The sequence below is a fragment of the Ixodes scapularis genome, unplaced genomic scaffold (assembly GCF_016920785.2).
Source record: "Ixodes scapularis isolate PalLabHiFi unplaced genomic scaffold, ASM1692078v2 PGA_scaffold1__304_contigs__length_218370807, whole genome shotgun sequence".
NCBI classification, from domain to species: Eukaryota; Metazoa; Arthropoda; class Arachnida; order Ixodida; family Ixodidae; genus Ixodes; species Ixodes scapularis.
In genome coordinates, this window is record NW_024609846.1 from 182781625 (window position 1) to 182853713 (window position 72089).

Here is a 72089-nt window from a genome sequence, read left to right on the forward strand (position 1 = left end):
GAATGCTGTGCAGAGTGTATACACGTAAAACGGCTTGTAGAATGTAATCATGCTCATAATTGTTACAAAACTTTGCTTTTCACCCAATTAAGTATTGCATTTGTCATTGCAACCTTCCAAACATAAGCAAAGCATCCAGTTTGGTACTCAAAGTGTATTCTATTCGGCAAGAAATCAACGGACTACTACTTGGTTTGCCTATGGCTTCATTGTGAAAATAATAGGCATCTGCGAATCATGGATTTTGACTTACAATAGATAATAATTTGAGCTTATTAACTTTCAGTTGAATGTCACATAGTTTCTGCACCTCTCTCTTAGCCCGTGGATTCTTGGTCCATTTACATCAAGTCATCCAGCAGCCGCAGGTTACCTTTTGGGCCGCCGAGATTGCTCTTCTCTTGACGCAGACAGCTCATTGTATATTTTGTCAGAACACCTTTGTCTGTCACGGATTCGAGCGTTGCATTGAGGTGCAAACGCAACAATGTATCATAGATAGCTGTAGAAATATATTATCACGAGCACCTTTTAATGTGGAATCCGTTGAAAACCGCAGCCATCAACCTCGACACGCTACATGCTGGATTTTTGCTGCACCGGTTGGTGTTTGGACCGGTGGACATATGGCCGGCGACTGTACTTAAAATGTAGCTCTTGAAAATTAATTTTTACAGCTACATGCGAAACATTTTTTTATGTTGGCTGTTTTCTCTAACCTTTATCTTTGGGTTTTTCAGTGTAGAGGAGGAGGCAAAAAAAAATTAACATTGGCCAAAAGACAAATATTAGCATGTACCGTTATGGTCAGTCGCAGCCCTATACGGTTCATAAATGCAGGGTGGCGAGGTGAGAAGGGTGCGTCTGTGGCAAACATAGATTGTAGCAACTAAGCTCCCCGCCTTCTGTCGGTGTTTGTCCCTTTTTTTCTGAAACTTGACTTCCCTTGGCTATGTTCGCTGATACCGAAAAGAACCCATTATCGCACCCAATGAACGTTGGCGACCGATGACACCGCCTGACAAAGCGTGTCTGCCCAAACGTCCCTGCTTTTTGCCTTCTTTTAAACATATTGTTTCTCATCTGTGCATTTGTTGGTGGCCTCTTACTCATACAATAACCTCACATGTACACAGGAAGACTGCTGTCAGCAGAAAGAAAACCGGCCGCTATAGAAGTAAAAAGTGAGAGCAAAGCAAAAAATCACTCATTGCAAAAATAAACCAGTGATGCGTCGGATTTTTGAGTGGCTTTTTTTTTATCTCCAAACCTGTCACCTCATTTCTAACAATAAATGTAACAAGATACATAAGTCTAGCAGCGTATCATAATGCATCGCAAAAGTATTTCACTACTGAAAGACAAATAGATTTCGGAAATGCAATTCGTCACAGAAATAGAGATGCTCACGAGTGCCCCTAAGATTACATCACAATGCTTGCATGTTGTGATGTTGCCCCGATTGTAATTCTTCATTCGTTTTACATTGCTGCGGATGCCGGTTACTTGTTCCAACATAAGCACTGTATGCATGTGTAGAGGCTGATGCTCATGGACTTAACTGCAGCGAATAATAGCAGTTGACAAGAGCAAACAAGTTTTGGCCTTCTACATTAAAATATGTTTTGCTTTATCCTTTTACCTAACGCAGGACGAGAACACCCCACCGACACCATGTGTCCTCTACAACAAGCAAGAGCTGGACGATGCAGACTTTCTTCACCTTGTTGAGGATCGTGAGCGCTTGTTTTTCGTTTTTAATGCAGAAGAGGGGCTGTGCATGTTGTTGGCAGCATATTGGCTTTTCAGCATCCAGTACGAATGCAAGGCCTCCAACACACTGGTTGCTCTGGAAAGGATTTTCCTTGGCTTGAGCGACGCCGATCCAAGGGCAGTCGCAATTAAATGTTTGAACAATGTTTGCAGAAAGGTATGTGGCTGAAGAGACGTTTTGTGAGCCGTTTTGAAAGTGTATAATCCACATTTCTCGCCAGTATTATCAGGTTAATTTTTATTTTACTTCCAGAACGAATGATAGAAGGTTTTATGGAGGCATCTTTTCTTTTTCTTTCTTTAAATGTTGGGCACTTTCTGTGATAACTAATGCTGACCTCCTGTAGACGAGGTGCTTAGAATTTAGCTCTACGAGTTCCTTATCCATAGTCGTCTTCCAGAACTTTATAATTTTCTTTGTACGTGAGCAAGAGGATAGCGTGTTCTACTGAAACGTTTGCTGTTTTGCCGTAGAGTGCAAGTTCATTCTGTAATATTTTTCATTACATATTTGCAGATAGAATTCTTTATTTCATGGAATGGCATACATTGTATTTTCCATTTCTCAAGGTTCAATAAATGTTCAATTTAACACATTCTAATTGATGTCATATTGAGCTTCACCTAATGAAATACTGCTGTGGTTCAGCCAAGGGCTAAACTACCCCCCTCTACCCTGCTTCCAATTAGTAAACAGATGCGCGTAGGAGACAAGTGATAAGCGAAGCGTGTTGCCTGCAATCCTCTGAGACAAACAAAACATGTCACTTGATCTCCAAACAGGAAAGCTTTACATGCTTCGTTTGTGGCAGACCATGATGTTGACAATGGTTCAGCCCTGCAGTGCGATGCTTGGGGCCACTGCTTGCTCACTTAGAGTTCGAGAAAGGGGGGTGCCGTAACACTTCCCAAGTGCCCACGGGGTTATGATGTGGCTTACAAGGAGCTCTTTTGTATTACTTCTTCATGAAGTGAGTTGTGTTTAGTGTGACTCATTATTTCTTTATCACGTGCCTCGTATGTGATGATGTGGCAATCCCTCTAAGTGAAAAAAGTGTAAATGTGTTCAGTACACATGATAAGCTGTAAATCATATAATAATAATATAAGAATATGCAATACCATATATGATTTTCCTACAATTTGAAAGTTCTGATATGTGTATTGGACACATTCCAATGAAGTGTTCACTGTGGTCTATACTTCATTTCACCCTTCGTCCGAGCGCGGCGGACGCTACCAGCCAATCCAGCGTCAAGAGAGCGTAATGTGACCTTGAACTCCACATAACCAAAACGTCGCATGATACTCTCCCGGCGCCAGATTGGCTGGGGTGGCCCAGCATCCACTGGGCCACCCCAGCAGGTGCCCTTTTCATGCCAAGCACCCTTCACCAAGGGTGTTCGCAAGCACCCTTTGTGAAGGGTGCTTGCCTGAACGCCATAAGGGTGTTAGCCCAGGGACAAACTGATTCACACCCTTAAGTGTGTAAAAACCTTTACGGTGTACTCAAAGCTTCTCTTTCCCATTAGTGCCAGTAAGCTTGTGTAAAGTGAAAAATATTGTAACTGAACAGTAGAAAGTTTTAGTAGATCGCTCCCATGACTCCGATAACGATACCCAATACTCCGCCACCGCCTCCCTTGCGCATGCATGGTATCGTTATCGGGACTATCGGAGGTATCGGAACGATCTACTAAAACTCTCTATTGTTGCACTGTCCCTTCACCTAAAGTTACTTCTTATTTTTTTTTACTGCTGCACTACCGGGGGATCTTAATGGTGGGACAACAGACCATCCCTGAACCTACGACGACTGGAATGGTGGTCGCAACCAGCGTCATAAGACTTAGTACTCAAAAAGTCCAATAAATATTGAGCAGCCTTGCAGCAGCTTCGCGTGTCATTACTATGTAAGAGTTTCTGGGGTTGAGTTATAAAACATGACCTCCCGAAACTCTTGACAGTCTTCTGAGGAACACTGAGGCCGTCTGTGATAAATTATGTATTAAGTGTATAACTACAGCCACTTTCGGCCAGTGACTGGCCGGAAGTCAATGGCCAGTGGCTGGCCGAAAGTGACTTGCCAAAGGTGAATGGCAAGTCACTGGCCTAAAGTGAATGGCTAGTCACTAGCCAAATGTGAATGGCCAGTCACTGGCCAAAGGTGAATGGCCAGTTCCTGACCTAAATTGAATGGCCAGCCACTTGACAAAGGTGAATGGCCAGTCACTGGCCTAAAGTGAATGGCCACCGACTGGCATAAAGTGAATGGCAAGTCACCAGACGAGGACGAAAACACTTCTATTGCCGAGCACTTTGGCCAAGCTTGGGCTATCGGAAATCTGGTTGGCCATAGTACACTTGCCAGCGATGGCCCATCTACAACGTGCTGCTTGGGGGAGGGGGGGGCTTGGCAGGCTTGGTAATCAGAACGACAGTGGCTTCCTTCCATTCTTTGGGAAGGGTACCCGACTCCCAAACCTGATTTAAGTATGTAGTAAGTTGAGCGGTGTCTGAATCATAGAGGTGGTAGAGAAGAGAGCAGCTAATCTTGTCAGGAACAGGGGATGTTTTGCGGCAAATGTCGGTGAGTGCAGCGCGAATCTCAACATTCGTGATGTGCGCGTTTAGACAAGAAGTATTGTTGGGGGGACCCGTGTAGTCCGCGTGCGGTGGAGCGTCAGGAGGGGTAAGGTACCACTGTCTTAACTGTGTGAGGCATTGGGAGTCTGTTAGGTCAGTGGCGTGGAGGAGTTTGTAGATGTATTTTGCCCTCTCCGATTTGGCTTAGCCTGGTTGTATTAGATGACGGAGTAGGGAGCACGTTCGTGCAGTTCCGAGCGCGCCGTTAACCTTGTCGCAGAGCGTATGCCAGTTTTGTTTTGGTCTGAAGTGAAGTCAACCGCGGTATGAACGCGTTTGACTATAGTTGCCACAATGTGGTCCTGATTGGGATCGTTATGCGCCACATGTGTCACGTATCCAGGAAGATTAGGACGGGTGCAAGGTTCCTGTCAGTAGATAATGTCGGTCGGATGGGGGAACGTGCGACTGAAGATACTGTATGAGGTTGCGGCGCGTTTTCCGGAGGCTATGGCAATTCCACTGCCACATCGTAGGTTCTGAAGAGGAATGTGGCGTGGCGGTTGCCTGGGGATTACAGTTCCCCATAAACAATGATCTAATAAGGAGAAGGGCCATTTGAAAGAGTGTAAGGATGCTACAGGCCCATTCTGCGTCAATAGATCCCAAAAGCTTGCAGATTATGTTTGCTGCTGCTTGAAGCTTGGGAATTCACCCCTTGCTTGGAGCTGTGTGTTGAAACGGACAGGGTCTCCCGGTTTTGTGTTCTTCACTTTCCTTGATCGGTGGATGTGTTCCCTGACGTTGTTGGACCTTAGCGTTGAAATACGTCAGGTGAAATGGGCCTTTGCTTAGTCGGACGCGTCTTTGTTTGGTTTTTTCTTGGAATTTGAGTTAGTGCAGCATATGTAGGCCTCTCCGGCACTTGGATCTCAGTCATCCTATCTAAAATGTCCTGCACTGTTGAGAAAGGCTCTTCACTTTTTCTGGGTAGCTTGTGCCATTCGGATTCAATAACTTTAGTTGTGGCAGTGCGGAAATTGACTGCGTGTTGTCTAGAGTAATTCTTGTCTTTTTTCCTGCTGCCGTTTTGAACAAGATGATAATGTAGCCGAGTGTGCGTCGCCGCAGTTAATGCACTTCTCTTGAGCAGAGGAAAAGTCTATGGCCTTGTGCGTGCGTTGCAGCTTTGCACACTGGATTGCGCTTGCAGGCTGACCCTCGATGTCCATAGCGGTAGCACTTGCGACATCAGAGTGGGTTTTCTTGGAATTGAGAAACTGCATGCTGGACATGACCGAGGCAAATGTAACTTGGCAACATCGATCCACAGAAAGAGATCTTGATCGCAGGACTTTTGCCCAGTCCTCGAAGACGCGTGAAATTCTGTTTTCAGGAGACCTTAAGTAGTTGGCGATTTTCTCGTTGGTCAGTGTGGTGTCCATGTCCCTGATTCCACCTATGACTCAATGTCTGGGAAGAAGTTTATACGCTCTGAATTTAATTGCACAGAGCATCGTGCAGCGTTGCAGTCCTCGCGTCGTCTGTCCGTTTCTTACGTCAACGGCAATGAGATTCAGGCGGTTGTTGAACCTGATTTCCAAGATATTATCCGGGAACATCTTTTCCAGAGCAAGGGACAATTTTCAAAATACTCAGCGATGCAAAAAAAAAAAAAAAAAAAAAATATATATATATACGCAGGCTTGAAAAAAAAAAAAACTACAAAAAACGCAACCATTTTTTGCATTGGTGGGTAACGTCAAATAGGGTCGAGTAAATGACGTCGCGTGGCCTGTTTATTGTCTGCTTTTTCGGCTCGGAACGATCATAGGCTGGCAAGTTTTTTTTTAGGTGAACGTCCTTAGAAAGTTTTGAGCGGTAATAAAGAACCATGCATGGAACTGACGCTCGTTGCGGAGCCTATGATTGGCGCATTGCAACTTCAGGATTAGTAGTTAGATACGTTCAGAGCGTCTACTCTCATTCACATTTTAGGCGTCCGTACTTGTGTAGTATTTGTAATATTTAGAGTAGCACCTCCCCGAGGCTACTTAACAGCGAAGATTCCAATCGTTAATTGGTTCGCTGAAACGTGCGTCGTCCAAATAATTTTTCTGCATAGCTAAGTAGTTACTAAGTTACTAAACGTCAGCATCTGACTGAAATCAAACGGAAACAAAAACGGTCGACGTTTTTTTGTCTACGTGAAGTGTTCATGGTAGTTTATCATGTTCAGAACGTTTCCATAAACCTAGGGCAAAAATAGGACCATTCGCTAAACTGTCATGCAATCAAGCAACCGTATACGTTTCGACGAAACGACTGCGGTTACATCGTTCGAAAGAACGGTATTCGTTAATATAGTATGTATCCTTGGAGATTGTGTACCGAAGAATTACAGAATAAATCGTTTAACTCGCTTAAACATCTGTTGTCGTCTTTTTTTTTTATTTCAGTAGTGTCCGGTTTGATATTACAGTGACCTGAATACTTCAATAACAGAATAAAGAGGGTCCGTGAAATCAGTGTTGGCGGTAACGCGTTACAAGTAACGGCGTTACCGGTAACGCGTTACTTTTTTTGGTAACGTAGTAACGTACTCGTTACTTTTCCAAAGAAGTAACGGGTAACGTACTTACGTTACTTATTTTGAGTAACGTGTGACGAAACTACGTTACGTTACTTTACTTCCTAGAACTTAAAAAAAAATTAAATTTTAATATTTTTTATGTGTTTTTAAGTGCCCAGTCATAAATTCCTTAGTCAAAAAATGCCGCTGTCCTCCACTTTTCTTTGACGTCGGTGCTCGTCAGATTTGACGTCACACGGCACCTGCCACTGGTTTTCTCCCGCGGCTCGTTGACTTCGCTACCGCCGTCGCCTCGGCTGGAAGGCCAAAGAGGTCCGGCTTCGGGTGGATTTGGGAGATTCCTGCGTCGAAGCCTGCGTTTCGCTTCCCGCTGGGAAAGAGAATGACACCTTCGTGTCATTCCCTTTCCCGTTTTCCATGTTCTAAATCAGCTTCATATATACTTCCGCGTTTTTTTTTTTAACTGTTCGGGTGAAACCCTAAAAAAGACAGGGTAATTAAGTTTCCGCATGGACATTGGATTTCACATGGACATGGATTTCAGCTATGGCGCTTACGCACATATCAAACGTCGAAACAGCAAATGTTTTAGTTCGTGAATAAAAAGTAACGCAACAGTAACGTGCGTTACTTTTTATCAGTAATGGTAACGGTAACGCGTTCCTTTTATTTTCAGGTAACGTAGGTCGGTAACGCGTTACATTTATTTGCAAGTAACGAGTAACGTATTTAGTTACTTTTTTTCGGTAACGCATACAACACTGCGTGAAATGCAGGCGCTATGAAATACCGTGGTTCGTTTACTCCGCCGAATAAACATATTGTAGCAGCGGAAGCACAATGTAAGGCGAAACCTTTGCCACATCATACGCCCCAGTGAAGGCAAAGCGCTGCCTTTAGAACCGCAATCACATTCGCAATGCGTGAGCAAATGCAAGAATGAATAAGCGCACCAACACTTCAATCAACATGCTAGTGACACTTTTTATGCACGAATTTCCTTCCTAGTCCTTACTGCAAGATGATTTAGTGTCCTTTTCAAATTATCTATGTCATCAACCTCACATAAAAGAAACGATGTTTATTTACGTTGTTCTTTAGAGTTACGTTGATTCTTTGACTCCCTCGAAGACGAAAAGAAGTAATTTTTTGTCGTCTGCTGTTCGCTGTCAGCAAGAAGGTTATAATGGACAGGAGGTGGTGGCCGTATTTTCCATACATGAAGCGAAGTGTAACAAAAGTAGGCGTGACCACGAAATGTCCCTTCAGTTTCTTGGCCAATGACACAATAATTTTCCTGCGCTTTTTTTTCTACTAAGTTTCCCATCGCTTACCACAGTCTCTAGTAATTTTTATCGCAATCAGAAAACTCCGTTACTGAACGTGGCCTTGTAATTTGGGGGCAAACAACCACGTTGACATGACATTGCCACGGCAACGCTGTTAAGGCGTTTTCACGAAATGTCCTTTTAGTTTCTCAGTCAATGAGACGATAATTTTCCTGCGTCTTCTTTCTTCTATCAGGTTTTCCATCTTTTACCACAGCCGCGAGCAGAGATGGGCAGTATTTCAAATACAAGTATTTGAAATACGTATTTCAAATACTTTGTGTATTTTGCATTTGTATTTAATTACAAATTGGGTAATGTATTTGACGTGTGTATTTAAATACTGAAACGTGGGTATTTCAAATACAATTGTAATTAAATACAATTTTGTGAGCGAAAATACATGCCTCAAACCTATTCTCACTGTCCAGAGCAGGAAGAAAACTACGTTCTGCACCGAATGCAGTGTCTCTCAATCAAGGAGAAGCGTTTAGTGACTTTGTGATTACGGTGCTAGTCCAGTGCAAGAATAGAGACGAAATCGACGTTCACAGGCAGACTGGCTAAATAAGTGCCTGTGACAACTTGTGATGCTTTCCAGCCTGATTTCCCTCCATGTTTTTGCCTGGAATATTCTAAATGCGCGGGTCGTCCAGATTTTTGTAACTGGTGCGAGTTGCAACAATAAAAAATTCTCTAGCCAGTGCTGCGCGTCTTGGTCGCCTCGGTTCTTTGTTGGTCTTTACCAAAATGTAATCGACAAAAAAAAAGCTGCTTGAAGCTCTACTTTTTTCACCTATTACGTCCAAGCTGATTACATGTTTTGTCATTATATTTCTATTACGATGCTAGAGCCTCGCGCACTAACTTCCGAGTATGGAGTGTGCAATTCAAAATTAAAATGAGATACCCAGAAACCCGTTGCAGGTGCCCTGAAGTCGCTGACGCAAATTTTGAGGAATGTATTTGGAAAAGTATTTGGAAGAGACCAAATACATTTGGTTGTATTTGTATCTTGTACTTATAAATGCTTTTTTTGAAAATGTAATTTGATTTGCAATTAAATACATTTTTGACGAAGTATTTTGTATTTGTATTTCGATACATATTTGCATGTATTTTGCCCATCCCTGGCCGCGAGTAAGTTTCGTCGCAATCAGGAAGCTCAGTTAATGAACGTCGCCATGTAAATTGGGGGCAAACAACCGCGTTGCTATGGCATCGCCGTGGCAGCGCGGTTGTTCGCCCCAAATCTACATGGCGGAGTTAATCCGTATCGAACAGGTGATATATGAAGCCGAACACTCGCCTGATCAGCAGGAAGTCGGCGTGTGGCGGACGCTCTCGACACCGCGCCGGGAGCGTCGTCTAGAGCGAGCCGTCATAGCGCGGCTTTGGAAAGCTAGCATATCAGTCGTCGTACGCACGAACGCTGAGAATGGCACTGTGTTGAGAAAGCAAATACAAGCCCTGCTTTTATCAGATGTTCGTTTCCCTCGTCCGCGATGAGAGTGAGCGTCCGCATCGGAACTTCTTTTGGTGCGCCGATCGTACCGAATGGAGCCACTAAATTGGTCGCGCATAGTGTATCAGCACCCTGTTCCCCGACATTGTTGCGGGCGCCGCCTTTCTGGTGCTTGTGGAGAGCAGACGGAACTGCCGATCGTCATGATTCAAAAGTGCGACTTCCTCAGCTTTAGATTCGGTGTTAGGAAGCTCATGTAATATTGCTTTGCTCTGTCGCGAACTGTTTAAATATTTGTGGAGGGCGGAGAAGCGTTTCCTGGCATTTCAGATAAAGCTTCAGATAACTGGCGACCATGATTTTAAGCCACGACATGGGTAAGTGTCGCTACTTTGAAGCGTAGCTTATTTAGTGGCGCTAGTACCAAAAGCCAGCTGCGACAACGGGCAGACAAAGCAGATCGCAGGCAAGTAGCAGACGTAGCCTAAGCCAAATGCAGCCATTCGAGCGGCGATCGGACAATGGGAGCTTGGACAAGAGCGCGTCGGTGGCGTCGGTGCGCAAGGCAGTCTCGGATTGAGGTCTTTTTGTGGCGTCTCTGAACATCACCTTATTCCGGGTCCTAGGACATTTAAACGTCCTTGGCTGTCAGCTAATATCAACTAAAGGCCGAAACGAAGTAAATCCAGGGAAATGCAGACAAAAATCCAGGCCGTATCAAAACCGATGCGGTAGATTTATTAACATTGTCACGTGATTTTAACCGGTGACGTAGGAGACAAGTTACTCCGGTAAGATTTGGAACGTAGCCCAAGCTTTCGGTGCGGGCTTGACGCCGCCGTAACTTTAATTCTCAGGAAGTAGGCGGCAGTTCTACTCCGTCTACTCATAAGCGATGCAACAAGTTTTGTACTTTGCGTAAATACCGCGAATGAATTCCTGATGTTAATACGCTTTGAAACACGCGTTCGCTTTTCACCACGCGCAGTAGAAGTCGTAGAAAAAATAAAGAAAAACGAGCAGCGTTCACTTCCTCAACTCGCAGCAACGTTACTAAGCCACTCAGTTGGGAAACTGTCATAGAGACTGCTCTGAGAAAGTGGCACCGATCTGTCCTCGGGAACCGAGCTAATGGCGAACACAACGCCGCCATTTCTCCCGCAGCGGCCACTCGAGGAACTGCACGTGACGTCTATTTTGGCTTTAATCGTACATTTTGGCGCCGAAACAGATACAGCGGAAGAGGTTACAGGGGTGCCACCCCGTCTCGCCAGCGAACGCGCCGCGTCTTGCTACCAGGGTTGCCAGGTGTTTGTACTCTGGCCTGCCAAATTTCTGCGAGATATAGCCCAAAAATTGCCAAATGTCGATCCAGAAAAGTACCTCAAAAATATCCAAAAAAACAACAACTGACCATTCGAAACGTTTATTGTATGAACAAAAGACACGTAATGCATTTTTATACATCAAATATAAATATTCACACCACTAGCTCGCAGAACCAACGGCAGAGTACGGTTACATTACTGCGGTATGCGGTATTAAAAGGTGTCAGAAAAACATCTGAAGGAACATATTCCTTGCAGCACTGTTCTTTGACACACAGTCCGAATTTAACAGACAAAATGTTCTCCAGTGTTTCCATCGACATCCTGTTTCGGAAGTCCGTCTTTGCGAAGGTAGCCTGGCTGAACACGCTTTCTACTGCAGCGTTGGACAATGGTAACCTAAGCAACATACCTTCCACTGTATTATTAATGTAATAAATTAAAAGCACACAATTTCATACGTCAAAAGTCACATATTTCTTGGCGTATATATTGATAAAGGAGTAACTTGGACCCCGCATATTAATTACCTAAAACGGAAGCTGGTGAGTTTCATTGACCTCTCCCGCTTCATTAGTGGCACTACGTGGGGAGCGTCAGTGCGGGCGTTGCTACGTCTCTATCAGGCTTTATTTACTGGTTTGCTTAGGTACAGTCAGTTATCAACGGTATGTGCCGTACAAACTTAGGCACACTTCGAAGCCTTCAGGCACGCGCTCTTCGAGCCTGCCTTGGGCTTCCAGCATGTGCGTCAACAATTGGAACTATAGCAAAAGCACGCGTCATTCCTATAAGCATCCTGCTCATGCAGGAAACTCTAACCGCTCATTCACACTGGAAGCGGATCCGCGTTCGCAAAGCGGTTGCGAACGCGGCTGTATAAAGATCCAGTACAATTGCACGCGCACTCGATGACATCAAGTGCGCGTGCAATTGTACTGGATCTTTATACAACCGCGTTCGCAACCGCTTTGCGAACGCGGATCCGCTTCCAGTGTGAATGAGCGGTAAGGGTTCATATAAGACACTTAACTCAGCATGAAGATCACTCTCTCGCCACCATAGAATCTGCACGTCCAAACTCGAGCTACTCCAAGGCGCTGTCCCAGGTACGGCGATACTTGCCGGGAGATCTTACACAAGCCACAGTTTGCACGACGCCTCCGTGGAGATTTCCGGAACCAGATGTCAAACTTGATATTCCTGGTATCAAGAAAAAATCAAATATGCCAATGGTCGTGATTTTACAGGTTACTATGTCCCATATTTACGGTAACCATCTCTCAAGAACACATGTCTACACCGACGGCTCATGTACCTCTGATAGTTCTACTTGCTGTGTAGTCATTCCAAGTCACTGTAGAACCGTGGGATTCAAGCTAAGCCACGTAACTTCATCTACGATGTCAGAGCTAGTGGCAATTCAACAAGCACTTCAAATCATCTTGACACAATTGTCATACTCGTGGACAATATTTTCTGACTCCAAGCCGGCCCTCCAAGCAATATCAGCATTTTTGCGACGCGGTCAAAATGACCAAGTGGTTTTCGAAATAATGACCCTTCTTATGCAGTGTTTGGATCTAGGACACACTGTCCAGTTTCAATGGATACCAGGTCATTGTCGTTTACCTGGAAACGAGGCTGCAGACGCAGGTGCGAAGTCAGCCCATTCTCTAGATGCAACTATTACGATTCCGTATTGTCGGAATGGCATTAAATGCCTTATCAATCGTCACGCCGCCAGCGCTAGGAGAAATCTATGGCACGATGTCTCCTACCACTATGCTCCCCTCTACGCGTTGGACCCAAATCTTACCTTTCAACTTCCACGTGATCTTCCCCGGAGGACAGAGGCAGTCATACATCGCCTCCGGCTCAGTGTCGCTTGTACACAGTCCTTCCTTCACCGCATTGGGCAAGCCAGAACATCGGACTGTCCAACGTGTGAATGCGATGAAACCATTGCTCACCTATTGCGCGACTGCAAAATCTACGACGCGAAAAGAGAACACCTCAAGAGTACGTTGGTGCAAGTCCAGGGCCGTACCCAGAAAAAAATTTCGGGGGGGGGGGGGGGGGGTTGGGGACAACGGCGGCCATTTTGAAAGTGTCTATTGTCTTATTTTCGCCTATCAATCATGTGCATCGGTGGCATATAATGGAGAGTTACAGCAAACCGGAGAACCGGTCCCACTGCGCGTGCGCAGAAGTGCAGATTAAAATCGGCTGGCTGCCAGTGCACCGACCAGGGCCGTACCCAGAAAAAAATTTGGGGGGGGGGGGGGGGGGTCAGAACCCCCTACCCCCCCCCCCCCCCCCCCCTGGTTACGGCCCTGGGTGCAACTAGACAGCCGACCGTTTTCTGTCATGAAAGTGCTCGGAACCTGGGACAGCCCTCAGAGTGCAGCGAGGGCAACAAAAGCTTTTCTGCGTTTCCCCAAGGAAACGCGGCTGAGCTTCTGCCTCTAAAGGACACACGTGCTTTATTTGTAATGTGATCTATAGTTTGTGCTCTCGTGTCACTATTTCTTTTATTTTTACAAGTTTATTGTTCTATGTCCTCCTATCCTTTCCTTCCTCTTTTAACTCCCCACTGCCCCCTCCCTAAAACAGAGTAGCCAACCAAGACTCCAACCTAGGTTTACCTCTCTGTTCTTCTTTTTCCGACTCTCTCTCTCTCTCTCTAGTATCGGGGCATGGTGACCAGAACGACCGCCACGGGAAAACAATACAAATTTAAACACAAAGCATATGTGCACGCCAATCAACAGACAACCTAAAGAATGTGCAGAACAGGTGGTACTGCTGGGGCCGCAAGGAATGGCGCCGTCCCTAATTGAGATAGAGGAATAACAGCACGCGTTTGCATTTGGACAAGATTCAGGGGTAAAGAATGGTGAGCAGAGAGCAGACGAATTTGCTTGCTGTCGCGTACTTTTCAGAGTTAAGAGACTGAAGCGCCAAATGTTTACGTAGCTTACTACAAAATTACCCTATTCGAATCTATAAATTCAAGTGCTTTGAGGCATTCTGGCGTGCCCAGCACGGGTCAGAAATAGCCCAATACTAGCCAATTAGCCAGCTACCACTTCTTCCCGCCAACTGCAAATAAAACTAGTCCAATTTGGCTATTTATAGCCCAACCTGGCAACTTTGCTTGCTACCGAAGTTGAAATGCACCTAGGTCGGGACGCGCTACCTGAAAGCACCGCTGGGGCGTGGTTGTATAAAAACAATATTAATTTTTCCGCAAAACCTGGCAAACTAAAGATCTTAAAAAGATCACGCGCCCTTCATTTTGTACTCAACTCCAATAAATTTCATACAAAAAGAGTCTTTTCCGTTTGCTTTTACGCAAAAACATGCTTTCTAAAAGCTCAAGGTGACCACAGTACAGACAAATGATAAAGAGTGGCGCTGTTGTCGGTATTTAGCTCGGTCTCGGTGGACGCCAGCAGTCCAGGTTTCGACGGCGAGTTTCCCAACTGTGTGTTTTAGTAACGTTGACTCGCAGCAAGAACAGGCGGCCATGTGATTTGGGGTCGATTATATGCCGCCTGTGTTAATCATAGCCGCTCGCTGGTGTTGGCAAAGCACAAGGAAACGCTCTGAGTTGCAGATATTGTTATGATTGCAGCGGTTCGACACGGGCCACTACCCGAATATTTGTCGAGCTATTGATTATCACGAGCACAAATCGAGGGCTCACGCAATTCTTGGGCTCAATCTATGAACCGCATTAAAATGTCGTCACTGGGGCATAATGCGATCTCCAGCTACGTCATCATGTTTCGCGAAGGAGACATTGAAAGAAAACGCTCGCTTTTGTCATTGAAATGACACCGTAACAAAGGAGTTTCTTGGAGAGTGGTGTTGCGTGCGAGTGTACTTGGGTACCTCTAGTTCCGGTAAGGTCGTGTAAAGTGAAAAACCTTCCAAGCGAATATCGTTGCATGGTCTCTTTAAGGGGGATTCACCCGCGATTTATATGTAGCCTTTTGTAGCGTGAGCTACACTGGCCGAGGTTGAGCAGTTTCGCGTGGCTCGCATAATGAGCCGTGCTCCGTGCTGCGCATGTGCGAGGAGCAGTGACGTCACACGGCGCACAGCTGGCGCGCCGGAGCCGCCGCCGCCGCGCGCTCCGCCGCCGCCGCGGCCGCCTCGCCGGTCTGCGCATTCCAGAGGAGTGATGTCATAGCCGCGGCAGACGCACGTCCGCCGCCGGGCGCCCAGCTTTTCGTCTCCGTTGTGCAGTAGCTAAGTCTGACGCTGCGCCGGAGCCGCTTGATAGCGCTTCTCATTTTGTGCACATAAGCTCACGCTACGGATATCCTGGCATAGCCGAGCTACGTCACCGCAATCTTTTTTTTTTTTTTTCTCATAGATGGCGCAGAATGTTTTCGGAACAAACAAGTTGCACGCTCGCAGCTGCGCATACAGGTCGGGCGTTCGGGGTGAGCTCAGGCCATGGGCTGTTCGCCGCCGATCTCGGCGAGCTAGTTTTTGTTCGCTCAGCGTCCACTACTACCGGCAGGGGTCAACGGGCGGCGTGGAGCACGAGCAATGTGGTTAAAAACATGGCTCCGATTTCCGACGCGCTCCAGGTTTGAACCATTCAAACACATTTTGTGAACGCCCTGTTTGCTGATGTTGTGCGCCGGTTAACACTAGAGTTTTCAGCGTTTGCAAGAGCGTCATTTGTGTGCAGATGAAGCCGCACACGCAACTGACGCCTTGACATCATGTATTGGCTTAGGCGGAGTACATCGCATGGAATTTGGTTTCCGACGAATACGTAGCGTCGTGTCGTAATATATTTTGGCAGTGCGAATTTTGCTGTTCACCCTTGCTCCACTGAGTTCAACCTTTAGATGTAAGCTTGTATTGATTAGCACCAACTTATGCACGAGTCACGGTCGTAGCTAGAGGACGGGTTCTGACCGTGGTGCCGTTTTCAGCGCTTGTGCGTACGGTGCGTGCTTTGCTCGCTTTCGGAATCGACATACACGTGCGTGCTGAGCTGTGAAGATGGCATGCTGAGCAGTGCGATCTTCACAGCGCAGCATCTTGTAAACAAAGAGGTTTTGGCCAGTGCGATCCTCAGCGCTCGACCGTATTGCGGGTGCTTTGCTTTCTTTTTGAAACGACGTAAGATTATAGCTGTCTGGGTTGTGATTTTGTGGAAACAGAAACTGTTTATGAGCCTCTTTCAGCATCTGTTCATTAGCGCCACTAAAGCATATAAAAAAAAACATAATGAACCAGAGTTTACGTTTTATCAAAACGCTAACAATGATTTACTTTTGGCTTTCTTTGTATTTCTTAATTTTATTTCAAGTTTATTGCTCGCGTCCATCGTGAGCGAGCGTGCGGTGGCGCGGGGCATTTATTTTATTTATCAATACTGTCAGTCCTCTCTCGAAGACTATTACAGGAGAGGGAGAAATAAAAGGGAAAACATACATTCTTAACGTTTACCAGCAATAAGGACGCACAAAATACTATTACATTTTCAAATAACAACAATCAACCAAAATTTCTTTTATTTTGAAAACAGCTCTTCCAAGGAAGACTCGAAATAAGACGCGTCTGTTAAATTTATGACACACTCCGGGAGACTATTCCATTCTTCAATTGTTTGCGCGAAAAAAGACTATTTAAAGACATCTATTCTACTACAATAAGGTTGGACCGTTTTCGTATGATTTAGTCCTCTTGACCGCTTATGCACTTCTTTCAGATACAATGCTGGGTCAATTTTTAAGTGTGCGTAATAGAGGACAAAAAAAACAACAACTTTAACCTTGCAATCTTCCGTCTAGTTTCTAGTGGCTGCAAGCCGCACTCATGCAACATTCTAGTTACAGAGTCTGTTCTTTTATAGCTAGACAGAATAAAACATACAGCCAACCTTTGAATCTTTTCTAATTTTTCGTTGTCAACTTTTTTGTTGGGACTACGTACCACACTGGCATACTCCAAAGTAGGACGTACCATCGTTTCATAGGCAGTCAACTTTGCGTCTCTAGTAGCATCTTTTAATTTCCGTCGTATAAAACCAAGACTCCGATAGGACGAAGAGCAAACATTTTCAATATGGGCCAGCCACTGTAGGTCATCTGAGATCGTGACACCAAGGTACTTGAAACTGTCCACATTATTCAAATTCATATCCCCCATATTGTAGGGAAATTGTAAAACGTTCCTCTTGTTTGTTATGTGCATGTATGCCGACTTACAAAAATTTATCTGCATTTTCCAATCATCACACCACTGCCTTAATATTTCCAAATTCCTGTTTAAGTTCAGTTGATCGACGGAATCGTTTACGGGAGCATAAAGTAAGCAGTCATCTGCAAAGAGCTTCAGTTTAGTTGTAGTTTGAATATAAGTAGCGATATCATTTATATAGATCAAAAACAACAATGGACCCAGGACTGAGCCCTGAGGGACTCCTGAGGACACAGGTAATGGCGCAGATCGACTTCCATTAATTTCAACTCTTTGACTTCGATTTGATAGATAGGCTTCAATCCAATTAATAATAATAGAACCTAGACCTAGTGCTTTTAATTTTTATATCAGTTTTTTATGTGGTATAGTCAAACGCCTTTGAAAAATTGACGCAAATAACATCTACCTGTTGCTTATTATTAACGCCAAAAGAAAAATCATAAAACGTTTCCACAAGTTGGGTTACCGTTGGCAGGCCGCATCTAAAACCGTGCTGGTGGGGATAGAACATGCCTCGGTCCTCTAAGAAAGTGAATATGTGTTTTGAAATAATATGATCCAATACTTTACAACAAACACTTGCCAAAGAAATGGGTCTGTAATTATCCACCCTGAGACGGCTTCCGTCTTTAAATCCTGGTACAACACAGGCAGATAACCCGTCTTGTCGAAGAGTGTGCGTTTGTAATGATGTGTCAAAAATAATTTCAAGATAATGGGATAGCCACTCAGAATATATTTTTGAGAAATTCATTCGGTATTTCATCCGGTCCCGTTGATTTCTTCGTGTCAAGAGATAACAACTTCGCGAATATTCCTGATTGGGTTATCACCACGGCCGGTGCGCTTATTTCAGTGTCGTGGCTTGAGGCTTCACGCATGACATGTGACTCATGCGCTGAAAAAACTGACTGAAAAAAACGGTTAAAGTGCCCTGCCATTTCTACATTGTCTGTAATAACTATGTCACCGCCAACAATTGGTTCAATCGGTTCCTTTCGTCCCTTTAAAAAACGCCAAAACTTTTCGGGGGCAGTTTTTATAAAATTGTGCAGAGTTACTAAAAAAAAGCTTTCCTTGGCTTCTCTACGTGCCGTTTTTAAACTGCTCTTTAAGGCGTTCACGCTTTGTTTGTTATTTTTCCTATGCCTTCTGATTCGTCGTTTCAAGTGAATTATTTCGGGTGTTATCCAAGGATTTGTACGATGAACATGTTTAATTTTGCTAGGTACATAATGATCTATACAAAAATAAATAATTGTCTTTAAAAAGTTCCAGAGGTCGTCAACTGTACTAGTAGTGCTAAGTTGCTCGAATGCTTCCAACGATGTCTCTAAGTAATCTGAAATACTTGTATCGTCTGCGCGAGCAAAGTCTTTAACAGTAATAGGCATGGAGGCCCGGCAAGGGCCCCCTTTCCGAAGAAGTGAAAAGCGCACCGGTACAGCTCTAAAAAAAATTGATTGTGTGTTAGTGATGCAAAACTATCGGTAAATTGACTATCGATACTATCGATAGTTTTTCCAAAACTATCGATAGTGTCGCAGAACTATCGATACCCTACTGAAAAAAAACCATTTGGCGCCTGTATGAAACTAAACGGGTCCATTACCGGTAACAGTTTAGCCATACCGGTCACCAGTTTGCCAAAGGGGTCGCCCGTATGGCTCAAGGGGTCCCCCGTATGAGCCATAGCGGTCACCTATTTGGGCAAACAGGTCACTTCTTAGGCAAACAGGTCACTCGTCGGGGCAAATGGGCGACTCGTTTGGGCAAAGTTGTCGCACGTTTGCTCAAACCGGTGAACATGTTGCACAAGCGGGTGACCGGTGACCGTCAAACTGTACCGGTTTAATCAAACGGCTCTCGGGAGCCCGTTTGATATTGAACGTACAGATCGGCGGCCTGGGCACGCCTAGCTGTTTGAGCCGTGGCAGCCAATGTTTCCGGAAGGCTGGGAGCGCCGGTTCATTGATTTCAGATCGTCCGCGTAATGCAAGTAATAGTATTTATATTTTAAGTGCGCTGATGTGCGCTTATACTGCAACTAAAACTAACACATTTTTTTTTTTTTTTTTTTTACGTAAACGCGCGACGTTGGTGAGCCGATATTTTTGACAGAACTTTAAAACTTTGTCCATCTTTTTTGCCTCAATTTTCTTATTCAGCTCGAATCTCTCTCGCCGAAGACGCGACCGCATGAAAGAATGTACTTCTAGAGTCCGTGTCACTTCATTTCAAGGTGCGGCGAAGGTAGCGTGAACACGTGCCTGCAAGAACATCGAGCATTGAGAGAGCACGCGCGCCGTTGCAGCAGTCGAATTGCGAGCTCGTGCTGGGTGCTTTTTTGGCCCGGGCGCAAGCCGAGCTCATGGCCGACGCCATTTCCAGCGTGCGTTTTGAAATGCGCGCGTTTCGCCTGCTTTCTAAGGCTGCAAACGCGACGTGCAGTGGCAACTCCAAGAGAGAAGAAAGGCGCGTGTACAGCGATTCGTGCACCCTCTCCCCTAGCATTGACTGCATTGCCACAAAAAGCCAACCGCAAGTTTTTTTTTTGTTTTTTTTACGATGGACATGCTGCCAGCAACCAAACCACCACCACAAGGATGCACTGATGATGTCTCCCGCATAGGAGACGAAACGTCTGATAAATTGTTGGTATTGTTATGCAAGCCGGAGGTATTTGTTTTTAATCGTATATGTTATGCGTGCGGGTCGTTTTGAGTTCACAGAGGTGTTTAGATGAAGATTTCAACAACCGACATATTTTGCAGCAAACAACTGCCGCAAGTACGCTCCTTCGGAAGCGCTATGCGGATGCTTGTCTTCGTAGCGGGACTGGCCTAAGCCTAGATTCCCACATAAACTATTTTGGTCGATCTGGCTTGATTTCTTTGATATTGTAGTGAGTGCGCAGGCGAGCTGGTGGAAATTAACCATTCTGATGTTAGCCTGAGACTGAGGCAGGAAAAGAAGAAGTTTCAAAGTAGAAGAGACGTATCCTCGACTGTTCCTTTTTCTTCTACTTTGAAACTTCTTCTTTTCCTGCCTCAGTCTCAGGCTAACATCAGAATGGTTGATTTCTTTCTTTGAGCGTGTTGATGCTCAATAAAGATGTTTGTTCCCGTAAAAGCGGCCCCGCTGTTGTTTGTATTCTGCAACCGTCGTGATTGCGACCGTGACTTCAATACCGTGCCCCGCTGCTCTGTGAATTGTGTAACTGTCGTGACTGCCACCATGGTTTCAATACCGTGAAGATACCTACAGAGATAAGAATTTGCGAGCCATTTGGCTCGAGGCAATCGGGCGTTCGGCTCGCATTAAGTTAGTCCAAGTATGTTCCCATCATTTTGCTTCGAAAGGAAAGTAGCCGTCAAGTTTCGCAGGACACCTGGCCTGCCAAAGCGAATAATAGATAATATGCAAAAAAAAAAAAAAAAAGCGCCATGTAGTGAACTCTTGATTTGTTATTAAATTTCCGCCATATTGGGGGTTCCTGTCCTCATGGTTTCGCCCGAGAGACAATGGTCCCGACAAAGTGGGATCCGTAGATATAAAATACGATCACGGCAGGGCGGGATTGAGAGATTTCGGGGCCCTGGGCTAATGCTGGTCAGGGCCCCGAAAGCTAGGATCAAGATAATGATGATGATGATGATGATGATAATAATGACGACGACTATGATGATAATAATATTGATCAAAAATGAAAAGTGTCAGTAAAATAAAATGAAATTACTTTATTAAAACGCCCACGCTTCGAATGCAATAAGTTTGTGCGATAAATTATAAGAATATTTACAATGAAGTTTTTGACCATACAATATATACAATCAGTATCACACAGAATACAATCTTGTGTGTCCATTTTTTGTTTTTACCCTTAGTAATACCCTTAGTGAAAACCACCACTTTTTGTCGTCTCATACATTCCTTTAAACATGCGTTGGCTTCCCTGCAGAGCTGAGCCAATCGGGAAGAACTTGGTGAGTGACGAGGTAAAAAATATGCAGAGACATAAAAATAATGTCTTTGATATGACATTAAGCATGACATTTCGCGTGCTTGCAAGTGCCACATTGCTGATTTTATTTTCGTATTTTTATATCTTTCGGGTTGTCATTAACCGAGTTCGCCTCGTAGATCGCAGCCATTGGCTTTCCCGGTGTTCTGCGGGAAAGTAAACGCACGGGAAATTTAACGAATGAGGAAAAGCGAGAATAAAGAGAAAGTGTTTGTTACACACGTTTCGTGTGCCGTCAAACAAAATGGAAACAACTCACAAAACGCAGGAACACAAACAAACATATTATTGCGGCACCTTCCTACTCTTCAAGATTAAAAATTCCTATATTGTTTCATCGAAAGATATTTTACGCAAAAGGTCCCTATTGATAGACATTATGGCGAGATAATTCAATTTTACCTCGCTGAGAGTGGAGCGAAGGCAATTTAGAATCAAGTGGAGTTTTGAAAAGGATCGTTCGCTCTCGCCTTTTAATACAGAGATGCACAGGTACATTCTATGAACAATGGAAAGGTAGGGAAAATGCTTTCAATTTATCTCTCGCGCATCTCTTCAACGTTTTTTCTTCTTTGTCTTCGTGGTAGATAAACCATCACAGCGCTGATCGCAATCGGTGGAAGATGATGTAAGTGTTCTTGAGACACTCCCACTTCCACGGTCAACAACCGCCTCCGATGCAGTTGCGTGCAGGCCTGGGGAACATTGTTGAGCACTTAGTTGGAGGGGCTCCTTGTGATTGCTCTCCGTGGGAATGGCGGGTTGCTAGGTGCTTCGTGGCAGATGCTCACACGCACCATTGACCGGGCAGGATAGAGGAGACGGGATAGACTCTTCGCAAGTTTCTCTTGCCTGATCGATGGATTGTCCCCGATAATCAGTATTTAGACTTTCTAGTTATCCAAAGGCCGGGATGGGCAATATTTCAAATACAAGTATTTGAAATACGTATTTCAAATACTTTGTGTATTTTGCATTTGTATTTAATTACAAATTGGGTAATGTATTTGACGTGTGTATTTGAATACTAAAAGGTGGGTATTTCAAATACAATTGTAATTAAATACAATTGTGTGGGCGAAAATACATCCCTCAAATTTATTGCCACGACTCATTTTGCTCATCCTAAGACGTGTCCAGAGCAGGAAGAAAGCTACGTTCTGCACCGAATGCAGTGCCTCTCAACCAAGCACAGGCGTTTAGTGACCTTGTGATTACGGTGCTAGTCAAGGGCAAGAATAGTGACGAGATCGACGTTCACAGGCAGACTGGCTAAATAAGTGCCTGTGACTACTTGTGATGCTTTCCAGCCTGATTTCCATCCATATTTTTGCCTGGAACATTCTAAATGCGCGGGTCGTCCAGATTTTCGTAACTGGTGCGAGTTGCAACAATAAAATATTCTCTAGGTAGTGCTGCGCGTCTTGGTCGTCTCGGTTCTTTGTTGGTCTATACCAGAAGGCAATCGACAAAAAAAAAAAGCTGCTTGAAGCTTTGTATTTTTTTCACCTATTACGTCGAAGCTGATTACATATTTTTTGTGATTCTATTCCTATTACGTTACTAGAGCCTCGCACACTAACTCCCAAGTGTGCGATGCAAAACTAAAATGAGATACCCAGAAACCCGTTGCAGGTGCCCTGAAGTCGCTGACGCAAATTTTGAGGAATGTATTTGGAAAAGTATTTGGAGCAGACCAAATACATTTGGTTGTATTTGCATCTTGTACTTAAATGCTTTTTTTGGAAATGTAATTAGATTTGTAATTAAATACATTTTTGACAATGTATTTTGTATTTGTATTTTGATACATATTTGCATGTATTTTGCCCATCCCTGTCCAAATGGTAGGGTTTCATTTAGGAATGTCTTGGGAAAGCTGGTTTTAAATACTGCGTCAACTTTGGCAACTTTTTTTCCTCTCCTCATTTCGTTCAATTTTGCTTTTCTCTTAGACGCTCTACTTAGATGCTTGTGACCTGGCATTTTTGCGAACTCCAAGGAGCTGTCCTGACGGAAAGACAAGGCCTGGTCGTATACCTAGTTTTTAAGACTCAGACGCAAGCAATAATATGGGACTGGTGCAGGAAAATGAAGTGATCTGGTTGACTAAATTCTACTTGCACTCTCTGGTTCAATAAAATTGGTCAATCAGAAGCAGAAACACAAAACACAATAACTAAGAACGACGTCCATTCGTTGTTTGTAGCGCAGTACCCCTTTTTTTATTTTTCCTTCGAGAATCTAAAAAATGCTGCCATCTGTGCCACTATTTTCCGGAAAGCTGATGACATTTCTTCAGGCAGACCTAGAGCGCTTTCCAAAATCCGCGAGGGAGGAAAAAATCCGCTCTGTGGGACCCGCTCTGAATCGACGAGTTGAAGATGGACAGGCATTTTTCGAGCGACCCACCGACCCGGTCGGCAGTTCAAAATGGCCGCTGCTCAAACCTGACAAGCCGATCTTGCCGACGACCAGTGACAACTGTGACTGCTTCGCTACAGAAATAACACGCGACATGGGTCGGGCGAAAATATCCGTATCACGGAGCCCATGTCACACATAACGAGGAACACGTTCGCGTTCGCCACCCTCACATACGGGGATTCGGAGCACGTGCAGCGAACTGATCGGACGCACTTTTCCTTGCTCAGGACATTTTCGCTTATTTTAGACATCTGTCGCAACTACGAACCACCGGCTGGAGCTTACAGCAGCACGGGTTACTTCGAGTAACCCGGCACATGGCATGACCTCCCAGCCCGGTGCAAATGTACTGGAATCAGCGACCAATCTTCCTTCGTGCTCCCAGCAGACTCCTGCTAGGAGGGACCACACGTACAGTGCAGCTCAAGACACTCGGACTGGACACTCGACCCTTGGAAAACGCCGCAACGACGGGGACGGTGAGCCTGCGGACTTGCTGGCGACTCCTGCCAAACTTCAAGCACCGCCGGGTGACTCAATGGAGGAAGACTTAATTGAAGGTAACCTAGAGGGCTTCGTTCTTGCCTCACATCGCCGACAAAGAACGACAGTTATCCCTGTACTCCTTACACCGGTCAATGAGGAGCATCGTTTGCAGCGACAAAATCCACTGACCTTGAGTACCGAGGTGAACGAAGCAGCAGCTGCTGCCATTTTGCAACATCGCTTTACAAATAGAGGTGGCCTGAGGTGGAAGTTGCTGAAACCACCACAGTCGACCGACTTCTGAAACTTCGCCTTCTCGGTGGGGTTTCTGTCAAAACTACAGTGCCAAAGACTTACCTACAAAATGGTGGTCTAGTCAAAGTGCCCCTTTGGCATACCGATGCCGACATAACATCATTTCTGCAACAAGATGGACTTATTGCAGCCCGCCGCTTATATGGACGTCAAGGAAAGTCCGAAGAAGCTGCGCAACGAACAGACCGTTTAGTTCTGACCTTTCACCCAAATACAGACAGCCCAGCCCGAGTTAATCTCGGATTTACAAAACATGACGCAACGAAGTTTATTGAAGCTCCAACCAGATGCTACAACTGCCAAGCACTTGGTCATGTCGTATAATATTGCAAAGGTGCCGCAAAATGCAAGAAATGCTCCCAGCAATATTCCACCAAAGACTGCAAGGGAGAAGCACCATTCAAGTACTCCAACTGCGGCGGAGATCACCCAGCAAGCTACGTCAATTGTAAAGCGGGGCTGACGGCTCTTGCAAGAACCAAGAGATTCGGCCATGGTCCGAAAGTTGCGCCGTCAACATATGAGGCAGAGGTCCCTCAAGGCCCCTGGCCTCCTCTTGAGTCATCCACCGCTGACCTTCAAGCAACACAAGACGCGGTGTTCCCTGCGTTAAACCTCAAGGGCTCACCTCCCAAGGGTAAAAGCAAGAAGTCTCGACCTGGCTGCGAAATCCACCCTTATGGCCAACCAATGGCCTCCTCGTGACCCCACATCCGCTTCAGGAGAGCTCAACGCATCAGGCATACCTCCTAGCACCGAAGGTACGCGCCCACACAGCAAAACCTCCGCTGAAGCCCTGCCTCGCCAGCAACAGGTTCCCTCTGTCTTTGGCACAATGACAATAGGTGACATCATACGCATTATTTTCTCCGTCCTTCGAGGTCTCACGACCCAAAAGCCACCATGCACATTCAAAGACATCTTGCAGAGAATCATGGCATTTGAATCGGCAGTTATTGCAATGACCGGAAGTTCACATCAGGGTACTGGATGATTCCTCCTCATTTGATGAAAGACTCAAAAGAGCGACCGTTTTTCAATGGAACGCGAGAGGGCTTAGTGCACGCCTTTCAGACGACCGACAATTTACGTTCAAATGTAAGTTCCCAATTTTAGTTATTAACGAATCGCGTGCAGCATCAGACTTTCGGCTTTCAGATTACGAAGTATTTCAATCAGCTCGTCCCTCTAACGTCAGTCGGGTTCTTGCCTTACGAAAAGACTTCACATATTCCCATAATATCACATCACATCAAGACAATGAGCACGTAGGCGTTATTGTTCGCAAGGGCAAACTAACTTTTACTGTAATCGCTGCCTATATAGCTCCAGCTTGCAATTTTGGTGCTACACAACTTCATGATATTGTTCAACAATGTAAATCGCCAGTTGTGGTTGTTGCCGACTTTAAAGCCCATAATATAGCTTGGGGTAGTGTAAGAACTACACGTCGGGGTTGTGAACCACGTGAGCTGGCGGATTCTCATGACCTTTGTCTTCTAAACGACGGTTCACCTACGTTCATCTGAGGCAGTCGCTGTAGCAGTTGTTTAGATATCGTTTTCATGTCATGTGAGCTCGTGACTCGAAATTCCTGGTTTGTGGACGTAGAGTCATGGTAGTGACCACATCCCTACCTACATCACAGTACGCGGTTCTCAAGCTGATAGAGCCAGACATGATCGAACCTCATATATAGACTGGACATACTTTCGGGAGAGTGTAGAACAGCGCAATCATATCACAACGACCTACGAAGAGTTTGTTTCAGTTATAAATCAATCAGCAACAGAGGCAACTAGGACTGTCAATCTTTCGGCCTCACGAACTGTTGTAGATGCAGAGTATGAAAAACTTTGAGCTCTTCGTCGAAGGGCTGAGCGACGTGCACGTCAAACTAAACTACAAGCTGACATTAGGGAAGACAGGCGCACACAAAAACATATTCGCCGTTACTTGGATCAACTCGGACGGAAGAAATGGAGGGCAACCTGTGCGTATTTGTTCCTCTCTAAAAAATACGGCATAGTGCACGCGGATTAAGATTTTCACCACAACCGAGAACGCCTTTTTTGTGATATCACTGTTCCTAAGACGCTCGCAATTGCACATTGCTGAGGAATTCTGCGCGTCTATTGTCCTATCAGCAGTGAGTGACACTGATATTTCAGATATAGAGCATCAAGCCTCAGTTACTCCATTTTCACGTTACATGGATGATGTATTTAATTCCCCGGAATTGGATCAAGTTCTAGCTTCCCTCAGTCATTCTTTTTCACCAGGTCCATATAACATAACCTATTGCACATTCGCTCATCTGGGGCATGACGCTCGCCAGCGTTTGCTAGACATAATCAACGCTTCGTGGACAAGCGGCAAAATACCACCTGACAGGAAAACGGCCTGCGTTGTGCCCATCCTTAAACCGGATAAGTCCCCTCTGGATTTAAAGTCTTACCGACCAATCGCTCTAACAAGCTGTGTCAGCAAGTGTATGGAGCGATTAGTTCTATCACGGATTGAATGGCTTCTTGAATCGGAATCAATATATCAAGCTACCATGGCAGGATTTAGACAGGGTCGTAGCTCCATTCATAATGTCGTAGACCTTGTAACTCATGTTGACGACCAGAAGCTGCGCGGGAAAATCACAGTAGCTGTATTTCTTGATGTCTGTGGAGCTTTTGATAATATCAAACATTCGGCTGTTTTACGGGGCCTCAAATCTACCGGAATTGGCGGTTGTCTTTATGCATGGATATCTCACTACCTTAAAAATCGAACGATCTACACGCGCACAAAGGAAGGGGAAACTACTCGTCACAGAGTGACCAAAGGTGTGCCTCAGGGGGGTGTTCTGAGCCCGGCCCTCTTTAACATTGCTCTCATTGGGATCACCGAAATGCTCACAAGAGCTGTACACCTTACAGTCTATCCAGACGACCTTTGCCTCTGGACGTCTGCAGGCTCACCTAAGCTCATACATGCACGCCTACAAGATGCGCTGTCCAAAATGTCTCAATTCCTTAACATACGGGGGCTTGAGATTGCGCCAGCAAAATCAACTGCCGTGGCCTTTACACAGATGAGGATGACTCGATATCCACTTTTTGTTAATGGAACTCCAATTCCATATGCGCCTAATCACATATTTCTTGGAGTTTCTATTGACAAAGGTTTAACTTGGAACTCCCAACCGAAACACCTAGAGACTGAATTGTCCGCATTCACAACTTTGGGGAGATTTATAAGTGGTGCAACTTGGGGGACGTCTACCTCTGCTCTTTTTCGTTTATACAACAGCCTATTTGTTGGCATCCTTCGCTATAGCTTGCCTGTTATGCACGGTTTAAGTCTGACAAAAATGAAAGCACTCCAATCGCTCCAGGCCCAGGCGCTCAGAGTATGCCTTGGGGTACCGCGAGCAACCGCGACCATAGACACGATTCCGGAATCTCATTGTCTACATTTGAAAGCTCTGCTACCCAAGAAACTCTACGATGCGACATCTGACATGGCATCACTCTCATCACCTAGCTGACATTCCGGATAGTTGTTTTTACAGCCGCATCTCTCAAACTATAATTGACAATAAGGATATGTCCTTCCAACAGTTTTTCAAGATCTTGTGGTACTCGATACACAACCCCGGTCACTGCCTCCGCTTCAAATCTACGAGACTATTCCTGGAATACCAAAAAAATCGACGCTCTCTTCAATTGTCCTTCGGCAGTTTTCCTTGTCTCTATTGTATGCACGGCACTGTACTTCTTGCAACATATATACCGATGCAGCAACTACGCATAACGGGTCATCGATTGGCTTGGCTGCCCCAGTGCTTCATCTCAAAGCTGGTTACAAGCTGTTCCACACAACCTCATCTACGGCTGCTGAACTGGTGGCCATTCGAGAGGGGTTCCAACAGATTAAAGAAGCATCACCTCGCCCTTGGACGATCATCAGCGACTCACAGCCTGCCCTCCAGTCGCTTCAGTATCTACGTAGAAATAGTCCGAACACACAAGTAATTTTAGACATATTCAAAGTTCACTCAGAGATCGTTTCCCTTGGCCACTCCGTATCATTCCAGTGGGTGCCCAGTCACTGTGTTGGCACGGGTAATGAAATGGCCAACTCTATGGCTAAAAAGGCTCACGAATCTCCCCAACAAGTCCTAGCTCCATTTACAAAATCGGACATCAGTTCAAGAGTGGTGATTTGGGGGGAAATCGACCGCAACGAGCCTCTGGAAAGAGGACATCAACCAAAGCTCCCCTCTAAAAAATATTGACCCGCACCTACGGTTCCGAGTACCTCGAGGCCTGCAGAAACGACGGGAAGCTGTTCTCCGTAGAATTCGGCTAAAGGTCGTCTACACTAACTATTACCTTCATCTTATCGGTAAATTAGAGTCCCCAAACTGCTCCCTATGTGGAACTATCGAAGATATTCAATATATTTTACTTCAATGTACAAGTTATGAGGGTCAGCGAAAACAATGTTTACAAGACATTAGGAAGTCTCCGGGATCACCCCTTACAATACAGCACTTCCTGGGGCCATTGAACAACGAAGACTGTGCTTTAAATACGGCAAAGGCCCTCCTCTGTTTTCTTTTAGCAACAGGCCTGGATAAGAGACTCTAATGCTATGTACTGAACTTTCTTGTCCAAATGGTTGTGTGTGTGTTATGTGTGATTGTGTCTCTTTTGTTCTTTATGTTTCTTTCCCTCTTTCTTACCTCTGTGATATCCCGTACCCCTTTCCCACCAGAGTAGCCTGTCAGAAGATTGTACTCCCGGCTAACATCTCTAATTTCCTTTTATTGCATAAAAAAAAAAAAAAAAAAAAAACCCACACACCTTTCGGCAGCTCTGAAGTGGCGGGGAACGCACTGCGATTTCCGTGGGTGGAGTTCAGATTGCTGGTACAACTTTAATGAACACAAAGAGGTTACAAACAGTCAATTGCACGGTCATTGCCTAATCTGTTCTTGCTTTATTGCACGAGAAAACGACGCTAGCATGCAGTGTGAAAAGTAAACAATCAGTGGCGGCAAAATGAACAGGCCTAACCAACCTTACGTCTGTCTCCTTCCGATTTTTTGACGTTCTCTTTCTCATTCTCTCTCTCACGATTACTGATGTCAGTGCTTGCGATTTCCCACGCTCTAGTCACAGCTTTGCATCCCTTATCTACGCGAGGTAGAAGTGTTCGAGCCTTTAAAATCCGGCGTAAACAACTGACGCAATCGAACACATCAAACTCGTTGCGCATGCGCACCGCCAAGTTAAAAGAAATGACGTAGCGCGCTTCTGTCAAATTCCGCCAAGATCTCTGAAATCTCGCAGATCAAGGTCGGCGGGGTTGGAGGCACTCCATGGGGCGAGCTGTGCAAGAGATCTATGAGCGGAAGATGACCAACTTGTGCCAGATCTCGAGCGCTTTTGGAGCGATCGAGATCTGCGTGCGGAATTCACCATATGCCGAAGATGAATTAGGAAAAGAAGCTCGGCGCTAGAGAGTGCCTTCGGTTTTACTTGCAGTGCCGTTATGTTTGCCGTGCCTCTCTTCTCGAATGCTGCTGGAATATTTCCAAAAATTTATAATAAAAAATATTAATTTTTTTCTTCCAATTTTGGTTTGCAGCGTATATATATATATATAATATATATATAAAATATATATAATTTGTAAAAAAATTACGATCCAATGCATGGGACTCCTCCAGAGTCGGGGGCCCTGGGCTGCAGCACCCTTAGCCCGTTCCTTAACCCGGCCCTGGATCACGGGCTGCAAATCCAATACAAACCCTTCACACAACGTCTTCACTAAGGACCGTTCACTTACCTGGTTGGCCCAGTTCACTGCTTGAGTGACGAGTCTTGCAACCTCGTTGCTGACAACTCTTTTTCCAGAATTTCGCGGCCGTCTTTTTTTCGTCTTTGAACGAAAACTCAACAGCAACTAATTGACTGCACAAATACGTTTTGCTAATATTATAGAAACAAAGTTAAATTCAGATGCCCCTCGTCTACAGCTGGAAGGAGGGAAAAGTTCTCCAATATGGCGGCTCCAAGTGGCATGATAATAATAGCTGGCAAGTATTTTGCATAGGGCCTATTTCAGGTCACGTTTTAATCATGCGTCATGACGCTTTCGCACCTTATCTCGAGGATGCCATGCGAAAAAAAAAAGAAGAAAACAACAAGAACATAAAAGTTGAAACGACTGAGTATTTATTTTGTTGCTATTTTTAGTCCTCTCAGTCGCTTTTTACCACACATCGACAGACGCTGACAGACGGATGTATTGGACCGTCACTCGCGCATGATGGAACGCTAGAACGTCGCTTTTATGGTCGAGCCTTGCGAACGTTCTAAAAGTTTTTATACGGGGCGGAATAGCAAACGGACGCCGACGGGCAGCGTTCATGTCCGCGTCCTACGGCCATGGCAGACGACGAAAGACGCTGGCGAAATAGCAGATGGTGCGGGAGGCTGCCGCGCGTCTGCTCAGACAACTAGCAGGCGTTGTCAGACGCCAGACTAGACGCACCGGATGTAGGGAAAATGAAGACAATATGCTTCCAAGCATCTTCAGCCGAGCAGCCAAGCGAATTCAGTAGTAATGGGTGGGGCTACTGATCTGTGGGCGGGTCTTAGAACGGGTCGTGACCTCCACCTAAATTGCGTTTAACGGCGTAAATAATGTACTTTCTTTTTCACGCAAAAGTTACGGAAAAATTACGTGTCCCAGTTATTCCCTTTATAAAAAAAAAGATTGGTTTTTTACTCTAGTGTGTTTTTTAAAGGTAAAAATTATATTATCCAAAGTTATTATTATATTACATAAAAATAATAACGTTGGTTGTTTTTGTTGTATAAATATATAACATACACTATTTTTAAATTTGTCATGATGCTTGGCAGTCAATACTACACTACCGGCTTTCAAATGCTCGATACATTCAAGTTAAAACCAGAGTTGTTCAAATTAGAGCATAGAATGCCATAGATTGTAAAATAAATGTTTCAAGTGCTTGCAATACGAAACGTACGTGACAAAAGTTACTTTCTTGAAGAAAAAAATGGGGGCGAAATCGGTGCTCCAGTGACGCTGATTCTCGAAGAAATGAGTGTGCATTTCGCGCAGCGGTTTTCTAAAAGAAAGCATGATGAATGCAGCCTCTGAGCACTTTTCCGCGGGATGAACGTTCCCGAAAACGCTACTCCCTGGTGCAAGCAGGTCAGGTCCCTTAGCGTGTGCATGAAGGATGGCGGCAGCACAGGACTGGCTGGCCATAGAGTAACACCTAGCAACCGCAGTGCAGTGGGGGACAGCGGAGCTACTTGGGCAGCCAGCAGGGCGCCGCGAGGCGGCGTGTAGGGGTAGTCCAAGGTGGATTATATTTTCTCATGAGCCATCCGCAGATTACTCTGGGAGAGGAGGGGAGGAGGGTGTTAAAGGGGTATGCAAACTCGCGGCGTGTTCCGTGAACGGCTCACAGCACCGCCAAAAAAGCTGGACTCCCTTTCCGTTTTTCTGCTTGAACATGACAGCGAGTCGTGGCGAGCCGTGGTGGTCGGAAAGGGGGAAGCGATGTGACTGGCCCACCCCCACCAATGGAAATGCCTCTGTCCACGTGCTCGGTGCGTGCTCGTTGCGTGCATCTAGTGGTTTTGTCATGGAACACGTCACGGGGCAAGACGCTGTAGCTTGCTGGAAAGTGTCGTGACGAGGAGTGAAGTCTCCCCGGCCATGTCGTGTAGCGGATTTTAATATTAGTTTCATGAGAGACTCAGCCTTAAAGGGACCATGAAGCCAATATAATTTTTTTTTTAAAAAGAAGGTGTTTTTGGAGGCATTGGGGTCCTGGCATGCCGCACAATTTTTTCTAGAACGTTGTGACTCTTATTTCTGTACCTGCAAATAAATTTGCGAAACCGAAAAAAAACATTCAAATTTCTTCCCTTTTTCGCCTCTGGAAAGAAGTGACGTCAGGGAGCACTGTCGGCGTCGGTAGGATTTAATGCACACTCAGTGTGGTTCCCGTAGTTCGCTCTAGTGCACGGCGGTTTGTGAAGAAAACCTGGAAGAAATGGACGACCACGCCGCGCTCGCAAACGAGTTTGAGCTCCCGTTCAGCGACCTCACGCCGACTGAACGGGAGATGCTGCTAAGGACGCAGAACTCTGGATTGGCGCTTTACGAGGGCGCCCCAGACTTACCACCAACTCCTCGGTCGCCGCCTCAGAGCGACTCCCCGCCCCACTCGCCGACGCCGCCGAAATGCCGCTACGGGAACACGGAATGGTAAGGCTGTAACAACGTGCCACATATTTCATGGTTGATGTATCACTTGCTGGCTTCCCCGGGTGCCCCCTTTGAAGAGCGTATTATAATCGTTTTTAAGGCACATGATCAGTATAGTCGGAGTCGATCGGAGCGCACGAGTACCGCTTCTATTTTGTCCGCTGCCGCTGCTTCATATTTGGCTTTCTTTGCGCTGTCACGATTATCAGGCTAATCAAACCAAGTGCATGTACCAGCCACTCCTACTTCCGTTTTGCAATGTTGATACTCCACATGGCTTGTGCGTGCTGTCATTCCGCAAGGCAAGTGGTTATTTCTACTTATTGGTAGCTGCGAAATGATAAATTTATTTTGAAGTGTCTAGCGTTACGTTCGGACAGACCACTGAAGCGCGTATACCTAACCCTCCCCCCCCCCCCCCCCCCCGGCCCTCCCCTCTCTCCCCCGTGAACCTAGGGAAGGCGGAGATTTGGACGTAACTTGGGTTACGTCGGACGTAACGCTAGACACTTCGAATTTAATTTCCCCTCCTTGCATTTATTTTGTTGAGGAGAATCGTTATTAGAGCAGGAAGGCCTGGCCGGGTGAATCTGTAAAAACCCACTCCTAAAATTAAGAGTAAATCTACTATGGTGTAGGCAGCATTGTTGCGGCACCACAGGCGTCAGGTACAGGCTAATAGCCTTTCTGAGGTACCGCAGCCCTCGTGGGTGGAATAAAGATATTATTGTTATTAAATCTATACTATTTCCATGTGTCACCAAATCGCACGATAAGCCGAGAAAATTGCGAACAGCGGTAGACGCGTTAATTTACGCTACGTTTTGGATGGAGCCTGCCTTTTTTCTATTGTAAAAGAGACACAAGTTGCATTATTTGTGAATTGTCTATACGCCGAAGGAGTATTCCATTTCCAAAGTTCCTTCCGCGGTGCATTAGATTCTTTTCAAACACCACTGCTTGGTTTTTTGGTATTATTTGCATAGCTTTTTTAAAACACCACAGCTCGCTTGTTTTTGTATTAGTTTCAATTTTATTTCACAAGACTATAGCTCACTTCTTTTGATGACCGTTGCTTCTTTTGATGTGTGTCTCACATGAGGTTGACGACCATTGCGATCTCAACAGTCTTGTTGTTATTGTTTAGGTGCAGCTACAACAACTGTGGTATTCTCGAGAATGGCACAGAGGGGGGTGCATTTGCTGTCGTAAGATGGGCACAGCGCTGACCCGGGTTCAGCCAGCTGGGTGCATCACGGAGCACCCGGAGTTCAGCATGCTGTGCCTCAACATCCCTGTTCTCCGTCTGCTTTACTTCGAGCTGAGGGGGCTGGGGTATCCTATGCACGACGATATTCACAGGTAAAGCAGGTACCATGGCTGTCTTCCCATATTGTACCATCTAATCAAATTTAGAAAAGCCACGGACTTCTAGAGGATTCGGGTTTATTCTTACGCGGGATGCAACTTATCATTTTGTCCTGCATTTTTGTTCTCGAAAGTGCCTGTTCAATATCACCTCGAACGCTCTCACTTGCTCTAACGCCGCCGAATTGCCACCTGCTTTTCTGCTATTGCCACCCGCTTTTATGCTATCCCGACGCTCATTCTCTATTTTGTTTACGTGCACAAGTTCGCCGATTAAACCTTTATTTTCAGTTTACATTTCCCGAGCCTTTTTCCATCCGGGGCAATGTTTGGTCGGTGTAAAACTAATATTCTAAGGCAAGTCAATGTGGAGACATGCAACAGATTCAATTCCCACACCATTCAGAGTAGGCTTCATGTCCTGCAATGTGTGCACTTCATAGCAAGAAAATCTCACTCGGTTGAAGAATGGCATGTGCAACACTTGCATATTGTGCTCTCTGCAAGAGGTCTGCAAGCGGGGGTCACAGCGCTGCTGAGAGCTGAAAGCTTTAGTTGCTGGGAACAGAGTATTCAAAGAATCAATCATAGTGCTCAATTAAAAACAAAAATCTAGGGACACTGCAATTTGAACATTCATTTTGATTTTTTGTCTGTATAATGTGACCAAAATAACTGAAACCTTTTTCTGTTTATTTCAAGTGTGTCCTCACTACAGCGGCTTCTTTTACTGCAGACGCTTTCGCTACACTGCTTACCGAGTCTTCGTCCGCTGGTTATGGAGACGACTTGGAAAAGGGAATCGGATGATTCTGCTGGCATGTGTAGTCTGCAGAATAAGGGAGGATTTCCCTCCTGAAACCACTACTGGTTTACTGTATCTCCGCTACTAACTCGTAACTATCAGAACAATCGTAAATAAGCTTTGTATGAATGCATACATTTATTAGCTGAACAAACATTGAAAAAGTGTGCTCATTGCTCCATGCAGACGATCTTCATGGCTTGGCAGAAAGCTCCACTTTTGTCCAAACCGCACTCTACATAAACACTCAGAGACATGTTCATCCTTGCCTAGCCGTCTCCCTCAAGGGACGGCTTGGCGAACCTTCTTCTGTGCGCAGATACCAGTTCTTCCTTAGATGGCCTTGGTCCTGGGCTCACAAAGGCCGGGGGAACGTTTGGAGACTTTCCGGCAAGTGCCTCTTAAAAAGTAGGATATGTCTTGCAGTGTTCCACGACTTCCTCATGTAGCCGGTCCACATACTCTGAAATGCAAGACAAGGTAGTGTAGGCCAGTACATCTTTGAAAGGTGCTCCTCCTGTCATTTGACCATAAGTGTTCTAAGTCACGACACAAATTTTCAGTCGTTCTGAATATTGCACTTTGTCACACAGCCAGTGATTAGCACTTGATTTTGATAATGCTGTATTTTTTTTAGAAACATTTCATGCCCTTTTGCCATCAGAAACACATAAAGTAGGTTATACTCCATTCATCCCTTCTGCTGAGACTGCAGTGAAAGCTACGTCCTCGTTGGGCCAGTCATATGCTTCTCGCCACGTCATTATGGCCCCGCCCATACCTGCGCGCAGAAAGCCGGCTCGGGTGATGAAAAGGAGACCGGCGGTTGATTGGTTCGGAGGGCACGTGGCTTCCACTGCAGTCTCAACTTAGGGGTGAGCGAAGTATAGTGCATCCATATTTGTTGTGGTGACCTTTTCATACAGTTGAAATTCTATATGCAGTGTAAATTCTATATCGTAATGAGCTACACTTACCAAAGGTCACGGGGGTCATCCGGGGGTACACAGTGGTAGCACCTTTTTGGGCTTTTGGCGATTTGATGTGCCATTGCTCTTGCCCTTCGTTTGTGACAGCTGGCAGGCGGCTACTGTTTTCGCTAAAGTGGAGTATGGCGGTCATCGTTCTGGAACATAATTGAGGCTGTTTAATTGCTGCTCATGCCTTTATCTTGTGTTAAATAAAGTGTGCAACAACCCTAGTTACACGGGTGCTCGCAACAGCCCTTGAGTCAACGACAGTTGACTGAATCGCGATCGGCCGGAGTTACACGGCGGCGCCAACTGTCATTGAGCCGCTAATGACAGTTGAGTTCAACTGAGCTCCCTTACCTCAGTTCGCCTGAACGGACTTCCCCAATTGAGTTAAAATGGTGCTTGTCCGGGGGACCACTGCCGCCAACCATTGTTTGCGAGGCACTTACTGTTTCGGAATACAGGAGGAGTCGTCTAGAAAGAATCTTAGCAGCAAAATTTCCGGGAGGGAATAGGTTTAGGCGTCAGAGCTGCGACTAAAGCTATCCCGACAAGCCGGCAAGCTACCAAACGAGCGCAAATGGCGGAGGGACCAGCTGTATAAGTGGACAAATAGTAATGGGTGCACCCATCGTAGCGGGCGATAGCTTACACTACCTAGCGTAAAATATGCGAAACCTAGCCCTGAATCCGCTTTGGTACTCGTGTAAACGCCTTTAGAAAGCAACAAGGTATTGAACATAATGTATGATATACTTATAATAAATAAAAGGTGCGTCTTCTAGTAAATTACTTCAACAATTAGACTGATCACGTGGCACAAGAACTAGTTTCGTTTTAGCTTCAACTGGGTTCAAGAGGGCGGTGTTGCACCATCTCAGCTCAGTTTAGTTCAATCATAGGTGGGGGCGATAACTGTGATTGAGCTCCACGACAGTTCAAATCGCCCATGTAACTAGGGTGTAAGAATATCTTTTTGCGACTCTGTCTAAAATTTTTTTCTGGTCTCAAAGAAACTTCAACTGAGAGTGCTGTTGTTTTGGCTTGTTATATTCCCCTCCTTACACCTAGCTTGCTTCCCGTGCAGCCATGTCTTCATACAAGAATGCCGTCGATATGGGTGCAAATTCACTCAGTACGTTGTGGAATGATTCCAGCCCATATGTTTGTGCATTAGGAGACAGCTGCTTCACGTCTTTTGCAGTTTCGTGTGGGCGGGTGAACCTGGGGAAATTGAAGCCTTCAGTAATACAGTGTAGAGTAGAGTGCGTTGAAACATTTTTTTGGCAAACCACAGTAAAAAAAAGTGTATGATCCGCAAAAACGTAACAGTTTTCATTGGTTTTTGGGCGGGCTACCGATTAGATTCACATAGACGTCCATGACTCTGCAGAGCTAATATAATTTTACAAATATCTGTTGACTCGTCTTTCTTTAGACACTTTCCTTTAAACTTAGTGTTCGGCCTATAATCGTAACCAAACAATGTAGATGTATGCAACAGTAACATTTCCAGGTCCATGGAGCCAACCCAGATGCTCCCCATATCAGCCGCTTCTCCGAGCTAAAAGTGAAAAGCATTGAAGCTCGGCTACGGCACAAGAGCTACTGCATGCTTGAGTCAACAGTAACCATATGGTCTTATCAGGCTGCGTCTCATCACAATAGCAGCAATCCGAGCAATAAACACTTTACGTATCTGTGAAGTTTATTTTCAATGTTCCCCATGTGAAATAACTAAGTTTGATTCCACACTAGTTTTTTTTCAATGTTCCCCATGTAAAATAACCAAGTTTGATTCCACACTAGTCGGCATCTTGTATATAAGCAATATTTTTTATCTCTTACGATGTAAACCTAGCATAATAAGATGGTACCAACCAGGCACAATGCACTGTTTGTCTCCAACGTCCTTGTGTAGGCACCGTGGGTAGAGCTGACTATGGCCAGTGTGGATATTGCAGACGTGGTTCGTGACACTCGACCATGCTGCGGCAAGCAGTTCACCATTGCCACCGCTAGCACTTGCCACCACCACAAGTGGTTGCAGACGGGGCTCACCCAGGATGCTAGGTCCTTGCAACCTGCACATTTGCTGCCTGCAGCTAACTTCTTCCTGATCCCTGCAGCAATACAAGTTCAGGGACAAAAATGTTTGCTTGATGTTAACACCCCACTTCCGAATGCCCTACTTTGCCTGCAGTGCAAGCAAGGTCTACCCAGAGAGAATTTCCAGAGAGAGTTGCTACAGCAAAAGTCGCATGCCATGAGGGGAGTAGAGAAGATTTAGCCACACACTCCAGCTAGTCACAGGATAATTGTCGTCAGAGGCTATGGAATGGCCAGTTTTGTTTGGTTCTCTGTAAAATGTTTTTATGAGGTGTGCCGGTATTTCATCCTTCCTCTGCTCACTTGGAGAGACCAAATAGAACAGTTGGTAATGGAGATTGCTTTTAAACAATTTATAATAGGCGCAACAGCAATATCGAAGATAGTTCTAGGGTAGGAAATAGAACACCTATAAGACAGAGCTGCAGGTTGGTCTTCGTTATATTGAAAGACAATGTTCGCATTCACCTTTAACAGCGTGCCACACGTCAAACAGATGCAGGATTGTGGGCTGGTGTATTCTCATGTTGGGCTTTATGCTCGATTGCCTGTCCGTCGTGAACGAGCGAATAAGGATGTTCCTCGATTTCAGGAAAGCAATTCCTCGTGCGCAGCCTTCCTTTTCCATGTTGCTGCTTGCACTTACTTCGGGACACTAAAAAGAAGGAAGTTTTTTATGGAACGGGTCAAAAATATTGCACACTTTGTACCTTTGCCTTGTGCCTGTGTTTTTTGAGCCAATTGTTTTTCCTCTTATTGTAAGGGTTCTCACTTCCTTGACTTGAACCAGTTCAGTGTGGACAATCTTGCTCAATCGATGCGAGTCGTAGCTGTACGTCATGTACTTTGCACTATGTCCCGGAGAATCGCATCGTCCATCTCCTGACAGATCCACGGGCTCTCCCGCAAGGGCTGTCAAATCCTCGTCTCGTTGCCTATCCCAAACCTGGAAATATTAAAGAAAGGCAGTGGCAGCTGTAACAGTGCAGTTAAAGGAAGCTGTATAATAATGAGACTACACAAAAGTGCATTAGCAGTTTTGTATGATAAAAAACATAAATGTGGTACAAGCTACGGATCTTTGCATCTGAGAGGACAAAAGTCACCAAAAGTGCCCAATCTGTCTCGCATCAGAGAACATGTCCTATCACTCATAGTAGGGTATGCTGCCATAGCATTATGCCGGCACACTGCAGAAAGTTGCTGCAGAGTAAGTTACACTATGCTTGAATCAGACGAGGGATCTACGAACCTTTTGCACAGCAGGGAGGAGGTAAGCTTTTTGATAATCGTGGAATCTTCGTTCCGAGAGGACCCTAATATTCATGAGGCGCATTATTCTGAGAGCTGGTGCCGGGCTAGAGCCGTAAAACGGCAGGACAGATGCGATGTCGACATTTCCAACCGGTTTTCTTCCCACGTATGGTTGGCTGAACCAGGTGTGCGAGTGGTTCTTAGGGCAGACGGTTGTCACAGTGAGGCAGCTTCCACTCAGATGGAGGGATGGCTGCGTACCGTACGGGCTGCGTCGATCAGAGTTCAGACCGCAGAAGACAGCGAGCTGAAACGCAGCGCCAAAAAGGTGACATCAAGGCGAATTTTGCGCAAGACATCGCCATCTAATTCCATCTAGCTTTTTCTATGCACTCTGTAATACTTGTTCATTATTATGCTTAAACTACGTTTTGTTATTTTTTAATTATTTAAAAAAAAATTGCTTGATAACTGTCAAATAACCTTTTTCACATAATTTTCTCCACATAACAACAAACAAAAACAAGAACTAATTTGATGCCACAGCTAGATGTACACACAATCGGAAAGTGTAATATCAGTATCTTTAAAAGCTTTCCTGCGGTCTCCTTGTTTATGCCTGCATGTTCAACATTCTATTATGGTGCACATGCAGGCAATTTCAAGGGCTTTCATCAATATAGGTACGCAAAGCAGAGACTCGAACCGTAACCGAAACTGAAAACCATTTAGGAACGAAAATTTTCAGTAACCATAATCGGAACAAAATTGTTATTTGAAATTTAAAAAAAAACAAAAAAACATAACCGCAACCGTAACCGTAAAGTATTTACCGGTAACCGGTTTTAACCAATATTAGCCGAAAAAAAAATGGTTTTTCTTAGGTATGACCTGGAGAAGGGTTCATGAAATATCGTGGCAATTTGACAGAGTTACTTTCAGCGAGTGGTGCATTTGGTAATACATTTCCGTTCAATCTAACTTTAGGATTAAGGATACTTAGTTGGAATCAGTGGTCGTGCTTATAATAAAAAAGTATCTATTTCTAAATCTGTCACCCTACTACTTCGCTACATGTATCAATATGTGTCGCCTTCAGTGTAATAACTGATAAGTTAGAACTGTCATATGTCCATCCAATGCGGTCCTATCAAAACCACCGATGTTCCTGACCTGCAGTAGCCAGTATGAAGAAACGAGGTAACTTGACCGTCATGCAGAGCTGGCGGAAAAGAAAACCCGGTATTCATTTAGTCTGAAACGTGTCGCTAGTGACAATTTTGAGAGAACACAGAAATGAAAAAAATGTGAGAGGTTTGACATTGGCGTTAAGTGTATGTTTCATATTAACGTGATTCAGAATTTATCTGAACAGGAAACAATCACAAAAATTGAAAGTATTTTGTGAAGTGAAAGCTAATATATCCTTTGATGGCCAGTATTTACATGGAAGTTCAGTGACTGGACGGCATCGGCGCTTGGCTATTCAAACTGGCGAGCCCCGTCATGGAAGATCCGTTTACTGACCGGCATCGTTTTATTTTTTTTTTGCCTTTTCACTATGCACTCAAGTCATTGAGATTCTGACGAACTGCGGCAATTCATGAATAGCGAGTGAAAATTTTGTGTTGATCAATCCTTCCTAAATGACGGCCGACGCTAGGGTATTTTATCCCAGCATGGCAAGTCTGACGTGTTTTCTTGCGAAAACGCAAAAAGAAAACAATGCGGTGAAGAAAATTTGCTGCCCAGGATTTGAGAATATGACCGCCTACGCCACAAAAAATAAATTTCAAAACGCCGAGCGTTACTATTTTCAGGAAGCTAGTTTCATTTGATGTACTATACTTAAGGTCCGGTGGTATACAAACGTGTTTGGCTCTGATAAAAATAAAAACGGTATAACTGAGCAAAAAAATTTTAAAAAAAACCTGGTATTATTGAGCACGCGCTTTCAGTTACAAAAACAATAATAAACATTACTTTCCAGAGACTAGAAAGGTAAGAGATGTGTTGACGCTACGAAATTGAGTGTGAAAATATGCTATTTCAGGCAGGAATCAACTGTTTTCTGTGGTAGTTACGATTATCTAACAGAAATATTTCAAATGTTCCCATAGCCAAACGATATATGTCTCTTTGATAGCTTATGTTATACGACATACCGTACCAGAGGAACGCGAATATAAACCCTTTTTTTTTAACGCAAAAAAGCGAGAAACACCACTGCGTTGTGAATGTTCACAATGCCGGGTTTGTGAACGTGACCCCTTGACGCTAAGAAAAATAAATGTTAAAACGCCGAATGATACCATTTATGAAACATAGTTTAATTATCCGTGCTGTACTTGAATCTCAGGAATAAAACGTGTCTAGGCCTAATGAAGAAGTAAAACTGCAGAGCGCAACCTGTGCAAATAAAACCTGGCGGCACGCGGGGGATAGCACTGACCTACAAGAACAAATTAAATACTACTTTCCGGAAGTCAGAATATGAAGAGATGTGCTTAATACGTAGAGCGCTACGAGCTCAGCTAAATTACTGCTTTAAAATGCTGGTATTCTTGATTCAATAGTGGGTGAAGATGGCCGCTTTCAGAAACACTTCGGCTGCATTATTGTGGCAGTTTTACCACTTACACATTTTCCCATTTTGCTCGCAATATGCTCATTATTATTACATTGCTTTTTTTTTTTTTTTGAAAGGACTTGTGCTGTTTGCCTACGGTTATGAATTATCCCGGCAAAACAAGAGGGCCCCGGTTAGTGCATTGCTACGGTTCAAACTTTGGCTCGCTCTTTTAATTTTTCACCTTCTACGTGATTATTACCCTAATGAACGGTGCCAACGACTGCAAAAACATAGAAAATATTTAAAATCATAAAAACTAATACAAAAACGTGGAAAAATATCTAAAATATTAAAAACTAATAAAAGAAAAGGTGAGAAAAAAATATTTAAAAGAATAAAAACTACTACAAAAAGGCGAGAAAAAAATATTTAATATAATAAAAACTACTACAAGAAGGCGAGAAAAATATATTTAAAATAATACACACTAATACAAAAGGTAAAAAAAATACTTAAAATAATAAAAACTAATACAAAAAACATGCCATAAAAAGAGTGCCCACCGAGATTCGAACCAAAGACCGCACGCTCAGCAAGAGAGAGCGTTAACAAACTACTCTACAGACGCCGAGTTGACCTGGTGTGTTTCCTAGAAGTATACATGTTTGCTAAATTCGTTTTGAGACATTGTACACTTAGTTTCGTATTTAATATTTTGCTAAGTTTTCAGGACTTATTCATAATATTATGGCAATATTGACGTGCGCAATAATTTATTATTACTGTGTCTGTTATAAGTTCTATAATGCGGTTTGCTTATCCTTTGATTTGAAACGTTTTGAAAACACGAAAACAATCTCATCGAATCAACAGCCTATGTTTCGCACGGTTTGCCGGGCGTGTCGGCCGTGTGCGTACAGTGAGCTAGAAGGGGAAGTATGCCGTGCGGCGGCGGAGAGCGGGTCCTTTTTGCGATGACCGTTCCGCGCGGTACGTGGGGGCGCTGCTGGTAGCAGGAGCGCTGCGGTAGCTGCTCAGATAGCTCTGCAAGCGGAATGTGCGGCTGGTTTTCGTATCGTTGGGACGGCGCGGTTGTTTATATTTGTTTATTAACTGCTGCTCTGCGTACTTGTGACGAATTCTAGCGCTTCCGGAACGCACAGTTGCAGTTTTGTTGCGATCACGTGCGTGCCCAAGGACACGCCTGGTCGTAGTGCATTGTTACCGTTTAGACCATGTCTTTTCCCATTTAGAAATCTTAACGAATAGTATCCCCCCTATGTCATGCCCGAAGGGCCCTTAGGGTAAATAAATACAAATAAATTCTATGTTCAAAACACCTTTGGCAGAATTTTAGTGCGGACTTATATAGCTTACACATCTATATTTGCTGCTATGTTAATACCTTGACTCGTCAGTATCTAATCCATTTTGCATTGCTTAGCACACTTAACAGTTAGGAAGCTACTTGTGAATGCATCTGGGTGCTACTTTTCCTCTTCAGACTGGTCTCGCACAAAAAAGACACCGACAAAACAAACAGAACACAATTATGGAATGCTTTATTTGGCATACAAATTTCTTCAGGCCAACCCTTCCTCCTTTTTGTTAGTCAAAACCTCTTCACAAGCAAACACAAGCTTAAGTACAAACCAAATCTACAAACCCACCTGGGCAACTCACAGCTTAATCTTCTTCTGGACAACTCACACCTCCTTATCTTCAGGTGTTTGGCTTGTTCTCATTTAAAGCTGCGCTCCTGGTTTAAACATTTGGAATAGAAGCGAAAGCGGAGAAGTACATAAAATTTCACTATACTCAGTGTAAGCTCCGTATCATGTTTGTCGCATCCCGGCTGTGGAATGTCAACACCCCACAAAAACATTGAAAAATCATACACGCTTTCTGCATTAATTTTCTTGGAGCTGAAAAAGATGGTGAATGATTCCTCTAATGTGCTCACAAGCTTGGCAAGCTGAGAAGATGGGTACAGCAGACCACCATGATCAAAGTGCTTAATAAGCTCATTCTCTGGATTTGACTGCGCATGGTCTTCGCTCATAGTCAAGAGCCTAACACATGTACTGCAAGCAGTTTTTCTTGCCACTTTTCTAGCCACGTAGCCTGCAACATAATGTATTAATCGGCTTAAGCTGTGCCTAGTAATGCACCTGCTATGGTCTCCTGGTGGCAGGATATCCAGAACAGTCTCAACATCATCAAGCTTTCCATTATCTACAAGGCAGTCAAGTGCATTTATAGGACTCGGCTGATCCTGGCTGAACCTGACACTGCTGTGACCAATCAGTGAATTTATCACTTCAGTGCTGCAGTTTCCTGTCTTTGGAGGCTGTGCTACATTATAAAAGGCTAATGCATTTACGGTCACTAAAAACTGGGTGGGTGTTGGGTGATCGTTATTGCCGTTACACTGTCGAACGATCCCAAACAGGTTCTCTAACTTGTCTTGGCTTAGCTTGCATGTTAAGAGGTACTTAAAACTGCACTTTGAACTTAAGTACTCAGCAATGTCGAGCGTTGAGCGTAAAGTAACACGCAAGCCCTCTGCAGTGCTACTGCTCAAAAAACCTGTCTTTGAGTCGTGCGCATGTGATTCCCACTCATTCATAAACTCTAGGAACTCCCTTAGAAAGTCTGCACGAGGAGAGTGTGGCTTTAAGGCTTTTGATGGTACACGCGCCGTCATAACTTTGATTAATTTTGAGACGCGCGAAATGAAAGCTTCTGTCCCATGCGCTGGGCCACAAATTCTTTCAATTTGCTTTCGGTAAAAGAAAAGTCCTTTCATCACCTCATCACTAAAAAGGAGGAGCTCTGGTCCTACTCTTTGTTTTTCAAAACTGTTGGGAAAAAGATGTACATGACTAATGTGTGGCATAACCTTAAGGGTGACACTTTCATTATCCAATTTCCATGCTTCCTTGATATTATCAGATGAACTCGTCCCGCAGGTGTATTAAACCCAGTCTTTAAGAACGCATTTGTTAAATTATTAAGTAGGTGCGGAAAGTCAGAAAAAAAAATGCAGGGCACGGGTGTCGTCCACAGGATGAACACACTTTGACTTGATGCTTGAGGCAGTTCCTGCATTTCAAGATAAAAAAATCAAAGAACGTGATTAATGTAGTGAACACTTTTAAAGGAGAAACTGTTTCAGCAGTATAGTAGTATGGTACAGCCAGAAGCAGATAAGAAAACATTAGTACTCGTCACTGCAAGCAGGCATGCCTGCTGGGAAGCTAAGACACTTACTTTGTATGCCGAAAACCTTCCACATACTCCGATTCCAACTTGCACCATCGCACGTCACTCCATCAACGTAGATCCCCGCATTTTCACAGAGTAATGTGGACTGGAGGATGATCTTGGCAAGAACGTTAGCCTTTACATTGCTCTTGGAAGCGAAGATGCCAAGAATTTGCATCCATTGGCCTGAAAAAAAAGAAAGCACAATTGCTAATTGGCACACAATTCTCAATCTCAAGACGCAACAAAACTATAGCTTGAAAGGACAAAATTGAAGAAAGCAGTTATTCTAAGACATTCAGCATCGTTCACATACCTGAGAATGGCTGAAATACCACGACGAGTCCATGGTCTGCAAGCTCCTTTTTGGAATTCTCTGCCTCAAAGGGACCAAGGTCAACAAATCCTTCTAATGGAGCCTGCACAATTTAAAAATGAAAAAAAAGAATCGCAGCATGCACACCGAAAAATTGTGCTACTCCTGTATGGCAAAAGCAGTATGTGGTATATATTTTGAAACATAGTTACCATCAAATTATGTATAAAGGAAGAGTATAGTTGTTCACACTTACCAGAAGGTTCGACATCGATGTGTTCCGTCAGCTTCATTTCATTGAATGTTATCGTTCCGTGCCGGCTGTATTCGTCCATATCCTTCGTTTTTTTCCTTGAGGGTCGTGAAAATGTTCGGGTTAAATGCAAAGCCACTCTTGAAGTGCTGTGTCGCTCTTTTTAAACAGGTGCGGCCCGGTTGAGCTAGAATGTTGTGCTTTCTCATGTGTTTGTAAAGCTTAGCACTTCGCATGCGCATCAGTATGCACTCTAGAAGCCATTCATCTTCGTACCTCATTCCTTTTCTCGACTTTCTCTGTGCTGCTTGGAAACAAGCCTTGACGGTTGCTTGCTGCTTGTGAGGAAGGCCCCTTATTCTTTCAGCTACCACTTCTTCAGATAACTGTTCGTTTTTTGCCTTCATCTAGCTCAAGCTTATTCTCGCACTACTTAGCTTGGCTTTCGTTCTCCGCAGATTACGCCGTATATTACGACGACTCTTGTTTGCAGCCACCTTCTGACGCCGCCTTCTAGAAAGCTGGTTTAGTATCAGTTTCCTCTCATACCTACAGTGCATACAAGCACGGAGGTTATCGGCTACGACAACCGCGCAGTTCCTCGAAAAGAACGCCCCATTAAAAGACGGGCACTTGTCAGTCAAAGGCTCTATACCTGTACCAGGGCACAAAGTGAGCTGGCTGACATTGTTGATCAGTGCCTCCGCCTCTTCTCGTGTTGCGAGTATCTTCTGGCACAACTTTTTGCCTCTGATGAGAACATCGGCTGTAGCAGCAGTTCCCCCAGCTTGCATTGTAATCCGCACCTGCTTTTTCACAGCTATCTTGCTTTGTTCCACAGCATCGACTTCGCACTCTGCGTACAGAAATGAGTCCTCAGCACACGGCTGAAAAATTTCCTACCATACGTTTGGCCTGGTCAGCCCTGAAAATGTCAATCTTTCACGAGCTTGATCAGGAAGTTCGACATCGTTCAGGAGGCCAACATTATTAGAAGCCGCTTCTGACAGCATGTTGTCCTCTCGTCTTCGCTTCGAATTGGGGAACACCTAATCGCTGAGGTTGCGTTCCTTCCTTATTTTCGGCAGTGACTTTGATAAGTACTTAGGAGCATCTGGGAAAATAGTAGGAATGGCATCCTTTGTCAAGAGCGGTCGGTCACGGGGGATTTCAACGACCTTACCGTTGATCGTCATCTGGAAAGACCGCTGGATGAACCTTGGCTCAAAGTGGCGCTCGCAGACGACGCTGCCCTCGCCGAGGGCTCGATCTCCTCTTTTTATGTTCCGCGACCATTCTTCGCGGCGATCAGCCTCAAGCGGAACCCGAAACAAAGAGCGTTCCTCTTTACACGAGCGATAGCCGCTGCTGCAGTTCGGCACAAAACAGAAGCCGTCTCGCTTGTCACGCCGTCTCCCCGTCATCTTGTTTCATTTCAGTCCACACACACAGCACCACCACTGCTGAACCCAAATACAACACGGTCAGGGTAACAGCACAGGCAACGAGGCACCGATCACACATAAACACAGCAGACTACCAACGCAACACGTGTAAACATGTACGCACCGCCTCGCATGGTCGCGCTCCTGTAGATGACAGCGCCCTCTGCGCTGTCATCGCTGCGGGGACCACCTCGCCTCTGTTGAAACGCGCCACGGACGGCACACTTCCCCTTCTAGGTCACTGTAGTGTGCGTTTGAATAGTTTGAATGCCTGCGTTTACGACCGGCTAACGGTTAAATTTCCCGATTAGTCGTGATGCGTGGAGTAGGCCTTAGTTTTAAACGTGTCTGAAAAAGACGAAAGCGACTGTGAGACGTGGAACTACGTTAAATTAGCTCAACAGCCAAGATCATGGCACGGGATCCGAAGTAAGTTTGTTTCTTTGTTCGTTAGAGCTAGCTTATTTCCTGCGTTCAGAAGGCTTGTTATTGTCTGTAGATCGCTTGCTTTTACCAGTATTATTAATTATGCGCGAATGGTGTTACGCGAGGCTGTTTTTCTTCTTTTTTCTCCGATGAAGAGACTACTCGCTCAAGGTCCATCAGTAGCGGCGGAACTCTTTGGGAGACGGAGGGTGGGGAGGGGGGGGGGGGGGGAGGTCAAAGGCGGAAGAGGAGGGGGGGGGGGGGGGTTGATTGCCTCCCTCTGCCGTATTGTCTACTGGTAAACTAGAATGTCTGGAAGCGCGCGGTGCGGTGCCCCTCCATCGCCGACGCCATTGCGTGCGGAGAGCTGGACCCGACAAAAAGCAGCGATTGATTGATCGAGCAAGCCCGTAGCTTCCACCGCCCAGTCGTCTCCAAACGATATCGTTTTCGCGATTCGTAATCAGAAAAGGATTGCCGAAAATTGGTGCCGCAGTGAATTCACCCCATGGTTAAATTAATGCATAGCATACCACTTTCGATCGCAAAAATTTGTGCCCGCGAAATAAGTTTTGACGCCGGCACTTATACCTCGCGAAATGTCGAGCTCTAAATATCATTTTCTGTACACGTGTTTTGTATGATCCAACGCACGTGCAACGAATTTCACACCTCCAAAAACACTCGGGCTGCTTTAAATGTCGAAGCATTTACTTTTTTCATACTGCTGTTTTTTTAGAAGCTATCAAGTATTAATTACAAGCTTCTAGGGAAATTTACAAGCATATCCTGAATTAAGGTAGTGTCCCGCCAGTTTTTGGTATCTATATGTTGTTGAGTGGAAGTATATAGTGTTATACGTACCTATCCCTGATTTTTCGTTTGGTACTGACTTTAGCGAATGGTGTAAGTTGTAATTGTTTTTAGTTGTTGCATGATTGTAGTAAGGTGGTGAGCTGGTACTAATTAAACATGTTGAAAAAGAGTTCGCCAAAAATCAAGGAGACAGGGAGAGTAACACTTAGACTTCATGCGAGCGCAAACTGAACTCGCATAAATCAGAGAAGGGAGAAATAAAAATGTGGTAGGGCTCGAGCACATGCCCAAGTGGAACGCGCTGATTTACCTCTTAGCAAGAGCCGATTAAAAAAAAAAGGAAAAACAACTTTGAAGTTAGTGAAGGTAAGAAATGGATGGCTAGTACATACAGAAAGCTAAATTTTTCACCTACCTATGCACTGTTTAAATCCTTAGAAAAAACGTGAATACTTAGCAGATACTATAAAAACATAGAAGTAAATGATTTTAGGCTTTTATTATTCGTAGTATGGCGACCAATTTGTCCGCACATCCGTCTGTTACCTGAGCGGCCAAGGAAATTGTTTTTACAGTATTATGCATATGGGTGAATTAACACGGCCCACTTGGACCTGTTTGAACTTCTGCTAAAGCTCCTAACGCATTCTTTTTTTTTTCTGTCTAATTTATGTGTGTTGGGAGTCTTGACTCGTATGTAGTGTAGGTATTCCTCTCCTTTATTACTTGTTTTTTGAGTGCTATATTTCAAGATGTTCAATCAAAATGAACTCACCCCTTTACTACATGGAAAAGCTGTTGCAAATCCTAGAGTGTCTGTAAAACAGGCTACCTGACATCTTTGCCTCACACCCCGGTTGCTGAAGCTCACATTCTCCGAGTACAGCCTTTCTGATTTCTCTCATCCTCTTACTTATTTTCTTTTGTGTTCAATAGATCGAGTTGCGAATGTGCACCAGTCTGCATCCTACGTGTTCCTGTCCTTTTGTCCTTGTCTTTTTGTGCACCTTTTTCAAGTAGGTCCATGATATTTTTTATCATATATTCTAATCTTTGTTTTCATCTTTATACTTACTGCAGCCTTTCCCAACTAGACGTTTGCATTCACTTTCGCCATCCTGATGTGAGTGACCTGAGACGGCACAAAATGACAGTCTTTCCTGCTGAAGTCATGGTTTGATGGAAGAGTGCCAAGGCTGTTCATGGTAAGGTGCTCTATATATTGAGCAATATAATGCAACTTATTGCTGCTAGGATTGCTTTTAACACAGACTGTGTTTATGGGCTGGCCTTTAGCATTCCTGTTGCCACTCACGTGGAATGAAAGCCTTTTAGGGAAATTGCGCATTTCATTCGTAAGCGGAATGCTGAGTTTACAACAGAAGTGCGTTGCATTGCCTTGCGTTGGGGATCAGTGGCCGACTGGGCTAGCGCACATCAGCTCGGAACACGTGGAACAAAAGCTTGCGCTGCAGAACCCAGGGATCCTGGGTTCAATCCCCACCCCTCCCCATTTCGATCTAGATAAGCATCGTGCCAGCATTCGGTCGTGTATCGCTACTGCGTGGTGCAGGTAGAAGATTCCAGGCTAGCAGTCATACTGCACTGGCTAAATTGCTAATCTACAGCGAGCAACTCGTCGCAACTTTCAAATGGCTCACCATCTACACTCTGTAGAAATATCAACAGAGCCCCAACAGAAGTGCGTCACTATTTGCACCCAGTATTGCTGTGTGTTGTATCTGTATTTTGTACCTGTTTATTTAGTGTTCCCAATAATGGCTGAGCCTTCCCATTGGTGCGCTTGTTAGTAGCAACACACAGACGCGAACAAACGACGAGAGTGGTGAAGAGCACCACTTTTGCCGCTCGTCACCGCGCCCATTGGTTTTCGGAGAAGTTTGCAGTGTTAGTCTTTGTGGTATTTGGTCATATATCGCATATGGACACAACCAGGGCACTTTGCCTACAACTCAATACTTGCAAGACTTGCGTGAATACACCCTGTAGGTGCTCGCACTTTTAGAGTCATTTTAATGTTGCATAAATGATAGAATGGATGCTTGGGCGAGTTGATGAACCGCATTCTATGGTGACAGCGCGGAGAAACATTCGCACACCAGATACTCAGGAAGACAAGCACACGCGCTGAACTTACAACTCTCGTGTATTTGACTACTTCGTTCTTCTCTTCAACGTCTAGATTGACTTTTTAGATCGTGATAAGAACAGCACAACATACAAGAAAAAAAAGCAAAGAACAAAAAAAAAAAAAGAAACGAAAAAAAAAAAAGAAAATAGGAAGCCCTTACAAGTCATCCCTCTCCCTCACTGCTATCCTCAAGATAGAAATTGGAGCTTTTTGGTCGACAACACAATAGAAGGACTACTTACACACTTGTTCTTCAGAGGCTCTATTTATTGTGCTTCCATTATTTCTCTTGGCAATGGGTCTCGACTCTTAACTATTACAGAACAATTTTCAAAATGTGCTACACAACCACAATCCGGAGAGTGGGTTCCCAAATGTCCAGCGGCGGCTCGGTGAGTGTTATAAAAATGCTCCTTTAAACGATCATTAAAACACCTGCCAGTCTGGTCTACATAACTAGTGTGGTAAGAAGTATGTAGGCCAGACTGGCAGGTGTTTGAATGATTGTTTAAGGGAGTATTTTTATAATAACCACCGAGTCGTCGCTGTACATTTGGGAATCTGCTGTCAAGATTGTGGTTGCGTAGCACATTTTGAAAATTGTTTTATAATAGATAGATTTGAATTAATAGACAGATTAATAGGATGATTTGTAAGGGTTTTCTTTTTTCGTTTTTTTTCTTTGGTCTTGTCTTTCGCTTTTTTCCCTTGTATTTTTCTATTTCTTCTGCTTATCACGTTCTGGAAAGTCAATCCAGACTTTGAAGAGAAGAATAAAAAAGTCGAATACACAAGAGCTATAAGCTTAGCGCGTGTGCTTGTCTTTCTGAGTATCTGGTGTGTGATTGTTTCCCCGCACTGCCACCGTAGAATATGCAAAAATGAATAATGACATTGGCATATTTGTCATGCCAAAGACTGTTACACTTATTCCGAACTCTGATCTGCACGAGATCATTTTTTTATTTTTTTATGAATACTGTTCACCCCGAGTATGGGGCCTGAACAGGTGTGGGGTATAGAAGAGCACTGAAACGTACAACATCAGGACTACAGTACAGTACACATTCAGCGACATTCACTTAAAATAAAGGGGCTGAAATAGCACAAACATTCAATATATTCTATAGCACTCAAAAAAATGAATTATCAGCACTCGAAATCTTTAACGAAATTTCTATAAAATATTTAACTACTATTTATCATTTCAAACCAGTCATATTCAAAAGGGCGCTCTCAAAATCATCTAAACAGTCCAATGACAACATATTTTGTGGGAGATCATTCCAGTTTTTTACAGTTCTAGGGAAAAAAGAAAACCTATAAGCGTCAATATTACATTTAGGCAGTTCAAACTGATTAGTGCTAACGTATCTGAGTTCTCTCGATGCGCGATGAGTTAATCTAAAATCCGGGTTAATGTTATACAGGTGATGAGAAAACATAAAGAAAAACTTTAGTCGAGCAATTTGTCGACGGACGGAAAGTAAGGGGAGATTGAGGCTGTTCAGCATATCTGTGACAGAATCAAGTCGCTTGTATTTGGATAGAATAAATCGCGCCGCCTTCCTCTGAACTTTTTCGAGTTCACCAATTTGATTTTTTCTATAGGGGTCCCATACCGATGGAGCGTACTCCAAGGTAGGCCTAATATACGTTGTGTAGGCCATTAACTTCACTTTAGGCGGAGCACTGGCCAGTATCCGTCTTAAAAACCAAAACTTTTTCATTGCTTTGTGACATATTTCATTTATGTGTTTACTCCAACTTAAGTCTTTAGAAAGTGTCACACCCAAGTATTTAAAACTATCAACTTCAACCAAAGGACTCCCATCAAGCTCGTAAGTATAAGGAAGAACATTCTTAGTTTTGTTAGTTATTCGTGCAAAAACAGTTTTTTGTGTATTAATTTTCATCTTCCATTTCGAGCACCAGTCCTGAATAGACCCAACAGATGCACTTAACCTACGCCGGTCGTCTTCCTCCTCGATTTTTTAATATACCAGACAATCATCCGCAAATAGCCGCACAGTAACCCCTTGATTTATTTCCGCCGCGATATCATTAATGTAAATTAAAAATAATACTGGCCCGAGTACTGACCCCTGGGGGACGCCCGAGGGCACTTCAGATACAATTGAACGGTCACCGTTAACCTCTACATAGTGCACCCGATTAAATAAATACGCCCTTATCCAGAATATCACGTTCTGATTTACACCATGCAAAGAAAGTTTATGAAGTAGTTCAGTGTGTGGTACTCTATCAAACGCCTTAGAAAGGTCAAGGCATATCGCATCAATCTGTCCTCTCTCATTAGAAGAAGCTGAAAAATCGTCAAATGTTTCTATGAGTTGCGTGACCGTCGATAGTTTCTGGCGAAACCCATGTTGGTTAGAATGAAAAATGTTAGAGGATTCAAAATACTTGTATAAAGCTTTAGAAATAATGTGCTCAAATAATTTGCATACTATGCACGTTAAAGATACGGGGCGGTAGTTTTCAATATTATGCTTACTTCCTTTTTTAAGGATTGGTACGACCCTCGCACTGCGCCAATCGGGGGGTACTTGGTGTTGTTTTAGTGATGTTTGAAAAATAATGGTAAGGTATTTTGAAACCCATTCTGCATATCTTTTTTAAAAACTCGTTGGGTATTTCGTCTGGCCCGGTTGACTTCTTTACGTCTAAGTTTAATAGTAATGAAAAAACTCCCTCTTCAGTGATTATTATATCCCCCATAGTACTACTTGTCGCATTTAAGCTCAAGTCCTCTGTAGCACCATCTGTATTAACAAACACACTATGAAAAAAGTTATTAAACCTATCGGCGATATCTTTTGGATCGGTCACAATTTCATTGTTTTCAATTATATATTCTAATCGTTCCTGCCGAGGTTTTAAGTGACGCCAGAATCTGTCGGGTGCATTTCTCATAAAATTCGGTAGGGTTTCAGAAAAATAACGTCCCTTCGCTGAACTCAACTTTTGCTTTAAAAGACATGAAAGCTCTAGGAACTCTTCTTCGTTTTCCTTTCTTTTACCACGTTTCCGTTTTATTTTACGCTTGAGTTGTACGATCTCTCGGGTTACCCATGGATTCGATTTTTTTATTGATTTCTTCCGTTTGGGTATAAACTGTTCTAAGCAATAGGTAACAATTCGTTTAAATCCAGGCCATAAAAAATTCACGTCAGCCGTACGATCGAAAGTTGAAAACCGAGAAAATGACAGATCGAGGTAATCTAGCACACTTTCGTCGTTCGCTTTAGAAAAATTAGGCACTTGGATAGAACACTTTGTTTGTTTGCAGATTTCAGCAGTTTTTGAAACATGAAAATACTAATTTATGATCAGAGATACCCTTGTAAACAGACACTTCATACTCGAGTAAATGACTACTTACAAATATTAAATCTAACAACGAGCAGCTGTTTCCAACTTGACGAGTGAAAACCGTAACAACTTGCGTAAGACAATTGTCAAACGTAATATCGAGAAGAAGTTCGCTATTAATTACATCCATATGTCCTGCATCAAGCTCATCCCAATTGATTCCAGGCAAGTTGAAATCCCCAGCAATAATTAGTCTGGTTCCGAGTCTAATGTTAGTACTAAGGTAATCGTGTAGTGCTTCCAAGACTGAATTAGGAGCATACGGAGGCCTATAAAATGCACAGACGACGTAGTGTGTATTATAAAGGTTAATTTTGCACCATATACATTCAACGTCCTGAATGTCTTTCATTACTACATAGCCGATATTATTTTTAAGAATCAATGCTACGCCGCCTCCTCTCGTCTTTCTATCTTTTCTTACCATCTTATGGTGGCAGTAACTCTCCATCACTCATTTCTGGGTGTAACCATGTTTCTGTTACTACGACAACATGGGGGTTATAAAGCATTAGTACCTGCTCGAGTTCAATAACTTTATTAACTAAACTGCGCGCGTTTAGATGTATGACACGTAATTGCGCGGTTTTTTGTTCAGCGAGTCACCCTTCAATATCATCTGATCTATTCCTTTTAAGTTTAACGCGGCAGTCATCCTCGTCATGCCACGAGTAGAAATCATCGTTTATCTTCATCTTATCTCCAACCAGCTTTACTCGGGCGCCATCATCCCTCTCTGCTCTCGCACTTTCCCAGAGCATCTTTCGTCTGGTTATCGTGGTCCGTGAAAAGTCATCTGAAATAGAGATTCTTGAGCCCTTCAATTTTTTTGCAGTTACGAAAGATTTCTATTTTTTTTCATTGAAGTCTGCAAAGTTCATAATTAATACCATCGTTCATAATTAATACCATTGTTTCTGTTGTAGTGGCACTGCGGACTCTATACTTGTTTTGCTTCAGTCTTTGAAGGGGGACGCTCTAATCCGATTCTACTCATCTATGGTGTACTAGATAGCACCATATTTGCAGAGGTAGTCTTCGGTTGTTGTAGTTCTATCGAAATATATTTCAGCCTTTAAGTTATTTGTTATTTGGCATGTAAATTTACAAGCTTATCTAGATTGAAGGCAACACATATTTTGCCAGCACTCATGGTACGCCTTTAAAGTATATTGCGTTAACAAAATTGACCCAACCTCTGATTTTTATTTGTCAGTGCCTCTAGCAAATCGTGCATGCTAGGATTGCTTTTGCTTGTTTGTTTCACATAATCTACAGCACATTTTTCACCTTTCTACTCAGTGCAGCCCTCGCCGAACAGAAGCTAGCATCGATTAGGCCGAGGTTCAGGTCCATGGCAGTCTGCAAAGGTTGTTGATGGGTAAGCTGCCTTATATATATATAGCTGTGAAAGAGCAGCTTGTCTTGGGCGACAATTTGAAATGCATTTTTATGTTTTAGAAAGTGAAATTTGCATGGGCATACTTGCAACGTGAAACCTTAACAAGCCTGTTCTGAACTTTCGTCTTCTTGAGATTTTGATACAGCCGTTTATGCTGCACACACACTAGCTACTTCGGCCAGGAAGAGACTTGATTCATATGAAGGTAAACAGGTGAGTATCAACTGCTCAGTTCCGTCCGTGGTGTCGTTCTCTCCTTATCAGACGACTTACTACACTTGGTTCGCAAGGCATTTGAAAAGGAGAGCAGGTCAGCTGCTGCATGATGCTCCCAGCACTGAGCAGTCGACGATTGCTTGTTCGCCTTCGTATAGATCACGAGTGTACTTCAAGCTCGGCAAATGTGACACTTATCTGATTCAGCCTAGCAGTGGTGTGCTGAGCGGAATGTGTAGAGCTAGTTGACTTGTGTATAGACAGTGGCTGTGCGGTATAAAACAAACCCAATTGGGAACTTTAATGCAATCTTGTGTAGTCCGGTTGATGTTATGATTATGATTACACAAAGTTTTATATTGCAAATAAAAAAAACGCGATGTAATCGTTTTTTTTTAGACTGCGTGTGCGACGTCCAAGCTTGTGTTTGTACGTTCTGTGCGGTGAAACGCCCTGTATAAGCAAAAGTAGAGAATCCTCGAGCTATATGCTGCAAGGAGTGAAAACAGCAGTCTGGCCGCATTCTCCCCTCTTCTGTATACTCTGCAAATGCAGACGGACAGACACTTTGGATGCTTTGCACTTAAAGGCCCCAAATAAAGCACACTGCTTAATAAGCATCAATTATTGTGAAGTGTCTGGGGATTTGGCTGTTCAGCAAAATGCGGGCCAAATCGTTTGTGTCAAATCTTTACAGTCGCCCAAAAAAAAAGTCTTGTGTTGTCCTAGGCCAGGGGCCTATTTATAAAAAAATATTGCAAAACAATGTAGGTAATAATGTGTATGTGTACTGATCATTGCTTCTTTTTCTTCCAATTACAGCATACACGGAGGGTATCTCCAAGGAGAAGGGGTGGGTTTATGTAGAGAAGCTAGTGCTTCTCTCTAAGGGTACAGAGCTGTCCGAAGTAAGGTCAGAATGGAAAGAGCACCACCAAGTTCCGCCTGGTTCTGAACAGCCGCAAAATGAACACAGAATTCAGAAGAATAGATATATGAAGGACCTAGGCAGGTAGCCACACGTTTTGAGTTCGCAATGACATTTGAATATGATCACAAATATTCCTGCTTTGCTCAAGGTCGCCTAGTTTGCACACCATATTGGTGATGTTTAGCACAGCAGGAACATTTTTTTTATCAGACTTAAACCTCATTGTTAATTGAACAAATGTGGCTATCTGTGTAAGTCCTTCGTGTTTTTATTCTTTTTTATTTGTGTTCATTATTTCATGTTTTTCTCATGATTTAGTCCGTGTTTTTGTTACTTATGTGTTCATAATTTTTTTTTATTTAATTAAGTTTTAGTTAAAGATATGATGCCCTCGTCATTTTCTAGTCCGGGAAACGGTGGTGACCTCGTCGTGTTCAAGGAGCAGTAATGAACTTCCATCGTGTATTGCTTCCGGCGAACAATGGTGTGTTTGTGCGTGTGTGTGTGCGACGTGTTGATCACAAGGGATGATTTCGGGACCGAACGGAAAAACACGGCCAGCGAGGAGCGACTGGGGGACTTTGAACATCGCAAGGTGCAAGGAAGGACTTCAACGACGAGGCTAGCAAGCAAGCCCTTGTCAAAACTGGTGTGTTCAACCGGAGAGTTGAATCAGGACTTGACCTTGTGAGTGAGAATCAATGACTTTGGAACTTTCGTATAGTTTACAGCTTAATTGTGCCTTCCTTTTGTTTTATTTTAATAGGTTTCTGTGTGCTATTACATTTTTAATTTCTTTTTAATGGTTGTCCGTGTGATATTACGATTTTGTTTCTTGAACGGCGAAAGTGCTTGTTGGAGTTTTGGCGCTGTTGTGTATAAAACTTTTTTTGCAAACCATATTCTCTGTGCCCCCTCCACAACCAATCCCACCGAAGGGCTGTGATTTTCCGACGTCGAATGACACGTTTCCTAACTAGCCATCGCCTGCATTTTATCTTTGTAGCATACATATTTGTCGGAATTACAAATCTTGAACCAGGCCAATAAAGATTGATCAATGGCCTATTCTGTCGATGTATCGACGTAAACACACGTTTTGAGTGTGGGATAGCAGTAAAATGTATATTTTGTGGATATTCATAAAAATGCATTATATGATCCCTTGTCTGGACCTGAAAGTATGTTACCTGCTCCATGGCAATAATTTTAATGTGATGCTGGAAGGAGCATGACATAAAAATTGCTTTATATAGGGTGGGTAAATCTATTTTCCAGGCCCAAACACGGGATCAAATTCCTCATATACATGGTATATGAGGAATTTGGCAGATATGGCTATATCCATCCAGATACGGTCTGATGCATATGTGGTCATATCTGCCCAATTGCTTATATATCCATATCTGTATTTTTTATTAGAAGTCAAGGTATGACATTTTTGTAAGGGATGGCCTGTAGCATCAGCTGCAGTACATCGGAAGGTGAAACAGTAGGTATGTCACTATTAAACTATTTCTATTAAATTCCGGTGTTACCTGATCCGGTTTAAAATACAGTTAGACCCACTCCAGTGAAGCTCTAAAGATTGGCCAGATACGTTTCAGCTAATTGCTAATTGCAATTAATTGCAACACGAATGTCATGTCACGCTAACGCAAGACGGAAGTTACAGTAATGTTACGAGGTGAACTCCTGGGCTCCACCCGACGCAACTGGTCAGGGTGGATGCATTGCATTTTCTGTTCGTCAAACTCTGGGGCCGCAATCAAAAATGCCTGGAATATGTATCACTAACCATGGTTGTGCTGTTTTGGTGGATGGCTGTGCTTTGGCTGGTGCAGCTTCCATTGCTTGTATCCTGGAGGGCAGTCAGATTACAGCACAAATGTTATGTCACGATAACACAAGACGAAAGTTACAATTATGTTACGAGGAGAAGTCCTGGGCGCCACCCGACGCAACTGGTCAGAGTGGATGCATTGCATTTTCTGTTCGTCGAACTCTGGGGCCGGAATCCTAAATGACTGGGATATGTATCACTAACCATGGTTGTGCTGCTTTGGCGGATGGCTGTGCTTTCGCTGGTGCAGCTTCCATTGCTTGTGTCCTGGAGGGCAGTCAATTTACAGCACAAGTGTCATGTCACGATAACACAAGACGAAAGTTACAATTATGTTACGAGGAAAAGTCCTGGGCTCCACCCGACGCAACTGGTCAGGGTGGATGGATTGCATTTTCTGTTCGTCAAACTCTGGGGCCGGAATCCTAAATGCCTGGAATATGTATCACTAACCATGGTTGCGCTGTTTTGGTGGATGGCTGTGCTTTGGCTGGTGCAGCTTCCATTGCTTGTATCCTGGAGGGCAGTCAATTTACAGCACACATGTCATGTCACGATAACACAAGACGAAAGTTACAATTATGTTACGAGGAGAAGTCTTGGGCTCCACCCGACGCAACTGGTCAGAGTGGATGCATTGCATTTTCTGTTCGTCAAACTCTGGGGCCGGAATCCTAAATGCCTGGGATATGTATCACTAACCATGGTTGTGCTGCTTTAACGGATGGCTGTGCTTTGGCTGGTGCAGCTTCCATTGCTTGTGTCCTGGAGGGCAGTCAATTTACAGCGCAAATGTCATGTCACGATAACACAAGACGAAAGTTACAATTATGTTACGAGGAGAAGTCCTGGGCTCCACCCGACGCAACTGGTCAGGGTGGATGTATTGCATTTTCTGTTCGTCAAACTCTGGGGCTGGAATCCTAAACACCTGGAATATGTATCACTAACCATGGTTGCGCTGTTTTGGTGGATGGCTGTGCTTTGGCTGGTGCAGCTTCCATTGCTTGTATCCTGGAGGGCAGTCAAATTACAGCACAAATGTCATGTCATGATAATTCAAGACGAAAGTTACAATTATGTTACGAGAAGTCCTGGGCTCCATCCGACGCAACTTGTCAGGGTGGATGCATTGCATTTTCTGTTCGTCAAACTCTGGGGCCGGAATCCTAAATGACTGTGATATGTATCACTGACCATGGTTGTGGTGCTTTGGTGGATGGCTGTGCTTTGGCTGGTGCAGCTTCCATTGCTTGTGTCCTGGAGGGCAGTCAAATTACAGCACAAATGTCATGTCATGATAATTCAAGACGAAAGTTACAATTAAGTTACGAGAAGTCCTGGGCTCCATCCGACGCAACTGGTCAGGGTGGATGCATTGCATTTTCTGTTCGTCAAGCTCTGGGGCCGGAATCCTAAATGACTGTGATATGTATCACTAACCATGGTTGTGGTGCTTTGGTGGATGGCTGTGCTTTGGCTGGTGCAGCTTCCATTGCTTGTATCCTGGAGGGCAGTCAAATTACAGCACAAATGTCATGTCATGATAATTCAAGACGAAAGTTACAATTATGTTACGAGAAGTCCTGGGCTCCATCCGACGCAACTGGTCAGGGTGGATGCATTGCATTTTCTGTTCGTCAAACTCTGGGGCCGGAATCCTAAATGACTGTGATATGTATCACTAACCATGGTTGCGATGTTTTGGTGGATGGCTGTGCTTTGGCTGGTGCAGCTTCCATTGCTTGTATCCTGGAGGGCAGTCAAATTACAGCACAAATGTCATGTCATGATAATTCAAGACGAAAGTTACAATTATGTTACGAGAAGTCCTGGGCTCCATCCGACGCAACTGGTCAGGGTGGATGCATTGCATTTTCTGTTCGTCAAACTCTGGGGCCGGAATCCTAAATGACTGTGATATGTATCACTAACCATGGTTGTGGTGCTTTGGTGGATGGCTGTGTTTTGGCTGGTGCAGCTTCCATTGCTTGTGTCCTGGAGGGCAGTAAATTTACAGCACAAATGTCATGTCACGATAACACAAGGCGAAAGTTACAAATACGTTACGAGGAGATGTCCTGGGCTCCACCCGACGCAACTGGTCAGGGTGGATGCATTGAATTTTTTGTTCGTCAAACTCTGGGGCCGGAATCCTAAATGCCTGGAATATTTATCACTAACCATGGTTGTGCTGTTTTAGTGGATGGCTGTGCTTCGGCTGGCGCAGCTTCCATTGCTTGTATCCTGGAGGGCAGTCAAATTACAGCACAAATGTCATGTCACGATAACACATGTTACTAGATGAATTCCTGGGCTTCATCCAACGCAACTGTCCAGGGTGGATACATTTCATTTTCTGTTCGTCAAACTCCGGGGCCGGAATTCTAAATGCCTGGGATATGTATCACTAACCATGGTTGTGCTGGTTTGGCGGATGGCTTTGCTCTGGCTCGTGCAGCTTCCATTGCTTTTGTCCTGGAGGGCAGTCAATTTACAGCACAAATGTCACGTCAAGATAACACAAGATGAAAGATACAATAATGTTACGAGGTGAAGTACTGGGCTCCTCCACCCGACACAACTGGCCAGGGTGGTTGCGTTGCATTTTCTATTTGTCAAACTGGGGGCCAGAATTATGAATGCCGGGAATATGTATTCACTAACCATGTTTGGACTGCTTTGGTGGACGGCTGTGGTTGGGCCCATGCAGCTTCCATTACTTGTGACCTGGAGGGCAGTCAATTGATAACAGAAATGTCACGTAACGGTAGCACAAGACAAAAATAATATAAGAGACTTAATTATGGTGAAATATAAACTCTGTGCCCTTCTGAAACGGATCAGATCAGCTTGACACACACAAAATATGTTTCGAAATGAAACAATCAATTCAGCAATGAGCAACACAATCAATTATGCGAGAAAAAGTTTACAGGACACGGGAATAAACTAAACAATTTATTTGCTGCTCTAACTTGCAGCTAGCATGCACTTCAAGAGTGTCACTGAATCTTTACCCCTCAAGGACTATTTAACAGTCATGGAGCACATCCCGACTGCAAAGTAGTGCAGTGAATAAATTGTCTACTTCATTCCCGCGCCCTATAAACGTTTGCGGTTCATAGTACGCGCAAAATTTGATTATCTAAAGGTTGCGTGCCACATTCATTTTTCGACACGGCGCGGGATGGTGCACTTCACACGTAGCACAAAAACTATGGCTGTGGTATACAGCCAGCCACCAAGCAAATGAGGCTGATGCAAGTGCTGATGACATTCGCCGCGTCAATACTGTAACCCTGTGGCGTCACATGGGGGGGGGGGGGGGGCGGGCGCGGGGGCGCAGGGCGCTGCGCCCCGGGTGCAGCGGTCGCGGGTGGCGGGCTACTGCTTCAGGTGCCGCAGAGCCTAGTGACGCCACTGCTGTAACCGCCTTATTTTTCGCATGCTCAATATTTCCCGATTTCGGTCAAAGTTGTCAGTTTTGAAGCAATTCGTGGGTTCTCATTTTTGCGACGCGGTGGGATTTTGATAAAGATATTGCACTGTGTTTATATATTACCGGAATTGTTCACGGAATCTATTTTTCGCGAATCGCAGACGATTCGCGAAACTTATGTTCTCGCGAAAATTAAATCGGTCACAGTATATAGAGCTTACCGTGCTTCGTTGCCGCAGTGGTGTGGGCTCCTTGCGCAAGGAAAGTGAGGGAATAGCGTCTTTCCTCAGACGCGGGAACTTCATGTTTTTACCCAGACTCCGGCTGACGTGAAGGTGCTGCTCAAAGTCTTCTAGTCGGAAATGCAACGAACAAATCCTGACACCGCTGTCCACAGCTCTACGCAAGACGGCGGCGCGCAACCAAATGCTGCGCATTGCTGCATCGGTCGGCAGTTTAGGCAAACTAACGTCGCCCGATCGACCGCACGTCTTTAGCTGACATTTCGCGCAACTTACTACTGCACATAAACGCGGCATGATTGGTGAGACACCAGTTCTCAAAGCGTACACGAGACGACGCACGAAACCAAAACCAAAAGTCCGCCGCCCCCGGCGCTCGTACCTTTTTCTTTTTTTCGTCCCTGGTTGCTCAAAACTTGTTACGCGCCCGAGGTAGCAGTGCGGGATGCGTTCAACCAGTGACAAACGGAGGGATTGCTTCAGATTATGCTTTTATACACGATATGAAACCTATTAATTGCCAACTACAACTTCAGAAGATTATCCAACGTTCAAATGAAAATTTTTTATCACATCTCACCACCGAAATCGGAACCAAGAGCGCGTCTATCGTTTGAACCAATCGCCAGACGAGGAGCCCGTTGTCGTCACGCTTCGACGGCGCACTTTAGTTCACCTTCCTGCCGCCGCCTCGGTGGGGTCTCAGGCATCGTTCCCGGCGCTATTATTACCGCGCCTGTTTGCTCGATTGGCGCGGCACCCAAACTTCTGTTCGGGCTAGAACTTGGTCAACAGTATCTGAGACGTGCCTGACATCCATTTCAATCGTCGAATAAAACTTCGAAACTGTCTTCATGGTCCCTTTAAAAAAAAGCTGAAGAGCTTTTCGAAAAAAAAAAAAAATGCGTTCATGGTTGATTCTGACGTGTTTGTGTTTGCTGAGTCCAAATATCAGCCGTTTGACCCAAAATAATTCCTAAACGGGGAAAAAAAAACGAAAAAATCAGAAGCGATCGCCGCAGCGGCACGCAATTGGCTAGTGACGCGTGACGCGCCACTACGTCATAAAAGGACCATCTCGATTCTCGTTTGCTCCGTCGTTTGCGGAAGAAGGCGGGCGCCGGGTCTTCTGCTCTTGTAAATCTGATTTTACGAAATCTTTCGGTGGATCCTAAAGAGGAATGTGTCCAGACGATCCTCCATGTGAAAAAGTACGCGTTCCAGCCTTTGGCAAAGTAGAAAAACGACCCCCCGCAGTACTAAACGCCGACACGAGAAACCGCTTGCGCGGACGCGACATGGTCGGCTTCATACCTTCAGGAACGTACTGACTGCTACTTATTGTAACCTAAAGGCTCGTATACACTCTTGCGACCGAGTAAGATCAAGAGAGACAGCTTGCGACGTCTTAGAACCGGGTGCGTTGCTGCGGAGCTGGTCCTAAAACGTCGTAAGAGGCTTAAAAACCGGTCTCGTCTCTCTCGGTTCCTGAGTCTCGGGTTTTATTACCATGAATCATCACTAGCTCGCTTGTTTTTTAAGTATTATTGAAGATAGGTGTGGTGATTTCGGATTTCAATGTACAAGAAAAAGAGGACGACGACGAAAAGGAATGCTGATGTGGCTGGTTGACTGTGTGTTTGTGTGCACGGAGAAAATTTGGCGCGAGTGGCGGGTGGTGGAAAAAGAAGGAGAAGGAAGCATGAAGTTGTCCGAACAGGACAAGCGAGCAGGATCTGGTGGACGACAAAACCGACCCGCAACGATAGGCGTGGTCGGTACGGCTTCAGTTCGTCGTCCACAAACACAAGCCTGGTCAGCGGGCCTCCGAGGCTGCCCTGCCGCTACTTCAGGCCACACTCTTCAAGCCACCCCGTCGCCCACTACCCAGCCCCAACGCGCCAACCTACCTGGCATCAAGATCTCGACGTGTCAACCATGACCAAACTCAGACCCACTTCACGGACACTGTGATGTACTCCTCTTTAATTACCCTTTAAGTGTTAGATTTTCCGATAATTAATTTTTTTCATTCTCTAGTGTTTAACGCTTTAATATATTTTTGTACTGGCCCAAAGATGTCGTCTCTCTGTCCATACTTTTCGCGTGGCACACCCACGGAAGCGTGAACGCGGTCCTCTACATATCTGGCGTCCGCGACAGGACCTTGCTCTTAACTGACACCCTAAAGAGCTTCACCTTGCGAATCGGTGCGACGGCTGAGAATGGATACCGAGAAATTAATGAAGGTTGGCCAGGAGTTGGGGTTGTTAGGGGCAGCTTTGAAACAATGGATGGATGAAGAGCGAGCGCGCGAGAGGGACCAGCGTACAGCAGAACGCGAGGCTACTAAGGAAGCAGAAGCCCTTGCTTGGGCTCGCTTAGACGCGGATGATCATACTCGTGCGCGCCTAGAAGCAGAACGCGCGGTACTGGAGCTCCAATTACGTTCACAGGAGCGACGAGAAACTGCAATAGAGGGAATTCCGAACGAGTCTGGTGCGGATACACCGGCTGGCTTTGTGCAGGGGTACCGGAGCCCACACAAGCTTATCCCCGCATTAAGTGTAGTCGGACGCATGGCTGCTGACGCTGCTACAAACTACACTGTGCTTAAGCAGACTCTTCTCCAACGATTTCGGTATACGGAAGAAGGGTACCGCGCCAAGTTCAGAGAGGCAAGACCAGAACAGGCAGAAACAGGCAGACTGTTTACTGGTCGTCTGTTGGGATATTGTGACCATTTGCAAGAAATGGCCAAAACGGTGCGTACTTACGACGCACTCCGGGACAAAATAGTGTCAGAACAGTTTCTCAAGAGATGTCACGAAAAACTGACTATCTTTTTAAGATAAAGAGGGTGCCAAGGACTTGACAAGTTGGCGAAAGCTGCCGATCATTATCTTGAGACTCAAGGACTAGTCCATCTTGGAAGAACAGATAAGGACCAAGAGGCGAAGCCATTGGGGAAGGCGAAGATTTCTAAGTCTCCAGATGCTACGGGGAGACGCGCCTGTTTTGTTTGCAACAAACAAGGTCACCGTGCAGCAGACTGTTGGTCCATGTCAAGAGGATCCGACCCAAAGTTGACTGTTTGCTGGAAATGTCGCAAAAGCGGGCATAAAGCCGAGTCTTGCCCTAACAAGACAGACTCGGGTGGACAAGAGTCGTGTTCCCTGGCGCCTCAGAATGATCCTGGGAAAGTTGGTTTAGACAGTCATTCCCTTAAACGAAATGTGAAAGCAGAGCAGGATGAACGAAGAATCGATGTTCAAACAGATGGCATGCCAGCGGCTGAAGGACTGTTTGAACGACATCCTGTCATTGTACTGCGTCATTCAGGATGCAACTCGGTCATCGTAAAGCGATCTCTGGTTCCTGATAACAAACTGACAGGAAGGAGTCGATCGATCTACCTTCTCGACCGGATAGTTCAATGCCTACCTGAAGCGGAGGTGGACATCGACTCTCCTTATTTCACGGGCACAGTAAGGGAAACCTGCATGGAAAGTCCGCTGTATGATGTCGTCTTGGGCAACATCGATGGCGTACGGGATGCTTCTGCACCTGATGTCAAGTGGAGAGCAGACCAGAAATTTCTTCCTCTGCAAGAAAAGACCCAAGAAAACGACAAAATCTTGGGCAACCAACGAATTTGGTTGCCCAAGATTTTGGTTGCTCAAGACCTCCTCATCGAGCTCCGGAGAGCAGAAAGGCGAGCTGCAGGCTAGTGTCGTAACGATGCGGACCTCGGCGACAACTGCTGGGCTACCAAATGCAGAAATAAATCAACTGGACATCAACCCGGCGGAGCTAAGCACCAAGCAAAAGCAAGATGCTACGCTCCAAAGATGCTTTGAAGCAGTGGGAAGCGAGGTTGCTTCAAGATCAGCCGACATCGACTTCGTGCTGATGAACGGGATTCTTTTTCGACGGTACAGAGTTCCATCGCAAAAGAAAATGGAACAACTCGTTGTCCCAACTGGCCTCCGAACATTCGTTCTAAAAATGGCACACGAAGGAATACTATCTGGACATCAAGGAATAAAAAGAACGACAGATCGAGTGCTTGAAGAGTTTTACTGGAGATGTCACGCGGAGATGTCACGCGGTTTGTGAAATCATGCGACATCTGCCAAAGAACCGTTCCAAAACACTTGGTAGGCCGCGTGCCTTTGGGAAACATGCCCGTGATCGAGACGCCTTTTCAACGGGTAGCAATGGACATCGTGGGACCACTGTCACCAACCTCAGAGAAGGGCAACCGTTACGTACTAACCATGGTGGACTACGCGACCCGCTATCCTGACGCAGTTGCCCTACCAAGCATCGAGACGGAGAGGATTGCGGAAGCTTTCTTCGAGATGTTTTCCCGCGTGGGATTTCCTAGAAAAATCATCAGCGATCGGGGCAAATCATTCACATCCGGACTCATGAAGGAGTTTAGTCGTCTCCTCTCATTTAAGCAGATGCCAACCACGCCGTATCATCTCATGGCCAACGGCCTCGTGGAACAGTTTAATGGCACACTAAAACAAATGATACGACGAATATGTCAAGAGAGCCCGAAAAGATGGGACCGATACTTGGCACCACTACTATTCGCGTATCGCGAAGTGCCGCAGGCCAGTGTTGGGCTAGCACCATTTGATCTCCTGTATGGCAGGTACGTCCGAGGACCGATGGCCATATTGAAGGAAATCTGGACAGGAGAGCACCTTGACAAAAACACGAAGACCTCGTACGTCTACATGGTCGAGCTCCGCCAGCGCATAGAAGACACTTGCCGGATAGCACAGGAGCAGCTCAGAAAGGCGAAAATAGTACAGAAGAAGTACTTCGACGAGGAGACGAGAGTGCGCCAGCTATCTGTTGCAGACAAGGTTTTACTTCTTCTCCCCTCCGATAACAACAAGCTGATCCTGACCTGGAAGGGCCCCTTCAAAGTTTTGGAGAGAAGAAATGACATCGACTACGTCATTGATCTGGGAACAAGAAGCAGTCTATTCCATATTAACATGCTGAAAAAGTACGAAGAGAGACCGGTTTCGAACCAACCACCGCAGCATGCCTCAGTCGCGGTCCAGCACGAGGAGGTAGAGGAAGAGGACATACCTTCTGCGACGCTCCACAAGAAGGAAACTCACCAGGATGTGAAAGTCTCGAACGACCTAACAGCCTCTCAGCAAGCGCAGGTGTCTATGCTCTTGGCTGCGCACAAGGAAAGCTTCACAGATGTCCCAGGGAAGACCTGCCTGGTGGAGGGCAAACTGAAGACCACCACCGACATTCCTATTCGAGTACAACAATACCCGATACCGTTCGCTATCCAAGAAGTGGTGCAAGAGGAAGTCCAAGAAATTTTACAGCGGGGCGTAATTGAACCCTCCGAATCGCCGTACCAATCTCCCATAGTGGTAATAAAGAAAAAGGATGAATCAATGCGGCTGTGCATTGACTTCAGCAATTGAACAAGGTCCTCGGCCCCGACAATGAACCCATCCCTAGGGTGGACATGATGTTCGCTTAGTTGGGAAGCAGCCGATACTTCTCAAAGTTCGACTTTTCGAAAGGTTATTGGCAGGTGCCGATGCACGAAGGATCAAAGCAAATGACAGCTTTCCCTACGGCTTCGGGACTTTTCCAGTTTCGATTTATGCCTTTTGGCATCAAGACTGCACCGGCGATGTTTACCCGGCTCATGAGGAAGGTGGTCCAAGGCCTGCCAAACATCTACCACTATTTTGACGGCGTCCTCATTGCCACAGAAAACTGGGAGCAGCACCTGGAAACACTCAAGTTATTCTTTCATCGGGTGAGAGATACTGGTTTGACGATACGGGCAACGAAGACCGAAGTCGGCTTTGCATCAGTCAAGTTCCTCGGTCACATCATTGGACATAACCTCCTGCTACCGCAAATCGAGACGCTAAAAAGATTCAAGTTGCTGAGTCTCCCGAGACAAGAAAGGGCGTCCGCTCGTTTCTTGGCCTGACAGGCTACTACAGAGATTTCGTTCCGCATTACTCTGAAATTTCACAACCGCTAACGGAGTTGACACGAAAAAGGGCCCCGAACAAAGTGGGTTGGGGGAGAAAGGAACAACACGCTTTTGAGAAACTGAAAGAACTACTGTCTAGCTGACCCATCTTAAGGGCACCAGACTTTTCTGAATCTTTCGTGCTTAGTACGGATGCGTCATCCACAAGCATGGGGGCGGTTCTCATGCAGCGGCATAATGAAATACTCCATCCTGTAGCTTACGCGAGTCGTAAACTGCTATTTCGTGAAGCCGGCTATTCAACGATAGAGCGAGAAGGCTTGGCACTGATATGGGCAGTTAAAAAATTTCATGTGTACTTCTACGGGAAACCATTCATTCTGCAAAGTGACCATCAGCCTTTATTGTACATAAATTCCGCAAAGCACATCAACAGCCGTGTGCTGCGTTGGAGCTTGACGCTCATGGAGTACGACTTTACAGTCGAATATATCAAGGGCTGTGAAAATGTGTGCGCCGATTATATGAGTCGTATGTCTGTTAAATAAGATTCTCAACTTTATTATTAATCTTCGTAGTGATGCATTGTGTACAATAGTCAAAACAGTTTTTTTTTCTTATGAGTGTAACGTGCGTATGACAAGCTTGTTGAATCAATTACTTTGCATATGTTTGTGTGTGGGAGAAACCAAAAGTTTGGACAACCAAGTGTCAAATGTGTAAACTGTAATATAGTTTGTGGACAAGTTTTTTTTGTCATGTTGTAGACATTGTTTGACCGAAACAACGCTCTTAAGTGAGGGGTAATTGTGGTGATTTCGGATTTCAATGTAGAAGAAAAAGAGGACGACGACGAAAAGGAATGCTGATGTGGCTGGTTGACTGTGTGTTTGTGTGCACGGAGAAAATTTGGCGCGAGTGGCGGGTGGTGGAAAAAGAAGAAGGAGAAGGAAGGCTGAAGGTGACCGAACAGGACAAGCGAGCAGGATCTGGTGGACGAAAAAACCGACCCGCAACCATGGGCGCGGTCGGCACGGCTTCAGTTCGTCGTCCACAAACACAGGCCTGGTCAGCGGGCCTCCGAGGCTGCCCTGCCGCTACTTCAGGCCACACTCTTCAAGCCACCCCGTCGTCCACTACCCAGCCCCAACGCGCCAACCTACCTGGCATCAAGATTTTGGCGTGTCAACCATGATCAAAACTCAGACCCACTTCACGGACACTGTGATGTACTCCTTTTTAATTACCGTTTAAGTGTTAGATTTTCCGATAATTAATTTTTTTGAATTTTCTCATTTTCTAGTGTTTAACGCTTTCATATATTTTTGTACTGGCCCAAAGATGTCATCTCTTCGTCCATACTCTTCGCGTCGCACACCCACGCAAGCGTGAACGCGATCTTCTACAATAGGGTCGCCGTTCTGCCACCGCCATGTCCTTGCGCACTATGCGAATAACTGCGCAGAAGGTCCATCCTTGTGATAGCCGTAGCCTCTTTTGCGTTTAGTTTTTTTGCCACAAACTATTACGCCATTATAGATTTAGAAAAAGCGGAGATGTGTGCCCGGCAGCCCTTAATTTGATGTCGAAATCGTGAAAGCTTCCTGGACCTCTACATTCGCATACTTCTAACAATATTTGTTGACTGCGCCACAACACCACCAAGCATTATCATCGTCCGATCGCATTTCTACGGCACAAAAAATTGTTGCTTGACACAAACTTTATGCGAAAAACACTGCGTAACTTGTAAAAAAAAAATAACTCAATTCAGAACAGAAGGTCACATGCTTTGTATTGTCACAAAGCTCTCCTGAAGAGAATATAAACCTTTAAAAGGAAAATTTGACAAACTTTATGTTTACGTTGAAAAAATATGTGACCTTAAATAATGTCAGCAACTGTAAGAAAAGTTTAGGCTAAAACAAGTTGCACCGTGAAAGTCGCATTATAAATTGCATGACCACTTATTAGACCAAGCCCTCCTCTCCTAAGTGACTGGGTAGCCGAGTAGATTAGAAGCAAAAGAAAATAATCTTGGGCTACCCAAGATTGTTTCCTTTTGTTTCCCAGATTTCCCGAACCGGAGTTGGTCCGGAAAATATGGTCACTTCAACGATATAAGAAACCAACACTAAAACACTAATATAAGGCAGTTAACACAAGAGAGCCAGTAGAAACCTGCTATTCGGCTAAATGATCGCGGATTTTCTAGCACACTGCACAATTCTAATAATTCAATAGTTTTTTTCTAAAAAAGTCGACCTACAATTCCTACGTAGTAACGTTTCCTCGTTGCTTGTGACTTTTAATGCGCTGAATTGCCTTCTTACCTTCAAAGATGGTCGGCAGAACGTCCGGTTCAGGCGAGCCTTCTTCAGACCCAAACCCATACGCACTATCGGCGAAAAATTAAATGCGAACAGAGGAGCGCTTGGCTCGCGGTACAGGCTGCGCCGCCTGGAAGTGAGCCTAGGAGCGAGGGTGCGTGGCCTACTCCGACGTTTTCACGCCCCTCCTTCTGCGCTCCCCAAGCTTCAGCAGTGCGCCTCTTAGTGCGCTGAAAGCTATCACCGCTATCTTTGCTGGCTCAGCGCGTGCGGTGCAAAAAAACTCGCCGCACTCGCTGAGCAGGCAAAGATAGCGGTGACAGCTTTCAGCGCACTGAGAGGCGTACTGCCGAAGCTGGGGGAGCGCCAATCGAGGGGCGTGAACACATCAAAGTAGGCCACGTACCCTTGCCCCTAGGTTCACTTCCAGACGGCGCAGCCTGTACCGCGAGCCACGCGCTCCTCTGTTCGCATTTCATTTTCCCCCGATAGTACATAGTTTTCATATGCGCCGTCCGAAACACGTTTCGAACAAAAAACGGTGCACTTGCTCAAACCCGCTCACCCCTTTAAAATCTCGGTGACGAAGAGGAAAGGACGGTAAGCGGGAAGAACAACTGCGACATGCGCTGTTCGTGAAAGCTGGCGGCTACACATGAGTATGGTATCGTGCAACAGCACGAGTCAGTTGGTTCGGTGCCACGAGAATTCTGCAAACACGTGAACAAACAAGAGAACAATCAACACGTCAGGCGATTGAGCCAATAGCATGACCGGTCAACGGATAAAAACAAGCGCTCTGCGGCGGCAGAACGACGACGGCTCGAAAAGCAGCCTGCGAGGAAAGCGCGGCCAGCCGCGGCGGGGTCACCCAGCCGGTCCTTTTGTGACGCCGGCTGACGGGCTTCCTCCTCTCTCCCCTTTCCCTCTGCTTCGGAGAGGAGTGACTTCGGCGCTACTTTGAAGGCGCTTTTCTGGCTAATCCGCGCAGAAAATGACCAAACGAATACGATATTCGTGATTGCTGAGGTCTCATTAACTAGGCTCAGGTGTTTTTTCTCATATTTAAAACCGCTTCAGCTTCCCTTTAAAGAAGGAGAGGGATATTAACGTTCATACAAATGGGTGCTTAAGTGCAGTACAAATTTCATCTCGAGTTGCTGTAAACACTGAGACATTAATTGATTTATATATTTGTAATACCGAATGAACAAATGCAAAATCGGGAGTCAAGAACTACCACCTAAGTGATCACCTTCCAGCAGTCATGTACTTATAAACAAAACATCACACACAAAGTATAAATAATGAGTTCTTCTAGTCTCAGAATATAACCGCCCAGCGGTAAAATGCATTTAGGCAAGTGGTCGAAGAGACCAATTGGAGTGATATGCTTTGCTTATTAAGGGATGTTGATGAAATTTTCAATAACATTTTGAAGTCCTTCAAGGGCATTTAAAACCGCCATTTTTCGTACAACGTGTTAGGGAGATCTAAAAAATTTAGAAAACTATGCATAACTCCAAGTTTACTTGACAAAAAAAAAAACAAAAAAAAAACGTAAATTTGTCAAAACTACAGACCTCATCACCGGCTCTCCTTCGAGACGTATCGCGGCCAATTAACAAAATTGCAACAAACGGTTGAAGCC

General features: G+C 44.8%; 1 protein-coding gene and 1 pseudogene across 3 annotated transcripts; one reads left to right on the top strand and one right to left on the bottom strand.

Moving 5' to 3' along the window:
• Positions 1-15527: 15527 nt before the first annotated feature.
• Positions 15528-35412, top strand: LOC120840795 (P2X purinoceptor 7-like). 3 transcript variants are annotated; one of them, XM_040211516.1, is made up of 3 exons: positions 15528-15680; positions 34026-34240; positions 35238-35412. In XM_040211516.1, exons 1-3 carry the CDS (start codon positions 15654-15656, stop codon positions 35386-35388), a joined length of 393 nt encoding a protein of 130 aa, XP_040067450.1. In that variant the 5' UTR covers positions 15528-15653; the 3' UTR covers positions 35389-35412. The 3 variants fall into 3 exon arrangements, with proteins under 3 accessions (XP_040067450.1, XP_040067456.1, XP_040067453.1); XM_040211522.2 differs by having other exon boundaries at positions 35325-35410; XM_040211519.1 differs by lacking the exon at positions 35238-35412 and adding an exon at positions 34983-35214.
• A 16425-nt stretch (positions 35413-51837) lies between these two features.
• On the bottom strand, positions 51838-52385 carry LOC115322267 (annotated as a pseudogene).
• Positions 52386-72089: the final 19704 nt, after the last annotated feature.

What these genes read in the sequence shown, in the direction of transcription:
- LOC120840795 (XM_040211519.1), top strand. Translation starts at nt 15,654, where the DNA reads ATGGCTCCGATTTCCGACGCGCTCCAG. An exon ending in CGATTTCCGACGCGCTCCAG is followed by an intron (nt 15,681 to 34,025) that starts GTTTGAACCATT and finishes GTTATTGTTTAG; the next exon opens with GTGCAGCTACAACAACTGTG. An exon ending in ATGCACGACGATATTCACAG is followed by an intron (nt 34,241 to 34,982) that starts GTAAAGCAGGTA and finishes CTTTTACTGCAG; the next exon opens with ACGCTTTCGCTACACTGCTT.